Source organism: Lycium ferocissimum, chromosome 8 (assembly GCF_029784015.1).
Source record: "Lycium ferocissimum isolate CSIRO_LF1 chromosome 8, AGI_CSIRO_Lferr_CH_V1, whole genome shotgun sequence".
Lineage (NCBI taxonomy): Eukaryota > Viridiplantae > Streptophyta > Magnoliopsida > Solanales > Solanaceae > Lycium > Lycium ferocissimum.
In genome coordinates this window covers 36377514-36446798 of record NC_081349.1, presented here as the reverse complement: position 1 = coordinate 36446798, position 69285 = coordinate 36377514, and the positions used below count along the sequence as shown (strand labels likewise).

At 33.1% G+C, this 69285-nt stretch overlaps 2 protein-coding genes, 1 long non-coding RNA gene and 1 pseudogene across 3 annotated transcripts; 1 reads left to right on the top strand and 3 right to left on the bottom strand.

Annotated features, from left to right (window-relative positions):
• Positions 1-1168: 1168 nt before the first annotated feature.
• Positions 1169-3014, top strand: LOC132066302 (uncharacterized). Its single transcript, XM_059459634.1, has 2 exons — positions 1169-1478; positions 2832-3014. The coding sequence occupies exons 1-2, from the start codon at positions 1320-1322 to the stop codon at positions 3012-3014; spliced, it is 342 nt and encodes a 113-aa protein (XP_059315617.1). The 5' UTR covers positions 1169-1319.
• A 6819-nt stretch (positions 3015-9833) lies between these two features.
• LOC132066300 (DNA-directed RNA polymerases II and IV subunit 5A-like) lies at positions 9834-13890 on the bottom strand (annotated as a pseudogene).
• Positions 13891-48805: 34915 nt separating this feature from the next.
• On the bottom strand, positions 48806-50255 carry LOC132066886 (uncharacterized). The gene is made up of 2 exons (XR_009416957.1): positions 49877-50255; positions 48806-49230 (listed from the first exon to the last, which is right to left on the bottom strand). It is a non-coding gene; the product is annotated as an uncharacterized LOC132066886 (long non-coding RNA).
• Positions 50256-59009: 8754 nt separating this feature from the next.
• LOC132068274 (acetyltransferase At1g77540) lies at positions 59010-61841 on the bottom strand. The gene is made up of 3 exons (XM_059461811.1): positions 61546-61841; positions 61199-61438; positions 59010-59326 (listed from the first exon to the last, which is right to left on the bottom strand). Exons 2-3 carry the CDS (start codon positions 61436-61438, stop codon positions 59255-59257), a joined length of 312 nt encoding a protein of 103 aa, XP_059317794.1. The 5' UTR covers positions 61546-61841; the 3' UTR covers positions 59010-59254.
• Positions 61842-69285: the final 7444 nt, after the last annotated feature.

Below are 69285 nucleotides of genomic sequence, written 5' to 3'. Positions count from 1 at the left end.
AGTCAAAGTAATTTCTTCACTCCCATGCATGTACACCTGAAATTGGCAGCTAAATACATCGAATTTATCCTTATAAGGGCATCCGTAATTGGTCAATGTTTGTTGTGAATTTGGAGATAGTTTTCTAAAAAGATATAGTCACAGATAGTAACATTAGGTTAGATAAGTGGGGGCATTCATCATGAATTAACTAATTTTTATGCCACTAATTACAGGCCAAGTACAATTATTTTTCTTTATCTGAACTTGAAATCGGTAACATGAGTAAGCTCAGACTTGTTTTGTGCTATTTCATATACTGTTTCTGTTTAATTTATGTGGTATCATTTGATTAGACACGAAATTGAAGGAAAAAAGGAAATCTTTTAAAATTTGTGGTTTAAAATAAGCTTTAGATATTTTTGTGGCTATAAATTATCTCGTAAGTTAAATTGTTTCTAAATATAGAAAACTGACATTTTTTTTTGGGACAGACTAAAAAGAAAAGTGTGTCACGTGAACAAAGGTGTCGAGTTTGAATTACAAGAGTGAAAATTTTTTTGATAGAAAATGCTTCCCGTTTTGTGTGGCTGTAAATTATCTCGTAAGTTAAATTGTTTTTAAATATAGAAAACTGACATTTTTTTTTGGGATGGACTTAAAAGAAAAGTATGTCACGTGAATAAAGGTGTCGAGTTTGAATTACAAAAGCGAAAAGAATTGTAATAGAAAACGCTTTCCACTTTAATCGGCCTTATACTATAGGAATCTAAATAATTCGAAGTCCCCAAACGAATATCCAATCGCGAGTGTGAATAAAAAATAAAGTTAGATAAGCAGGGTATCATTTCTATAGTAAACGTAAAAGGAAAGAAAATAAGAAAAGCAGGCGAAAAATCAACATCCTCTTGTTGCCAACTTGTGCCAATTGCCATCCAATAAGAAACATCGGCCTTTATTGGTACAACAATAATACTCGTTTTATTCTAATAAGAATGACACATTTATATATTTAGTAATAATTTGATTATAAATTTTTTAATGAAATGATGTATAGTCATGTAAATATCTAAAGTTTATCTTAAATTATAAATTTCATTTTTTTAATTTTTATGTCAAATCAAATGATATCACGTAAATTGAAATGGACGGAATATTATAATAAGAAGGAGAGAGGAAAGTGACCCTCTCTCTTCCCACCCACCACTATTTCTTCCCAATTTCTCTCTTTGTTCAACAAATTCAAACCAAACTCATAGCCAAAAAAACCAAACACTTGTTCTTGAATTTCCTTCTTCAATTCTATAGAAAAATTTTCTTCCTTTCTTGAAACAAAATTTATGAATATGGAAGGTTTGGACCCAACAACATGTTTCATGGTAGATGATGATATTCTTAATTTCTCTTTGGATGATGAGAAATACCAATCTTCTTCTTCTTCTTTTGAATCTTCAAACACCGTTGGATTTCTCCCTGATAATCATAGCCCTTCATTTCCTGTAAGTCATACTTGATTGATTTTTTTATTTTTTTGTTGCTATTTTCCCTTGGAATGGCCTTTTCGTGAATAAAATTAAAAAGTTGGGGCAGTTTGATACCCCTTCTGGTCAGATGACTGACAAAAGTGGAGGCGTTCGAGAATACCATATTTGGACTATTTTACCCTTGAAACCCTAAAGAATTTTTATTCATGGCACGTTCTTTGATAGTATCTCTTTCGTTTTAATTTATATGAACCTATTTTAGATATAAATTTTAAGAATGAAAGAATTTTAACATTTGCGTGACTATAAAAAAATGTTTATGTAGGATAAATTAATAATTTAAATTAAATTATATTCAAATTTTCTAAAAATGTTAAATTTTTAAACGTAAAAGACAGTTGATGAGACTAGAAAGCTCAAGTATGCTAGTGTCAAAAAAAGCGGGATCAGTTTATCAGATGCAACCTTGCCTTACATTTCTGTAAAAAATTATTTTCACGACTTGAGCCTGTGACCTTCTCTTTAAATTTTTAAACAAACTTAAAAGGAAATAATTTCACATAAATTGAAACATTGGGTTAAATTCCATTCACAAAAGAAACGGAAAATTTTGCATTTCTTCATAAGAAATGATAGGGTTATTTTGGAAATAAAATATGGGGGTATTTTTGGAAATAAAATATGGGGGTGCTTTTGGAATAAAAAATGGCCGACATATATTTATGATTGGTACGTTGGATGTCACGATAATATGAGCTGTACGAACATTTACTACTTTTCCGTTTTCCAACTTGCATTATATACATTTAAAAGGACGTTTTGGTCCATATGCATGCACCAGTTCATTTGGAATTGACTTTTTTTCTTGTGGAATATTATAACGGATACCTAAATGATTGGCCTCTTAGATATTTTCAAGTTCTGCTATAAAATAAAAACAACGAAATTATTATTTAACTCAATTACTGTGGAAAAAGTTATCATCACTCACCTTGTTTAGTTTTACATGACACTCTTTCTGTAATTAGTATGTTCCGTCACCCTTCTATATTTGAAAATAATTTAACTTTAAGCTTTTCATTTTATTCTTAATAGCATGCCTTTATAGCTAAAAAATTATTATGGCATGTTTAAACAAGTTTCAAAAGTCTTTCCACGAGCCAATTTTCGATGGCTCGTTCATCGAAAATTCAGGCTATTTAGTAGTGTTTGTAAACTTCGAGCTAATCAAACAACGCATTAATTGAAAAGGAGGGAGTAGTATAGAAAACTTATTATTCCGAAGAAGTGGAAAATCAGAGGCTATTATGAATGTCGTTTTGAGTTAATCAGATGGTTGAAGAGTACTAATGGGAATGCATTCTGCAGGATTTTGTGGAGGAAGAATTGGAATGGCTTTCAAATAAAGATGCATTTCCAGCAGTAGAGTTTGACATATTTTCGGATCATGTTCCGAGTGTCATATTTGATCACCAAAGCCCAGATTCAAGATCTTTGGAAAATAGTAGCGAGCAAGCACTAAAGAACAACAACATGCAGATTACAATGTAAACGTTAAGGAAAACGCGTTTATGACTGGCTATGGAAGCCGCCTACAAGTTCCTGTTAACTACCCCGTGGGTGCACGGAGCAAGAGAAGCCGAAGAACCACCTTTATTGATTTGCAAATAGAGCATTTATGTGTGTGGAGAAACCAAGTGAAATTCAAGAACACAACTAAAAGAGCTTCTAGCCTTGGTAGGAGGTGCCAGCATTGTGGGGTCGATAAGACCCCACAATGGCGTGCAGGTCCTACAGGGCCTAAGACTCTGTGCAACGCTTGTGGGGTCCGGTATAAGTCCGGAAGGTTGTTGCCCGAGTATCGACCCGCGAATAGTCCTACCTTTTCAGCTGATTTACATTCAAATTCTCATAGGAAAGTTTTGGAGATGAGAAAGCAGAGGATTGTGGAGTATTAGCAGGATTTTATTCAAGTATGTTTATAAATAGGGCAGGATTAATTAGTAGTGAGTCTATAGCATATTTCATATGAGATTTTTTTTTTAGCACAATTAGTATGGCGTCTAGGTTTGTTGTAGTGGCTAGAAGGTTACTGAACAATATTATTTTGTTTTTATTTCCATCAAAATCCGTTAGGGAATTATCAAGTTAGCCTGTTCTTGTTATGCTTTGGAACTGAATAAAAAAAAAAGTGCTGCTAGCAAGGATTTGGTCATGGTACTCTTTCTATCATTGAGTATTTTTTCTTTTGCATTTGCATGGTTTGAAAGTGATGAAGTTTTGCTCTCATTGTTGCACTTGCAACTTAAGCTGTGAAAGATTCGGACTCATTTGGCCATAAGAATTTTTTACTTTTTTGGGGAAAATATTTTCGCTTTATTTGGAAATCAACGTTTGACCTTGAAAGTTCCAAATACAACTTCAAGTTGTATTTGGAATTTGAGAAACACCAAAAAACCTATTTTCACCTGTTTCACTTTCAGTACATTCAAACAACCAAATATTCTTTGTAAAAACTACTCCTCCGCTTTCAATTTATTAACCCATATGATTGAAATACGACATTTAAGTTAGAAGAGAGAACACTTTTGAAACTGTGGTTCAAAATAAGTCTTCAATATTTGTGTGGCTATAAATCATACAAAGTGAATTTGTTTCCAAATTGAAAAGAGATCATTCATTTCTTGGTTAAAAATGTCACATAAATCAAATGTATAGAATATAACCAAACTAATGGAGATATAGATATTGAAGAGAGAACAACAGAAAAGATGAACACCATCGATATTGAGAGGAACAAATATATTGGGTAAAAGAGAAGCAGACACGTGGCTAGACAATTCATACCTCTCACATGCACAAGGGGGGCACACAAGAAATTGCCTAGAAGTTTCCTATTTTTATTTACTTAGTCATTTTATATTTATATAGATGAATTTTTATTCATTGTAAATAAAAGTTAGTTACATGGTAGACAAATAGCTAGATGACACTTGTACATAGTCATCATTCATAATATTCCCTTGTATAGCTATAAATAGATGTACAGTGAACAAGAGTAATACACAAGAAATTTGGCTCAATTCAATTCTATACAATTTTATCTTTTATGGTATCAGAGCAAAGACAGTAATCCTTTTCTTTTCTCGAGCTCACTCAAAATCTGTTCAAATCCCTACTTGAAATATGTCTGATATAACACCAACTAATGGTAACACAACTCCAATTTCAGAGACAAGTTCCTCTGTTGCCGAGGTTATAAACTCAGCTCATTCTTATTTCATTGCACCCTTGCTCTTTTAGTCAATTCTGTGTTCGATGGGAAGAGTTTTGGTGGTTGGATTGCTTTGACAGCAAAGAACAAACCTAGGTTCATAGATGGAACCACTGTTGAACCTTCATCTAAGACTGATCTTCATGCCGCTTGGTCTAGATCAAACAATATGGTAATTTCTTGGTTGTTAAACTCACTTTCTAGGGATATATCTGAAAGTGTTCTTTACTATGCAACTGCTAAAGATATTTGGGTTGAACTAGAGGCCAGATTTGGCCAAAGTTCAAGTGCTAGACTGTATCAATTGTAGAAAGAACTCAGTGATCTTGTTCAAGGATCATTTGATGTTTCGTCGCTATTTCACTAAAATTAAACGTTTATGGGATGAACTGGACACACTTGACTCTTTTATTCCATGCTCTTGTGTGTGTTCCTGTGGAGCAAAAGAGAAAAACATCAAGTATAAACAGGCTGAAAGGCTGGTAAATTTTTTAATGGGACTTAATGATTGATTTTGTGGTGCTAGAGGAAACATTTTGATGATTTCACCATTACCTACAATTGCTAATGCTTATGGATTGTTAATCCAAGAGGAGAAACAAAGGGAGATGCAGAATACACGAAAATTCCCTGGTGAATCATCCTCTTTCATTGCAGCACAACAGAACACTAGTTCACAGAGGAACTATTCTATTGATTTCAGGGGATAAAGAGCATACTATGATAACAAGAAGTCTAATTCTGTGTGCAAATATTGTAAGAAGCCTAGTCACTCTATTGAGAAATGTTATAAACTACATGATTTCCCAACAAATTTCAAGTTTACCAAACCAAGGAATTATCAAAGTTCTACACAAAGCAATGTTGTAGCTAACAATGAAGGATATTCAGACCCCTTTATCTTTGTTGCTCAATATGATGAGCAAGGTAAGCTACTTAGCCCTGAACAACTGACCCAAACTATGCAGATGTTACAACAAGTTAAAGGAAATGATCAAAGCAGCAGTTCTGAGGTCATAGATAATGCAAATTGTGCTGGTATAAGCCCAAGCCCTTTCTCCTTAAATTCTAAAGTTGACACTACCAATTTTACTAGAAAAACCTGGATTATTGACTCAGGTGCAAATGAGCACATGAGCTACATTAAGGAATTCTTTATAAATCTTAGAGCCTTACCTTCCACTGTTTTTGTTAAATTACCTAACTCATAAAGAGTTTCAGTTTTTTATTTTGGTTCAGTTAAACTGTTTGATAGTCTGGTCATACACAATGTTCTATTCATCCCTAGTTTTCATTTCAATCTCCTATCTGTTCATAGATTATGTTAACAATTATCTAATCTCATAGTTTTCTCTCCTTTTTTATTGTTTTATACAGGGCCCTTGAATGAAGAGCCTCATGCTGCTTGGTGAAGCCAAAAATGGTCTTTATATACTCAACAATAGAAGTTCTGATGATATCCAGTCTTCAAAGTCTAAGTTTAAGTTGTCTATTTCTAGTTTCAATTCCTCCAAGGATGTATTATCTAGTTTTAGTTATGTTTTTACTATTGATGTTACAAGTAGACTATGGCACCAAAGATTGGACCACATGCCTTTATCACATATGAAAAATATTAATGGAATTTCTGTTGCTTCTAAATTTCTTGTTCCTTGTTCCATTTGTCCATTGGCAAAAAAAAGCAAATTACCATTTCCTAACAGTTGCATATCTTCTAAATAGAGTTTTGATTTGATACACATAGATACATGGAGGCCATATAAGACAAGTACCTATGATGGATTTAAGTATTTTTTAATAATCGTAGATGATTATACTAGGTGTACTTGGACATTTTTGTTATCTACCAAAAGCGATGCCTTCCCGATACTTAAATCTTTTCTTGCCATGGTTGAGAGGCAATTTAACAAAAAGATCAAAGCAATTAGATCTGATAATGCATGAGAATTGGGATCCGCTTTAGAAACATCGTCTTTTTTGTCTATTCGGATAGTACACCAAACTACTTGTGTAGCCACACCACAACAAAATGGTGTGGCTGAGAGAAAACATAGGCATCTTTTGGAGGTTTGTAAAGCCTTATTGTTTCAATCTCAACTTCCATCAAAATTTTGGGGAGACTGTCTCATGACAGCAACACATTTAATCAATAGATGCCCTACCAGAATACTTTTTTTTAAAACTCCTTACGAAAAATTATTTGGCAAACCACTAGATTATTCAGTTTTAAGAAGTTTTGGTTGTCTTTGTTTTGCTTCCATTCTATCTCAAGGGAGGAGCAAGTTAGATCCTAGGGCTCAACCTTGTATTTTTCTTGGTTACCCTTTTGGAAAGAAAGGATACAAATTGCTTAACTTAAATACTCAGAAGTTCTTAGTGTTTAGGGATGTTCTTTTCCATCAGGATATTTTCCTTTTCACTCTATCAATAAAACTGCACCTATTTTTCCTTTATCTAACTCTGTTCCTTTACCCATGTCTGATGTTAATCTTGATCCTAACACTGTTTCTATGCCTTTTACTCCAAGTCATCCTGTCTCATCAAATCTCTCCCGTTCTCCTACGCCTCCTAGTTCTCCAAATTCTTCTAATTCTTCTAATTCTCCAATTCTTGATACCACTGTGCCCAGGGACATTGAGAATGTTATTCCTCCTGATCTACACCCACAGTTATTGAAGGCCCTTTGACAAGATCCATTATATCAGTTAAGACACCATTTTATCTCAATGATTATATTTGTAATTCTATTTATTTATCAGATGTGACTACTTCTTGTTTTACATCTACAGTTTCCTCTCATCCTTTCTCTTTTACCACTTTGTCTCCATCTAATATACAATACCATAATGCTTCATCACAAATCACTGAACCTAATGATTTCTCCCAAGCAATCCTATACCCTGGTTGGCAGGATGCTATGACATAAGAACTTGATGCTTTGATTGCTAATGACACATGAGAGGTTGTTTCATTACCAGAAGAAAAGAAAGCTTTGCCTTCAAAATGGGTTTACAAGGTAAAGTTGAATTCAGATGGTTCCATTGAACGTTAAAAGGCAAGATTAGTGGTTCGTGGAGGTTTACAAAAAGAGGGAATTGATTTCACTAAGACTTTCAGTCCATTGGTCAAAATTACTACTTTAAGATATGTACTTGCCATTGCCATTAAGAAAGGATGGGGACTCTATCAATTGGATGTCAATAATGCATTTATCCATGGAGATTTAGATGAAGAAGTCTATATGCGATTTCCAGATGGTTTAAAGATTACTGATCCTACACATGTTTGCAGATTAAAGAAATCGTTGTATGGGCTTAAACAGGCTTCACGTCAATGGTATTCAAAGTTGACAGCTGCCCTTAACTACAAGGGATTTCAACATTCTCTAAACGGTTATTCTTTTTTTTTTATTTTTTTTATAAAAGAAGTGGCACTTCAATTTCTATTATAGCTGTCTACGTTGATGATATCTTACTTACAGGAAACGACAAAGAAGAATTGGACACCTCAAATCATTTCTTGATGCTGAATTTAAGATTAAAGATTTAGGGGATTTGCACTATTTTTTAGGAATTGAAATCATTCGTGAGCTAAAGGGTTTAATCCTCAGTCAAAGAAAATTTATTTTGGAGTTACTTACAGATTATAATTGCCTCGATTTGAAGCCTGCACCTTCCCCTTTGGATCCAACCCAAAAATTGAGTGTAAGCATGGACACTCCACTACCAAATCCTTCCTTCTATCGTCGTCTAGTTGGACAACTTAACTTTCTCACACATACACGACCAGATATATGCTTCTCCGTTCATCATTTGAGTCAATATTTGCAGACTCCACACCATGGTCATCTCCATGCTGCCAAACGAGTACTTCGATACCTCCTTGCTGACCCAGGATTGGGTATTTTTCTCAACAGCTCACTTTCTTTCAAATTATTGGCCTTTTGTGATTCCAACTGGGCGACATGCCATGACTCTCGAAAATCCATAAGTTGGTTCTTTATTAGCTTGGGTGGAAATCCAAGAAACAAGCTTCTCTTTCATAATCCTCGGCTGAAGCCGAGTACCGTTCTATGCGTCGTGTCGTTGCAGAGCTCACATGGTTGGTCCGAATTCTATCGAATCTTTCATTATCACCAAATCTACCCGTTTCTCTTCATTCCGATAGCCAGGGGGCTATTCATATCGCGAAAAATCCCATCTTTCATGAACGAACGAAGCATGTCGATCTAAACTGCCACTTCGTCCGTCAGCAGTATTTGGATGGACTTATCTCTTTATCTTTTGTTCCATCTTCGTCAGAGATTGCAGATCTATTCACGAAGCACACGCCGGTCCTTCTCACCGTTTTCCTTTGGACAAATTGGGGGTTCGTTCCATTACACCCTCCAACTTGACGCGCGCGCGCGCCGGGGGGGGGGGGGGGAGGGTACCGGAGATAAAGATATCAAGAGAACACCATCGGAGAAGATGATCGGCGTCACCATCGATGAGGTTGCTTAATTGGTAAAGTTGAATTTCTTGGTTATGTCGACAAAGTGAAGATAGAGAGGAACAAATATATTGGGTAAAAGAGAGGCAGACACGTGGTTGGACAATTCATACCTCTCACATGCACAAGAGAAAGGGGGGGGTGTCACAGAAATTGCCTAGAAATTTCCTATTTTTATTTACTTAGTCATTTTATATTAAAAGTTAGTTCATGGTACACAAATAGCTAGACGACACTTGTACATAGTCATCATTCATAGTATTCCCTTGTAGCTAGATGTACAGTGAACAAGACTCATACACAAAAAATTTGGCTCATTTCAATTCTATACAATTTTATCCTTTGACAACTCCATCTTCAACTCCAACTTCAAAATTTTAAATAAAGTGAAAACTATTTGGTTTTTATGGCCAAACGCTTACGAATCATTTTTGCATTTGTATCCTGGAAAGTCTCCAGCTTGAAATTAAAGAATACTATGAACTGGTCTTAAAGATTCAAAGAGCTGAGATTGATCTATGTATTTATAAGAGCACCCTTGCTTGTAGTCATTACACTACTACAATCAAATTTCCACATAAATGGTCTTTCCTAATCAAGAAAAATAACAAAAAAGTGCACGACTTTACTTTTCTGGTCATTGTTTACATCTAAACTGGTGAAAACATCAAAACTAGCTCAAACAACATATCGGTAAGTCACATAAGGGCCTGCAGTCTCACTTGGTCTGATAATTTTCACGACTTGGCCACGTTTTAGACCATAATATCTAGCAATTGGATCAGTGATCTGAATTTGAGGAAGCTGTTTAAACAGAGGAAATTATTAGGCACTCGATTAGATAGAAAACTGAACCTAGTAATCAACCACACCAATCTAAATAGCATAGAGCCAATCAAAATGATATGAACAAATTAAACAATTAGACAAAAGCCTTGTTGATCGTCAGATCCTCTAAGAGTAATGCATTTTTGGAGGATTCGAGCAACATAGGTCAAAAGGAAGATGCAAAAGATAACAAAGCCATGACAGTGATAGTCAATACTAGCAGGTAGGTTTTTCATCAAAGTACCAAATTAACATCAGGTTGACAAACAGCTATTCAATACAAGGTTTCAACGATCTTTCACATAAAATAAGATGCAAAGAAAAAATTGGCTACTTTTTTCTAGACTAATAAGGGAGAGGCGGAGAGCAAGAGAGTTTTGGCTTTAACAATATAATGAAGCATGCTTATTTATCTCTTTTCCCTATCTTGCATTAATTAGTAAATTAGTTATTTCTAATTTTTTTTCCTACTTTACCCATTCTTTCACTCTTAACCACCACTAGCACTAAAATAACACACCTTCAAAATTATGCAGGCATCGCGTGCCTCCTGGCCGTTAGTGTATAGTATGAGCTCAAAATTTAGCAAGTGCAATACTATTACTGAGACGAACCTGTGTTTCTTTCACCGTATATCGTTCCAACAAAGTTTTCTTTTCTTCAGGAGTAAGTGGCTGGTGCTCAGGAATTAGAACATGATTTTTTATGTTTACCAACAACTCTTCTTCCTGAAACATTAAACACACATCACCGATGATAAAGCATCAATATTCACTATCTAAGACAACAGATTACTATCAATAACAAAAGCAACTAAAAGTGCATATTAGAACGCGGGTAAGCTCCTCATTTTCCAACTCAAACAAGTAAGAAATGTCGCCCCTTCCACACCACAATAATGAATAAAATAACCCTCTATATGACTGGAAATGACAGTAGAATCACTCTTGGTCAAAACTCAACCCACCTTGGATGATATGCAGAAGCAGATCAGCCTGAACACATTTTTTAGAAATATATATGTGCAGTCAGTCTGAACATGTATGTCGATTTGTTCGTATAATGCACAATGATCTTAAGCCATTGTTTTGTGGCTTATTTAGTCAAGTATTGGTTGTCTAGTGGTATAATCCATAATGATACATAAGCTATTTTATTTCCTCATCTACTTGAAAAAGGGCTCTTAAAGCTATTATCATTTCAGCCTTAATTGAGTTCGGGTTCCCTAAATGAGCTATCCGATGAGGGGGCTAGGCAGCGCATGCCTCAATTTCTCAGCACTTTATTGTAGGAATTAGATTTCTTAAACTTGAAATTTAGTCTTTGCACTTATATTCCTTCTGAAGCTTGAAAATGCCATCAAATGAAAAGGTCCTATCCTAATCAGATTCAAGTTCTGGTGAAATCCAGACTAACATGAAGAAGTAATTTTTCTTGATAACTGAAAAAAATCCACTGTTTTTAGCTTCCAAGTTCGGTAGTATATACACCAATATCTCCCTCCAAACTTTTGAAAAGTTACCCCATATTTGATCCATTGGCTCTAAGCATTATCTTGCAAGTGATTAGACGAATTCTACTAAGAACTGGTCAAAATACTCTAGTTTAACATAGATTTCGATCTGATGAAACTCCGGATAGCAATCTGATAATTAGGAAGAAGGAGTATCTTAGAGAATCTTGGGAGGGTAATGTGCACCTTATCCCTACCTTACAAGGTAGAGAGGCTGTTTCCGATGGACCCTCGGCTTACAAGGATACTAAAAACAAAATAATCACAAACTAGGAGTTAACTAAGCTCCTCAGCCATTTCATAACAATTTCAATCTTTCATTTAAGTAGTAATGACAAACTATTAGTAGAAATAGTATAGTACTCACCTGGAAAAACTCAAAGTGAAACTTTGTAGATACTTCATTTATTAAATCGCGAGCTCTGGGAGTCAAATTTTGTTGTACAACTAGAATTGCTTGGAAGACATCTTCTTTTTTTCATGCGCTCTGCATAAGGTCTTATTGTCTTGACACCGACCTTTGCCTCCTCCGGAAAGAACACATATATCTGGAATCAATAAACCAAGGAAATGGCTGAGACATAGGTAGCAAAATAATTTCCCTAAGCATTTTGCAATCAACTTCAAAATGTTTTGAGCAAATAATTCCAAGTGAAGACAAGAAAAGGAATAACTTAGCACAGAGTGTACTGACATACTAGTAGAAAAGGAATAACTTAACACATAAAAACTCAGGGGAAAAAAAACCAGATCTGTTGCTGGAGAAGTAAAACAAACCCCGAAAAGTTCATCGATTCAAAGAAAGATTAAAATCTTTAGACAATAGAACACTGCAAATAAACTGCCAATCACCTTAACAACAATTAGGCATGAGAGAAAATTGAAAGAACGAACCTGTTCAGAACTGTTGTTGCGCTTGGCTTTCTGAATTACAAGGTCTTCTCTCTTCATGTTCTCGCCGTACTTCTGAAGGAACCGATGTTTTGACATGTTTATCTCAAACTCTCCAACAAGGTAGCCCCTATCGGCCAACATTTCCATCAGTGTCTTACGAACTCTGAAAAGTCTCGAGAACTCTCTTCTGATAGAGTCATCTTTGCCCTGCTAAACTCAAAAATTCAAAAAAACGTTATTATTGTAAAGAATATGGTAGAACTCCTAGTTAGAGCTAACACTCTGAGCACTGAACACATCAGACAAGAAGTTCAATGTATCATTTTTGTAACAAGGACCTTATCCCATTTTTTAAAATATAAGTACATGATGCACGGACAAGACAGGTAGATGAGTTATATTAGGCACGGAAACTATTCTGAAGAAGCAAAAAACCTGTCTTTCTGAATAGTTTTCGTGGCAAATAAAAACACTAATGCAAAAGAAACACAAGTTCAATGGTGATGGCGCTTAAGTTGTTAAATTATATAGCATATGTGATACCACAAATTGCTTTTCTGAAACACCAAATTCATATCCAACGTTGAGAGATTCTGATTTTCGTCATAGAAAATTGAAAGTAATGTTTTTGTGGTCTCCAGATCAAATTGTAGCAGTACAGTCCCATAGGAAAGGGATAAAAATATCCTACCTTCCCACAAAGGGATGTATTATTTTCCTATCTTATCTTTTCCTGCTCAGTAACAATTGTATCATTCTATCGATTTGCACAAGAATGACAAGTAAACAATAGTTAAAATATGTTCTAGATATGAAAACTTATATCCAAATGTAAGGATGTAAAACTAGCATTTAAAAAGGACGTGTTACATGACGGTTCAAGAGTTTGTATTCACAACTTAAATCAACACACTAATTTCGGATGCATAGATTCTTACGTCCTACATAAACCTTTGTATTATACAATAGGAAAATAAAAGAGTCTAAATTCGTGAGCGACAGTACTTGATGCATAATCTGAGCAAGTGAATTCATGATCAAATACAAAGAAGCACAAAGCACATTGAGAATGCTACTAACTTAAAAAATCCAGATGATTTCACATTTTTCACCTCTGTAGTTGCCATCATCTTCCGAATAATATGTCATTATCTACTTTATCATATTCATCCCTTTTTTTTTTTTTTGGTGGAAGATGATCATCCCCTTTTGTGTTACCTGCTCTCTTTCATCTTCAACTTAGTGAGAGCCTTATTAGTCTTGTTTTAAGATAAAAAGGATTTTTTAAAAGCAATCTAAACATAGGTTTTTTTTTTAATAACCGTGGTTATAAATTTTACTCGACTAATTTCACGGGATACCTGCCACCTCCCACCAACACCAGGTCCCAGGTAACTCTTTCCATCGAGGCTAGGACAATTAAACATAGTTTAAATCTTTGCTAACTTCATCAGGTACTTAAGCGTGAGGCTAAAGATTTGAGAGGATTTTTTAAAAGCAAACTAACACAGTATATCGAATCTTTGCTAACTTCAACGGGAACTTGAGTGTGAGGATAAACATCTCTTTTTTTTCTTTACCTTCACCAAGTCTCTCTCTCTCTCTCTCTCACCAACACAAACACAGGTTAAGTTGTCCACCCAAGCTTACACAGATGACAAACGCCAAACTGTATTTAAGCCTAAACGACGGATTTCTTTGGTAATTTTACAATTACAATATTGATCATCAAACTCAACTCCATCCTCCTATTCGACAAGCAAACATTTTAATCTCTGATTTTCAACTAAATTTAGTTAAAGAAAAGAATTGCAGCTAAGACAAACAATATAAATATACAATTCAACTTCTAACAATCAACAACTTTGACACAAAAGTAACTACTTACTAAATATGTAGGGGTATATATTTTGACACAATTTATAATTACAATCCACCGTATTACCACATGGAAAGCAAATAACAACATAATTGCTTGCACAATCACAATTAACAATGATGCTACCATTCAACCAGAAAAAAATCACAAGTAACAATGATATAAGGGGTTGTTTGGTAGCTGGTTTGGAGTTGAGTTATACAGGTATTAAATCTTGCATAAGTAATACCACGTTAGGTAACTGGTTAGGAGGTAGGTTATTTATGTAAAAATTAATACGGTGTTTGGTTTGCAATTTAAAAACCCTCATAACTGATACATGTAGAACTTATATGGGAATCTATGCATTATTTTATGCATGATAAAAGATGAAAAAACTAAAACATGAATAACTAATATGTGAATAACTAATACGTGAATAACTAATACATGTATAGATTATATGAGAATCTACGTATTATTTCATGCATGATAGAAGATGGAATAAATAATATATGAATAACTAATACGTGAATAATTAACTTGCACAACTAATCTCTATATAAAATAATATATAAATTTCCTCATAACTAATCCTTATAATACTAATAGTTGCATAAATACAACCAGCTACCAAACAACTACATTACTATGAAAATTCAGTAAACATTGTGTTTATGATTAAACATTAGAGAAAAAGTAGGGAAAAGAGGTAGATACAATTTATTACGTAGGAAAAAAAAACAGGTTGAGAAGTTTGTTTTACTTTTACAGAAAGAAACTGAAGTTATATTTGACAGAGTAACGAATTCAAAGGCAGAATAGTCATTTCATGAAAACAGCCGAAAAAAAATTCGTGATACATGTAGAACTTATATGGGAATCTATGCATTATTTTATGCATGATAAAAGATGAAAAAACTAAAACATGAATAACTAATACATGTATAAGTTATATGACAATCTACGTATTATTTCATGCATGATAGAAGATGGAATAAATAATATATGAATAACTAATATGTGAATAACTAATACGTGAATAATTAACTTGCATAACTAATCTCTATATAAAATAATATAAAAATTTCCTCATAACTAATCCTTATAATACTAATAGTTGCATAACTACAACCAGCTACCAAACAACTACATAACTATGAAAATTCAGTAAACATTGTGTTTATGATTAAACATTAGAGAAAAAGTAGGGAAAAGAGGTAGAAACAATTCTATTACGTAGGAAAAAAAAGACGTTGAGAAGTTTGTTTTACTTTTACAGAAAGAAACTGAAGTTATATTTGACAGAGTAACAATTCAAAGGCAGAATAGTCATTTCATGAATATAGTGGAAAAAAATTCGCTCAATATAACTTATATTTGGGCTAAGGCCCTTACTTTCAAATGGGCCTCTACAGGGTTCGTCTGCTTTTTCATTATTTTTTGAGAAATCTACATGGCATAACTAACACTAGTATATATTTATATTTAGTAGCTATAATTTAGATAAATTACATCCTATAGCTAAGAGTAAAATTGTTAAATACAATTAATAGTAACATATATATATATATTTAAAGTAGAATATTTTATTATTATTATTTATAAATTTGGGGTCACGCTTCTTCTCTCGTGGATCGTTCCTGTAGAGCTCCCGCCACCAAATTAACAACAACACACCACCCCGGTGTCGTCTCTCTCTTTTCCGGTGGCAGAGTTGTAAGCCACCGTCGACTCCGCCATCGTCTCTCTCTCCTGCTGTCTTTGTCGATGGCGGCGGCGACTTTCTCTTTCCCGTCGCCGTCCCTCTCTCTCTTTTTAGCCACAAACACGCCGGAAATCGTCAAATCTGGCCGGAAATGCCTCCATAAGGGCTGTTGTTGTTATTATGAAATTTGTGTATCCGGCCGAGAAATTGATCAAGGCTTAAAACTAGTGGTTGGTGTTGTTGTATTCACGATACGACGATTGTATTCACTTTTTTGAGCTTTTTTTATTAATTTTTTAGATTGTATTCATATTTTTAGGGTGTATTTGTTAATTTCCGGCAGATCTAACCGAAACTAGTGGTTGGTGTTGTTGTATTCACGAATACGACGATTGTATTCACTTTTTTTGTTAACTTTTTAGATTGTATTCATATTTTTAGGGTGTATTTGTTAATTTTTGGTGTATCTATGTTTTTATGTATTCAGTTTTACTCGTTGTATTCATGAATACAGCGAGCCCGTTTATGAATACATATAGTCATTTCATGAATACAGTGGAAAAAAAATTCATTGTATTCATGAATACAGCGGAAAAAAAAATGAATACAGTGAAAAAATTTAGCTATGCCATGTAAATATTGAAAATGTAGCTATGCCCAATTTTAAACCCCTAAACTTTAGTCATTTATGTAAAATGCCCTTTTTTTTTTGCACGGATTCCTTCAAAGGCGCTGGTCTTTAACTTTTATCCTTCGCTTAAAAAGTAGTGGATTCTGGGTTCGAATCCCCACTCAGTGAAAAAAAGATCGTAAGGCAAGGCTTAGCAAAAGTTTGCCTTATAAAGCAGAATTTGCTTCAAATTTTTGCCTTAAGGCATTTTTTTTCCCTGCTGGAATTCTAGAAGTCCCGAATAGGCCTAATTTTGCAACGAAACTCTGCCCTGATTTTTTTTTTTATTGAGTCGGGAATCGAACGCAGAACCTCGGGGTATTTTAGGTGAAGGCCAAAAATTAAAGACCAGCAATTTGAGGGGCAAAAATTAAAGACCACTCCCAGAAAAAGGACAATCGTGCAAATTGCCCCCGTTTTTTAAGACGAAATATGTAAAAATAGCCACTGTTGATACTTGCTATCAAATATTAGCTACTATTTTAAAAATTAAGAAGTATTAACTTTTACCCGCACGCTTGATACGGAAAAAGTTTTGGCAAAAAATAGTCTCAGCTAAAATAAGGAACAAACTCCATCAAATGCTACTGAGAATTCGAAGGATTAACAAGTGCAGCTCAAGGAAAGCTTTATAGAGTTTAAAACCAAGGAAAAATTTTTGTGGTCCAAAAAATTTGTTAGAATTTCAAAATTAAGAAAGGATTCATGAGTTTAAGACCTTTATAAATTTAAAATTGAGGAACAATTCATGAGCTTCAAAAATTTACTGAAGTTTCAAAATCAAAGAATGATCATTAGACTTAAACCTTTATAAGTTCTTCCGTGTTTTGAGTATGATTACTTTTATACTAATTTTATTTTCTCATTAAAGTGTGGATATTTTGCTACTACTACATTTGAAATGGTGACTAAAAATCCATAGCAAAATCAAAAACTGGCCATTCCACCTAATTTTTATATTTTGAGGAACAAGGTCTTTACGTCCAAATGGGACCCAATACTTGGTTATTTTCCAGAAAAAATACACAAATTACTACATTTAATTATTTAAAGAACTGTTTTCAACATTCACATTTTACCTCATATTCTGACCAATTCGGAGTTACCCACTGTTACATTAACACTTTTCAATTATACCCGGGGTGGCTTGATTATAAGGCCAATAAAGTAATCGTCTGGAGCTCCAATTTTTTCCTTAGATGTATTTTGTATATAAACTTTTGCCTCAACCGAAATAAATTTTTCAAAATTAAAATTAATAAAATCTTATCTAAGATCAGTAATGTCTCAAGGGAGACTGAATTTTAGATTTGAACTCAAGAAATTATGATATTTTTTTCCGAAATTTTAGATTTGAACTCAAGAAATTTTGATATTTTACTAGATGGCGATATTCACCTCCATTTTCATTAAGCGTACATTAATGTTCATTTACATGTTTTTGCTATAGACCGAATCGTTCAGTTTTTCTGTCTTTTTTTTTTTTTTTTTCCGTCGTATGTCAGAAAAACAGATAAAATCTATAACCGTTAAAGCCAATCGATTTAAACCCACCGAATCTGTCGAATTTGGACCTTTTTCTAGTAATGTAATTAGGTTAAAGTATTTATACTAATTCCAATTAGCAGCCATATATTTTCGTCACCTTGGATAAAACTCTCATGAAAAATATATACTCCCTCTTTTTCAATTTACGTGAACTTATTTCCTTTTTAGTCCGTACCAAAATGAATGACATCTTTCCTAATTTGGAAACAAATTCACTTTATGAAATGATTTACAGTCACACAAATATTCAAGACTTATTTTGAACTACAAGTTTCAAAAGTCTTCCCTCTTTCTTAAATGTCGTGCCCAGTCAATGAGTTCATATAAATTGAAATGGAGAGAGTAGTATTAATAATTGTGGACTATGAACATATATTAATCTCTTAAAACACTCGCACCAAACAAGTTTGTTTAGGTTTCTTTTGACTTACCGGTCCTCATAACAGGAAAAAAGACTTATCCACACCGCATGTTTATGTCGAATTGCATCAGTTTTACAATTTACTATGGTCAAGTATCAAATAAGGTTAAAAAAATGTGTTATTTAACTTTGTTAAGCAGTAACATGTATTTAAATATACTTGTCATATATTCATTGTATCTTGTATAACTGAATGAGGATAACTTTTACTGTCCAAATAGGGTTAATACATTTTTGTTTAAGTTATTCAATCTAATAGTGTGACCGGTAATCATGAATTAAGAAAATAACAAAAAGAGAACGAAAGTACTAATGCTCCATGTGAAAGAAGAAATTATGCGTCATATAAAACCAACATAATGCGAGTTAAAGAGAATAAAAATAACACGAACTAGGACGATTCAGTTAATTTTCCAAGTAGTTCATAATTCACCTTCATTTTCATTAAGCGTACAATGTTCATTTACATGTTTTTTGCTATTGACCGAATCGATCAGTTTTTTTGTCTTTTTTTTTTTTCGTTGTATGTCAAAAAGAACTGATAAATCTATATTTAACACACCGTTACAGCCGATCGGTTTAAACCCACCTTAGTCCGTCGAATTCTGACCTTTTTTCTAGTAGTGCAATTAGGTAAAAATATTTATACTAATTCCAGTTAGGAGCCATATATTTTCGTCAGCTTGGATAAAACTCTTCATGAAAAATATATAGTATTTATAATTGTGGGCTATGAACAATATTAATCTCTTAAAACACTCGCACCAAACAAGTTTGTTTAGGTTTCATTTTACTTGCGCATCCTAATAACAAGAAAAAGACTTACCCACACTACATGTTTATGTCGAATTGCATCAGTTTTACAGTTTACTATGGTCAAGTATCAAATAAGGTTAAAAAAAAGTGTTATTTAACTTTGTTATGTAGTATCATGTATAAAGATACTTGTCATATATCATTGTATCTTGTATAACTGAATGAGGATTACTTTTACTATCCAAATAGGGTTAATACATTTTTGTTGAAGTTATTCAGTTTAATAGTGTGACCAGTAACCATGAATTAAGACAATAAAAAAAAGAGAACAAAAGTACTAATGCTCCATGTGAAAGAAGAAATTATGCGTCATATAAAACCAACATAATGCGAATTAAAGAGAAAATAGAAATAACACGAACTAGACCGATTCAGATCATTCGTCCCCTTGATTCAAACTCGAACTAATTCTTCTCTCTTATCAAATCTTTCTTATCACCTTAAAAACAAATCAAAATTTCGTCTTGATAAAATTTTGCCTTGCCTTACTAGTTGTTCCACTCTGTAACGCCCGTCCAATTAACTTTATCCCAACTCTTATAGAAACCCTTCAATCTGATTGACCAATAGACAATAGGTTTGCCTTTGTCATCTTTAAGTGGATCATATGCATTAAAGTAGGCCCCAAAATCACCCCATCTAGCCAAACATACATATATATCATTAGTAATACCAGCATCAAATGGAAATTCTTGGTTTAGTACAAGAGTTACACTAAGCAAAGGGAGTCCTGTTTGTATTTTACATGTAACTGTCACATTATCATCTGGTTGATGTTCAGGAGGCAAATTGTTAATGAGATGAACACTTGGTGTAGGGTCATCAGCAAAAGAAAATGAGAATTGAGACAAAATTAAAGACACAACAAGAATGGGAATAAAAAAAGAAGTAGAAGCCATTGTTGTATAATTAATTTGTTTTTGCTTTTCACTAGGGATGTCCTTTTTATAGTTTGGATATTCTAATGTTTGATACATTGATTTAAACATATTTTAGGACATGATTTTCTTTCCATATATGGTAGCAATGTGGTGAAGATTTTTCCTTTAATAGAAGAGCAAATTAGTAAATTGGTATATCTAAAGAAAGATAGTTTATGATAACAATGACTTTATTAGGGTAACATTTTTTAAACTTGGTAATTTGATAAATTTTCATTATCATGTTTCCATATTTATCAAAGGTCAAAATTCAATGTGTGAAATTTAATTAATTACTGCTTAAGACACGTTTCTGCATTAATGACTTTACTATCCACTATATCATTAATATATTAAGTTACAAAACTCGAATGAGAATAAAAAAGAAGTAGAAGTCATCGTTGTATAATTAATTTGTTTTCGCTTTCACTATTGATGTTCTTTTAATAGTTTGGATATTGTTTAGTACATTTGATTCGAGTACTAGGTCAGATTTGGTTTATGTGATTTAAAACATATTTTAGGATATTATTTTCTTTCCATATATGGTAGCAACGTGGTGGATATTTTCCCTTTAATAGAAGAGCAAATTAGTAAGTTGGTATACCTAAAGATAGTTTATGATAACAATGAGCTTATTAAGGTAACATTTCTAAAACTTAGTAATTTGATAATTTATTCATTATCATGTTTCCATATTTGCTTTTATTTTTCATCAAAAGTCAAATTTCAATATTCGAATTTTAATCAATCTCTGCTTAAGACACGTTTATTCACGAATGCCTTTACTGTCCAAGTCAAGGTTAAAGACTTATAGCCCGTTTGGCCAAACTTATTTTCTCTCAAAAATACTTAATTTTTTCAATAAGTGCTTATTTTAAAAAACATGAGGTATTTGATCAAGCTTTTAGAGAAAAATAAATACTTTGGGGAGTAGCAGAAGCAGTTTTTTAGAAGCTAAAAAAATAGTTTTTCCCCAAAAGCAAAAACAGAAGCAATTTTTAATTTTTGTCTTGGCATTCCCTTAGTAAAAGAAGTTATATACCACAATAACCCTACTTAATTAAACTTAGTAATAATATGTGGTATTCGGGATGATTCTTTTTCCATATATTTGTTGACTGACATTTGATATATTTAATTATGTTGAATGAATTAAGTAAATTAAAAAAAATTATTTTCATAATTTACTTAAATAAAAAAAATGAAAGTTTAATCATAGTCTTTCATAATAAATATTTAACATATTTATCAACTTGATAATAATACTATTATTATTAAGTATATTTATTCATGTCCTTATTCGTAATTTGACACTTAAAAGTACTTTTTGAAAATATTGGCTAAACACAAATTACTGTACAAAAGTGCTTTTTATATTGATTGGGTTAAACACAAACTGCTTCTCACCAAAAATACTTTTTTGAAAAGCACTTTTGAAAAAAGTAATTTTCAAAATAAGCAGATTTTAGAAGTTTGACCAAACAGGCTATTAAAGTCATTGATGTCATATCATGAGTGTAATAGGGTAAAAACTTGCACTACCAGTATTTCCATCAAACTAATGGATCCATAATATGTACTTAAATGTTCATAATTATCACTTAACCATGATAAGTCATAAGTGGTAATATATATCTTCGCTTTATTAAATCACTTAACTATGATAACTTAAATTGATTTGGTGTAAATATTCAGTATGAGTAAGTATTTACCGTGATTCGTGAAATAGGCATGCTCAACAAAAATCAAGGGAAAGTTATTTTAACGGTTGTTTGTGTTCTTTTCCCGCCCATTAAGGAAAAGTATATAAGATAGGTATAATTTTTTAAGTAATCCATATTTCTTATTCGTTTTTTGAGAATTGAATAGTATTAAAAAGATATATTTCTTTAATTGTTAAGGATATAGTTGGAAACGATCCAACTTTAGTCTTGAATTCCTCAAGTGATAATTATTTTGGAACAATTTTCTGAACTAAAGCGACAACTAAAATGGACGAAGGGAGTATATTTAATTTGGAATAATTGTGGGTTTCTAGGAAAATGATTTAAAGAAAGATCTGAAACATCTTCTTAGCAGATTTTCATGTTTTGTTTTTTACTTTTCATCAAAAATTTTACCAATTTCAATGTGTAAAATATTCTTCTTTTCTTTCACTTTAATACGTCTTCCAGTCAGTGGACCATTTATCATTACCAATTTCAAATCTCTATTTTGTTTTCTATTATAAAAAATTATGAGCTCGTTGGAAATGAAACATGGAAATTTTGTGAGGTGGATTTCGATTCAGCATCTAATCCATTAATGGCATCAAAATCTTTTCCGAAATTTTAGATTTGAACTCAAGAAATTTTGATACTTCACTAGACGACGATAATCACCTTCATTTTCATTAACCGTACAATGTTCATTTACATGTTTTTTGCTATTGACTGAATCGTTCAGTTTTTCTGTCTTTTTTTTTTTTCGTCGTATGTCAGAAAAACAGATAAATCTATATTTAACACACCATTGGAGCCGATCGGTTTAAACCTACGTTAGTCCGTCAAATTCTGACCTTTTTCTAGTAGTGTAATTAGGTAAGAATATTTATATTAATTCCAATTAGGAGCCATATATTTTTGTCACCTTGGATAAAACTCTCATGAAAAATATATAGTATACCGAGTCCGGCGAATTTGGATCTTTTCTAGTAGTGTAATTAGGTAAAAATATTTATACTAATTCCAATTAGGAGCCATATATTTTCATCACCTTGGATAAAACTGTCATGAAAAATATATAGTATTGATAATTGTGGGCTATGAACAATATTAATCTCTTAAACACTCGCACCAAACAAGTTTGTTTAGGTTCCATTTTACTTGCACGTCCTAATAACAAGGAAAAAGACTTACCCATACCGCATGTTTATGTCGAATTGCATCAGTTTACAGTTTACAAGGGTCAAGTATGAAATAAGGTTAAAAAATGTGTTATTTAACTTTGATAAGTAGTAACATGTATAAAGATACTTGTCATATATCATTGTATCTTGTATAACTGAATGAGGATAACTTTTACTATCCAAATAGGGTTAATACATTTTGTTTAAGTTATTCAGTTTAATAGTGTGACCAGTAACCATGAATTAAGACAATAACAAAAAGAGAACAAAAGTACTAATGCTCCATGTGAAAGAAGAAATATGCATCATATAAAACCAAAATAATGTGAATTAAAGAGAAAATAAAAATAACACGAACTAGGATGATTCAAATCATTCGTACTCTTGATTCAAACACGAACTAATTCTTCTGTCTTATCAAATCTTTCTTATAACCTTAAAAACAAATCAAAATTTCGTCTTGATAAAATTTCGCCTTGACTACTAGTTGTTCCACTCCGTAACGCCCGTCCAATTAACTTTATCCCAACTCTTATAGAAATCCTTCAATCTAATTGATCAATAGACAATAGGTTGGCCTTTGTCATCTTTAAGTGGATCATATGCATTAAAGTAGGCTCCAAAATCACCCCATTTAGCTAAACATACATATATATATCATTAGTAATACCAGCATCAAATGGAAATTCTTTGGTTTAGCACCAGAGTTACACTAAGCAAAGGGAGTCCTGTTTGTATTTTACATGTAACTGTCACATTATCATCTGGTTAATGTTCAGGAGGCAAATTGTTAATGAGGTGAACACTTGGTGTAGGATCATCAGCAAAAGAAAATAAGACTTGAGACAAAATTAAAGACACAACAAGAATGGGAATAAAAAAAGAAGTAGAAGCCACTGTTGTATAATTAATTTGTTTTTGCTTTTCACTAGGGATGTACTTTTTATAGTTTGGATATTCTAATGTTTGATACATTGATTTAAACATATTTTAGGACATGATTTTCTTTCCATATATGGTTGCAATGTGGTGAAGATTTTTCCTTTAATAGAGAGCCAATTAGTAAATTGGTATATCTAAAGAAAGATAGTTTATGATAACAATGAGTTTATTAGGGTAACATTTTTAAAACTTGGTAATTTGATAAATTTTCATCATCATGTTTCCATATTTGTTAAAGGTCAAATTCAATGTGTCAAATTTAATTAATCACTGCTTAAGACACGTTTCTGCATTAATGACTTTCCTATCCACTATATCATTATATTAAGTTACAAAAAGCGAATGAGAATAAAAAAGAAGTAGAAGTCATTGTTGTATAATTAATTTGTTTTTGCTTTCACTAATTATGTTCTTTTTATAGTTTGGATATTGTTAAGTACATTTGATTCGAGTACTAGGTCAGATTTGGTTTATGTGATTTAGAACATATTTTAGGATACTATTTTCTTTCCATATGTGGTGGCAACGTGGTGGATATTTTTCCTTTAATAGAAGAGCAAATCAGTAGGTTGGTATACCTAAATATAGTTTATGATAACAATGAGCTTATTGAGGTAACATTTTTAAATCTTGGTAATTTGATAATTTATTCATTATCATGTTTCCATATTTGTTTTTATTTTTCATCAAAAGTCAAATATCAATGTGTGAATTTTAATCAATCACTACTTAAGACACGTTTATGCACTAATGCCTTTACTGTCCAAAGTCAAGGTTAAAGACTTAAAGTCATTGATGTCATATCATGAGTGTAATAGGGTAAAAACTTGCACTACCAGTATTTCCATCGAATTAATGGATCCATTAAATGTGCTTGAATGTTCATAATTATCACTTAATCATGATAAGTAATATATATCTTCACTTTATTAAATTAGTTAATTAAGATAAGTTAAATTAATTTAGTGTAAACATTCAGTATTGGTAAGTATTTAACGTGATTCGTGAAATAGGCATGCTCAACAAAAATCAGAGAAAGTTACACAATATTAATCTGTTACATTAATATTGTGATTTTTATGTAAGAAAAAAATTATGTGATTTTAGTGGAAAGAAAGATAGTTTAGTAACCATTTATGAAATTACCTAGGATTGTGGTTTGACTTTTCTTTATCACCATCTATTTATATTTCTGTCCATGTGAACTCTTATTGTTATCTTTCGTCTTTAGATTATCTATCTCATTAACAGTTTTCTTTTGTAAAAATATTGGTCAGATCTGCGTCTGATACGTAGGATGCAAGCCACTTAAGGGTATATTTTGACCTTCTTAACCGTCCAGAATATATTTTTACATTCCTAATTATTCACACTTCAGAATATATTTGGTCTTTTTCAATTACTTAAGTTGTAAAGGATATATATGTTAACCAGTTTGGTAGTTTAAAGGATATATAAATGTGGATTTATGTTTGCCTATGTGTGCACCATGACAAACGTCAGAGCCAAATTGAACAACAATTAGATAGAAGTACACATATGCAACAAAATTAACAAGGCTAGAATTTCATAAAATTGCAACCATGTGAATTAAAGCAACATAAAATAACAATATTGCAAGAAATAACAAAGGGGAGTTAAACTATTCAGATTCCCACTCTTCAATCAACTTAAAATCAATATTATTCCAACTTAAATAAAAACCATCTTTTGCCACCCTCCAATAGATAATAGGATGACCTTTGTCTCTTTTTGGTTCAAATCCATCAATTGAAGCAATTTTCAAACCCCACATGGCTTCACAAGCATATGTACTCTTCACAATAATTTTGAATGAAAAATCTTGGCCTGATTTAAGAGTTAAATCAGCACCAATTTTTCCATCTACTTTGCATCTAATTTTCACTGGTTCTGTCCCAGTATCCATTTTGCTAATGAGATGAATAGTTGGTAGTGTGGTGTCTGCAAAAGAAAGTGAGAATGTAAAAAACACAACAAAAATGAAAATCAAGAAAGAGTTTGTAATATTGATCAAAGCCATTGCTCCAATAATGTTTGTTATAGTACTATACTAGGAGTATAAATCTTGCCTTCAGTATTGTGTCCTTTTTATAGTTTTGATTTCTAAAGTTTGGTCAACATGCAATTGCAAGTTGAGATCTGTATTTATGTACTTTACTAATTTAGGGTCATATTCGGAGATGATTCTTTTTAACTGCAGTAATATACCTATATATATATATATATTCCCTTCAATATTTATGTAGTTTACTAATTTAGGTTCCCATTTTAACGGTCGTTTGTATTCTTTTTACGCTCATTAAGGAAAAAAATATAAGATAAGTATAATCTTCTAAGTAATCCACATTTATTACTCGCTTTTTGAGGATTGAATAGTATTAAAAGGAACTATTTCTTTAATTGTTAAGGGCAGAGTGTTGGGGTCGGAATAATCAGGGCGTCATGCGGAAGCTATTCATTGCAAACCTCGATGAACGATAAATAAGACGATAAAGAAAACTATAAGAAACACTATATTATATATGCATTTGGTCAGTTGACCTACACATGATAATACTAATATAAAATAAAATAAAATTGTAAAGCTATTGTGAGAATAAATCTCCCTTAAGCAAAAAATCTCTAAATGACTATATTGTGAATGCTATTGTGTTTAGAATGAAAAGAAAAGATCTTTTATTTATAGAAGTCCAAAACTTCTCCTCCCAAGAAAAAGATAGATATAAAGAATCCTTTTCTACCAATAAAATGTTTTCCACCAAAAAAACCTTTTTGAAATAAAACACACAATTATTGTGTAAAACCTAAATAAGGTAGGAAATTCAGGGCAAAACCTAACACATAGTTGGAAACAATTACTAACTTTAGTCTTGAATTCCTGAAGTGACAATTATTTAGGGACACTTTTTGAGCTAAAGCGATAGTTAAAATGGACGAACGGAGTATTTAATTTGGAATACTTGTGGGTTTTCTAGGAAAAGAATTTAAAGAAATACCTGAAACATCTATCATTAATTTTGGTAGGTTGATGAAGTTTTCTTAGCAGGTTTTCATGTTTTGTTTTTCTTTTTCATCAAAAGTTTTACCAATTTCAATGTGTAAAATATTGAGTAAAATATTCTCTCTTTTTTCCCCTTCAGTTTTCACTTTAATACGTCTTCCAGTTAGTTGACCATTTGTTATTACAATTCGGCACCACCATATGGTATTCTTTGGGAGTATGTTGGACATTTCGTCTCTCTATCTCATTTTTTTTTTTCCTATTATAAAAAATAATGAGCTTGTTGGAAATGAAACATGGAATTTTCTGTGAGGTTGATTTCGATTGAGCATCTAATCCATTAATGTCATCAAAACCTTTTCCAAAATTTCAAATTCGAGCGCAAGAAATTTTGATACTTCACTAGACATTTTCATTAAGTGTACAATATTAATTTACATGCTTTGTGCTATTGACTGAATCGGTCCGTTCTTTTTTTCTTTGGTCGTGTTTGTTTCGCTGTCTTTTTCTTTTTCGTTGTGTGTCAGAAACAAATAAAATTTTATATTTAACACACCGTAGAATTGGTCAGTTTAAACCGACCTAGTCCATCGGTTTTGGACCTTTCTAGTAGTGTAATTAGGTAACAATATTTATACTAATTCCAATTAGGAGCCATATATATTTTCGTCACCTTGGATAAAACTCTCATGAAAAATATCTAGTATTTATAATTGTGGGCTATGAACAATATTAATCAGGCATAGAGCGTAACGGCCTACAGTCACAATCCTTCAATCGAGTTAATTGGTGTTGGATTTTAATTTCATCTTCAATTGCTTTTTGCCGGACTCTGTAAGGAGTAAGTGATTTCACATAGGAAATGTTTGATTTGATCAATTAATAAAGTCAAAAGAAATCTCGCCTTTTATTTTGATTCAATGAGAATGAATTAGGCCTTTTACATATATCCAATTACTCGTTTGTGTCGACAATAAACTTGCCGCATCAAGAAGTTTTTTGGTTTATTTCAATATCTTCAACTATTTTTGTCCGATTTTGATTATCTCTCAAAACACTCGCACCAAAAAAGTTTATTTAGGTTTCATTTAACTTGCGGGGTCCTAATAACAGGAACAAAGACTTACACCGCATGTTTATGCCAAATTGCATCAGTTTTATAGTTTACTATGGTCAAGTATCAAAATAAGGTAAAAAAGTATGTTATTAAAATTTGTTAAGTAATAACATGTATATAATGATACTTGTCATATATTCATTGTATCTTGTATAACTGAATGAGGATAATTTTTACTGTCCAAATAGGGTTAATACATTTTTGTTTAAGTTATTCAATTTAATAGTGTTACCAGTAACCATGAATTAAGACAATAACAAAAAGAAAATAAAAGTACTAATGCGAAAGAAGAAAATATGCGTCATATATAACCAACATAGTGCGAACTAAAGAGAAAATAAAAATTATGTGTCATATATAACCAACATAGTGCGAACTAAAGAGAAAATAAAAATAACAACATAAAGATCTTAGCCAAAAACAAATAAATTATTGAAGAAGAGGTCGATTCAGATCACTCGTCCCCTTAATTCAAACACAAACAAGGCCGATTCAGATCACTCGTCCCCTTTATTCAAACACGAACTAATTCTTCTCGCTTATCAAATCTTTCTTATGACCTTAAAAAACAAATCAAAATTTTGTCTGGATAAAATTTCGCCTTGACTTACTAGTTGTTCCACTCCGTGCCGCCCGTCCAAGTAGCTTTATCCCAACTCTTATAGATACCCTGCAATCTAATGGACCAATAGACAATAGGTTGGCCTTTGTCATCTTTAAATGGATCATATGCATTAAAGTAGGCCCAAAAATTACCCCATCTAGCAAAACATACATATATATCATTTGTAATACCAGCATCAAATGGAAATTCTTGGTTTAGTACAAGAGTTACACTAAGCAAAGGGAGTCCTGTTTGTATTTTACATGTAACTGTCACATTATTTGGTTGATGATCAGGAGGCAAATTGTCAATGAGGTGAACAGTTGGTGTAGGATCATCACCAAAAGAAAATGATAATTGAGACAAAATTAAAGACACAAAAAGAATGAAAAATAAAAAAGAAGTAGAAGCCATTGTTGTATAACTAATTTGTTTTTGCTTTCACTGTTGATGTCCTTTTTATAGTTTGGATATTCTAATGTTTGGCACGCTTGATTTAAACATATTTTAGCACATGATTTTCTTTCCATAAATGGTAACAATGTGATGAAGATTTTCCCTTTTAAAAAGGAGCAAATTAGTATATCTAAAGATAGTTTAGGATATAGTTTAGGATAACAATGAGTTTATTAAGTTAACATTTTTAAGACTTGGTAATTTGATAAATTTTCATTATCATATTTCCATATTTATTTAATTTTTTTCATCAAAAATCAAATTTCTATGTGTGATTTTAATTAATTACTGTTTAAGACACGTTTATGCACTAATGCTTTTACTATCCAAGTCAACGTTAAAGTCACCTCTGTAATACCAAGAATGAACTTTATCCACTATATAACATAAAAGTTACAAAAATCGAATTCATTAATTGCTGTATAATTAATTTGTTTTTCCTTTCACTATTGATGTCCTTTTTATAGTTAGGATATTCTAATGTTTGATACATTTGATTCAAGTACTAGGTCAGATTCGGTTTTATGTGATTTAAAGTATGTTTTAGGATATGATTTTCTTTCCATATATGCTAGCAAAGTGGTGAAGATTTTCCCTTTAATAGAAGAGCAAATTAGTAGGTATATCTAAAACTAGTTAGTTTATGATAACAATGAGTTTATTAAGGTAATATTTTTAGAAGTTGGTAATTTGATAAGTTTTCAACTTTTCATTATCAATTTCAATATTTATTTTTATTTTCATCAAAAATCAAATTTCAATGTGTGAATTTTAATTAGTTACTGCTTAAGACACGTTTCTGCACTAATTATTTACTATCCAAGTCAAAGTTAAAAGTCACCAATGTCATATCATCAGTTAACTTTATTCACTATAGCATTTAAAGTTACAAAAATCAAATGAGAATAACGAAGTTGAAGTATAATTTTTTTTTTTTTTTTTTTGCATTCACTATTGATATCCTTTTTATAGTTTGGATATTGTAATGTTTGGTACATTTCCTTCAAGTATTAGGTCCGATTTTGTTTATGTGATTTAAAAAATATTTTAGGATATGATTTTCTTTCCATATATGGTAGTAATGTGATGAAGATTTTCCTTTTAATAGAAGAGCAAATTAGTAAGTTGGTATATCTAAAGATAGCTAGCTTATGATAACAATGAAGTTATTAAGGTAACATTTTTAAAACTTGGTAATTTGATAAGTTTTCATTTTCATGTTTCCATATTTTTATTTTTATTTTTCGTCAAAAGTCAAATTTCGTTGTGTGAATTTTAATTAATCGCTGGTTAAGCACGTTTCTACGCTAATGATTTTATTGTCCAAGTCAACATTAAAGTCACTGATTTTATACTATGAGTGGAATAGGATAAATACTTGCTCGCGCGCACCCAGTGTTCCATCAAACTAATGAATCCATAATATGTGTTTGAATATACATATTATCACTTAATCATGATTAAGTAATATATATCTTCATTTCATTGAATCACTAAATTTTGATATGTCAAATTAATTCGGTGTAAACATCCAGTACGAATAAACATTTTTTTGTGGACAAAAAAAGTAAATGTTCAACATCAATAGACATGCTCAATAAAATTAGAGAAAGTTGTGCATTTGGCCGAACGACAAAAATAATTAAATTCGTTAGTCAAATATACATTATTATACATTTGTAGGCTATTATTTTGATAGGCAACTATACAAAGTAAAAATTCCTTAAAATCAAGTCCATTCAAAACCCCTACTATCACCCCCCCCCCCCCCAAACCCCCAACACACACACACGTCTTTTTGCCCCCTTCTCTCTGTTCTCATTAGAACCCTTATTCTCAATTTTGTAGTGGTAGACACAATTTTACTGAGTTTGCATCATAGTTATGTATTTGTTTTGTTTTAATTCTCAAATAAAGCCCTTATATCATTGTTCCTTGTGATTTTCTATATAACATTTCTTTTTATTTATTTCCCAAGCAATAGTAGCTCAAATTTCTCATGGTAGCACCATTAGACCTATATATTATGTCGACATCAATAGCCCTAAATATTTAGTAATAGGTTTTGTCTCAAAATTATTGATTGTTAGAGGTTGATTGTATATCTATAATAATAATTCTATGCCTTAGTTTCAGATCTTTTCTTTAACTAAATTTAGTTGAATTACATGTTCTCTGCTGATCGTTCATTCTAGAAAATCAGCGATTTAACTTTTTGCTTGTCTCATAGGAGGATGGAGTTGAGTTTGACGATGAATAATGCTATTGTACAATTATAAAAGAAATACATAATTTTAGGCTTAAAAATCTTTTGGCATTTATCATTCGTCTAAGCTTGAGTTGGCAACGTTAATCGATACTTGTGTTGGTAAAAGTGAGCAGAATCAGTGAATTAATTGAGGTGTGTACAAGTTAGTACTAGCACCACCATAATCATAGGTTAAAAAAAGAGATATTTATCCTCACACTCAAGTATCCGATGAAGTTAGAAAAGATTTAAAATAATGTGTTAGTATGCATAGGAAGTATTTGATCTGATCAATTAATAAACTCAAAAGAAATCTCGGCCTTCTCCTTTAATTCAATGAGAATGGTTAGCTGGATCTTTTCATCTGACTCGTTCAGGTTGACAAGCAACTCTAAAGAAATATTTTAAATTTAATTTTTCAACTATTTTGTCCTGCTTTATCATATCTAAAAAGACTCACGAGAGGAAAATTTATTTAGGTTTCATTTAAATTGTGGATTCTAACAGGAAAAAGGACTCTCTCACATTACGTGTTTATGTTCAATTCCAATCGCATCAATTTATTATGATTAGGTATCAAAATAAGGTAAAAAAAAAGTGTGTTATTTAACTATACTTAAGTGATAATAGTGTATATGAACATACTTATTGTCATACATTCGTCAAATCCATATAAACACTAGTTGAGGATATAATTTTACCATCCAAATAGAGTTAACACATTTTATTTAAGTTATTCAATTGGGTGACTAGCTCGTCACCATAAATCAGGACAATAACAAAAAAGAAAACAAAAATCAAGATGACAACATTAGTATCAATGCTTCATGTGATTGAAGAACTTATCCGTCATACAACTAATATAATGTGAATTAAAGAGACAACAAAAATAACAATCCAAAGACCCTAGCCAAATTAATCCTTCTTTCTTGGTCAAATCTTGTTTTTTTATTACTTCAAAAAAGATACTAAAATTCCGTCTTGACATGATAAATCCGGATCAAAGCTTGTTAATTAACCCAATTTGTAACTCCTGTCCAAGTAGCTTTATCATAACTCTTATAGAAACCGCGATCTCTAATGGACCAATAAACAATAGGTTGGCCTTTATCATCTTTAATTGGATCATATGCATTAAAGTAGGCATAAAGTATACCCCATCTAGCATAACATACATATATATCATCAGTAATACCAGCATCAAATGGAAAATCTTGGCCTATTGTAAGATTTACACTAAGCAAAGGAAGTCCAGTTTGTATTTTACATGTAACTGTCACTATTGGTATATGATCAGGAGGGGTGTTAAGAATGAGGTGAACAATTGGTGTGGGGTCATCTGCAAAAGAAAATGAGAATTGAGACAAAGTTAAAAGAACAACAAGGTTGAAAATCAAGAAAGAATTGGTATTGAAAGACATTATTTTGTTGTGTGAAGGTTTGTTATAATAATTATTTTGTTTTGTCCTTTTTATAGTTTGGATTTTCTAATGTTTGGTACATTTGATTCAAGACAAACTTCAAAATTTGATTTTCTTTCTATATATAATGGCATTGTGATAAAGATTTTTCCTTCAATAACTAAGCAAATCAGTAAGTTGGTATATCTGTATATAGTTAGTTTATCATAATAATGAGTTTTTTAAGGAGGAAATTCTTAAGAAGACGTAAGCATTTTTCGAACATGGTAGTTTCATAAGTTCTCATTATCATATTTCCATCCTTGTTTTTATTTTCCATCAAAATTCAAATTTAATGTGTGATTTTTAATTAATCACTAAATTAAGATACTTATTATTATTATTATTTTATTTTTTTTGAAAAAAAGTTGTTTTATTACATGGGGGTAGGGGAAGGGGAAATGGGAAAGGGATTACAATGTGGGGATTCGAACCTCACCAACAAGGTGAAAGTTCAGGCGGTCAACCAACTGAGCTACTAGATCCCTACCACTAAATTAAGATACGTTTTTGCACTAATGACCTATTGTCTAGATTTGAAGGTGAGTTTCTATTAATTTCTAAGTTGATTCTAACTCCCTAATACTCATATTAACAAGACTTAAACTTTCAATTTTATATTATTGCTTGCATCATCATTTTTTAACCCGAAATTCAAGATTTGGATACCAAAAGGCAAGATATTCCTCTCACACTTGAATATGTTTATGGATTGAAGAATTGAAAGGTTTTGTAAGGTAGAAATCACCATTAGTATAAAGAATAATTGGAATATCATAAAATCTAGTGTAAGTCAATGATGAAGAAATAATAACTTTGAATCATTAGTTGTTTCTTATTCCTTTAAGTTCTTTCATTTGAAATCAATGATGAAGAAATAATCATCTGAAATCATTAAGTCGTTTCGCATTCTTTTAAGCAAGTTCATCACGTGTCAATTCATGGGCAACTAAAATCATGTTAATACAGACCCACATCAATAGTAACGAAAGGAATTACTATACTCAAAGTCAACAATCAAACAGTACGCTTGTAATTACACTGTAATTACGTTATGACAAACAAACAGGTCGTCGTAATTACAATACTGTGTAATTACTATGTTGTGTAATCACTAGGGAATGCCAAATACCAGGTGGCTTTCCAAACATACCCTAACTCTACATTTACAATAGAGAGTGGAAGATGAAATTAATTCTAAATTTAATAGATTACACTAAATGGCATTAACTTTAGAAAAATATTTGAAAATTTTGCCAATCAAACAATCGGTTCACATTTCATAGATGTAAATTTACATTTTAGTACAAACATATTAAATGAATAGTTTTCAAGTGAAGGGTAAATTGGTCATTCTAACTTTTGATAGACATTTTCGTAAATCACCTTTTAACTTAGGAGGCTTTTCACTTTTAATATAATATGATCTGTAAATATTAGAACTACATAGTTTTATTACTTATATAGAATGAAATATATAGTACAAGGAAATCTTCCAAATTCCTTCTCTTCTTTCATGGTACCCAAAGCGTGAGAGGTGTGAAGAGTCCCACATCAGTCCTTTAAGGGATGGGCGGTTTCTTTAATATGGTTTGGAGATTCTTCTCCTCTTTAATACTCCAAGAGATAGGAGTATATCATCTCTTAACTCAAAGGATTAAGTAGAATTTTATGTATTATGGACTTCAATAACTGTAAAATAAAAAAAATAAAAAAAAAGAAGAAGAAGAGAGAGAGACTTCAACAACTTTTCTTCTTTAAATTGTATTACAAAGAAAGCTTCACAGAATTGTTGGTGAAAAGTAGATTAAAGATATCGAATGTTATTGGTAAAAAGTATCTCCTCTAATAAGTGTGGTTTCAATTTCTATTAATCTATGTTTTTTTTTTTCCAAAATAAATAATGACATATAGTGTATCCTTATATGATGTCATTATGTTGTCCTAAAATTTGAATGACGTAATTTATGGACATAATCGTCCTATTGGCGGTTGTAATGAGAGAAGAATTTTTACTCAACATATACAGAGGGAAGTTTTATAAACGTCTATATCAACATCAATTTTCAACATAATGAAAAAGGCATAGTATATTATAATTGTAACCGATCGAAAAATTATAATACGACATGCATTGCACAAGCATTTACTTCATATAGATTGCAGTAACAAACAAATTATTAGTCAAATCCACTTCTAACGTCAAGATAATTAAAGCACTACTTTCTCAAACTAACCAACAAATCTATATATAACTAGATCACTTAAATAATTAAATTTCGAACATTGGACAGCCAAAAGAAAAATGTCGACATATTTGATTGTGTTCTCCTAAAAAAAAAAAATTGAAGATAAGAAACTTGTCACCCAAGAGTTATTCTTGTTACTATTTTGGAGTAAATTATTTTCTTGTGAATGAATCGTCCCAAATGTTACACTCTAATATTTAGACCACTATGGTGCCAGTGGCAGATTCACAATTAAAAGTTAATGGTTGCTTGTCTGCGTTTAGCACATATGTAGTACGAGTCACAAAATCATAGTAGAGAGTTATATTTTGGATTAATTTGGTCTATTTTATTCAATAATTTTTCCCCTCTGCTTCATTTCTAGGTAAGTTTAAACTGGCCTGACTCTTATTTCAAAATATGACTAACAATATTTTTATTAAATAGTAGTAAAGTAGTTCGAGTATATTAATCAATTAAAAAAATAAAGGTTTGAAAATTATCTTAAGAACAAAATTGGCATAACTATTATGGATGAAAGAATCTTGAGGTACTAAACTACAACCTACTTCCACAACAATTATCTAATAAGTTTGATGATACAAATTGATTTTGTTCTTATTCTTGCATAAAAGTAACTTGTAAAGGAGCGAAAAAAGAGAGAGAAAGATAATCTAATTTGGCCAAATTCAACCTAAACTAGACAAAAGTAGAAGAGCAAAAATACAGAGGAAAAGGGAAAAAAAGGAATGATGTGGAAGATGGTAAAATTTATAGTCTATAGAAAATGGAAAATTGAGGAAAAGTGTAACACCTCGTACTTTCGTACTAAATCATATCGGTAATATCCCGTAAATCCGAGTTAGATGTGAACGTATGAAACTAGTATAAAGATCATATTTTAGCTATATGAATCCATTCGGGTGATAAACAGTCGTTTTGAAGTCAAACCAAAAGGTGAAGTTCTTAAGGCATTCTAAATTCATCTAAGTCTGAGATAGTTGTACTTATGTCCAGTTTTCGGGTAGTGACGTTAGGAATTTGAGAAAACTCAAAACATGAAAGTTGTAGGCCTTTGAAATACCTTTCCAACCATATATTATGGATCTCAAACGGAGCTCTGTGCTAGAAGTTATACCCGTTTTACTCTGCGCGAAGTTCCGCGCGATCGCGCACCAGAGGCAGTGTTACTGCCTTCGCTGCGCGATCACCTGCACGAAGTAACCTCCAGCTGCGTGACCGCGCACCGACCACGACATTTTAAGAGCCAAATTTCGTTATATTCATTCCCACTTCGTTTTAAACCAATTTTTCTGAGGTAAAGAACCCTAAAGAAGTCTATCAAGCCCTAAGGACTAAGCTCTTCTCTCCCAACCTTCAAGAAACTTTAAGGTAAGCCTATTCCATGCAACCCAAGTCAATTCCAACATACGTTCATGATCCTTAAGCAAGAATCCATCATTCTTAACATAGGGTTTTCAAGAAAACCCATCTCAAGGTTCAAGAATTCAAGATTTTGGAAATCCTCTTCAAAGCTCAAGTCTTTAATTCAAGTTTTGGAGTGACAAAGGTATGTAGAACTTCCATCCACATGTGGGAATCTCTACGTTCTTCCCCATGCTTCGTTTCTTGATATCCATGAAGTTCAAACCTGTCACACCCTGATCTTATTAGGGTGTGATGGGCACCCGGCCCTTACTTAGGGCCGAGCGAACCCTCAGACTCTTCACCGCATACGTAATCACGCCAAACTTTTTTAAACCAAATGAGATAAAATACATAGCAAAATTTTGAGAAATATTCTTTCTCGTAGCCTTCAATCGAACAAATTTATAATCATACAAAATTCAATACATAACACGGACCGACATATCTACGACGAAGCCATATACATACCGACAACCTAATACCCACGACGCCGTCTACAAAGTCTCTAACATACCTCCGTAAATCATAACAAACAAACTCGACTTGGCGGCCTTCGGGAGAATGGAGCTTGCCATCTAATGGAACACCTTCTATAATAATACATTCGGGAGTACTGCGTGGCATGAAAGTATCCGAAGACAGGGGTAATACGAAAAATGTCGAGCATGTAAGGCATGCAATACGAAAAACGAACCATAATCGAAACAAACAGACTAAAAGATAAATACATTAGTCAAAATATATACGCTTATTTTTATATATATATATATATACATATATATATATATATATAAGGAGTACGTAAGATAAGTGAGCCAACCGTAGTACTAAAATGCTTATTTTACAATTACGGATCGCATGTCCGAAGAGGTGCGAGAAAATACGAGCGCACCGGTGATGTCACACGTCGGACGGAGGCGTAACGTACGTAATGTTCGACGAGGTCATATATCGGACGGAAGTACCGAACGTATTAATGCTCGGATGAGGTCATATATCGGACGCGTACGTACGAGCTATATCGAACAAACCCGTAATCGAGTCGGACGTAGCCGTGTTTCTTCTTATTCGTAGTTAGACATGCATAGAGATATACCGGATGTATTCGTGGGGAAAGGAAATAAATGGCATAATAACGGATCCTTATCAAAATCGAAGTGCGAAGTAAGACATACGTAGTCATTATCGCGTAAAATGCATATCTTATCCGTAATATCAAAATGCATACTTTCGGATCACAAATTATGCAAAACGGATCATATATTATCATATACATATGCTAATAAAAGTATGACTAAAAGATAAGCGTAACCCGCCACTAGTACGGGTCAAAATAAAGACATATTTGTAGTGCCGCGTCCCCATATCATCATATCATAAGCATAAAAAACGACCGCCACTATGAGGGACGCGGTGAAACATGCGGGGGAACTCGCGCGTATAATATGCCCGGATAGGTGGGGACGGACACGAGGCATGCGCACGAAAATATGTATAATATGTGGGACGCGGTGAACGGATACATTGAGCCTTGCACGAGCGAGTCGTGAGAAACCATATGCACATAAATCCAGACTCGATGAATACGTACACTTACCGACATTCGAAGGCTCAGAAACGAATTTTGGGTTCTTCCAAATTAATATCGGGAAGTTATGAGCGTTTGAAATACAGAAACCTCTTCGGACTTTTTAAGCGATCCGAGATCGTACGTGAAAAACATTAGGGCTTACAGAGCACACTCATATCGAATACTCGGATCGGAAGACTCGTATCCGGTACTCATAGCCGAATACTTATACGAATACTTATATCGAAATGCCCGTATATAATACTTACATCGACGCTTGTATCGTAATACTCATGTCAGAGTTATCATGTTGGAATGCTTATACCAGAATACCTAACTCAGAATACTTATTTCAGAATATTTATATCGGAATATTCATATCAAAATACTTATATCGGAGTATTTATCAGAATGATCAAATCAGAGTACTCGTATCAGAACACTTATATCAAAATTCTTATGTCAGAGAATGCATACGAATCATAACAATCTCGGAACCATAACCAAAAGTTTCCTTTAATTACTTGTACGTAAATAGGCCAAATAGAGCAATGTAATTAGGTCTCGGGACATGTGGGCCCACCTCGGATCGCTTGAGGTGGACATACATAAATTACGAATTTTAGGCTCTATGGAGCCGCTTGTGAAGGTCTTAGGGTAATTCGGTTCCATTTATGAAAGTTATAGACGTTTAAGTTATTTTTCCGATAAAATGTAGAATGTTTAATTCAATTGTGTTGAATGAAAAAGGGCCAAATTCAAACTCGGATTTCTATGAGTAGAATCGTCCCCCGAGACTTGTAATCAAGCCTATTACAACTAGGACATGCCAAAGAAAGAAGGGTAAGCCTTACATACCTTAGTTGCGCCTTACGCTCATCCAAATTCAATTCCCGTTTCGCCTTAATCTACAAATGGTCATTTTTACCAAATGTTAACTATAAGGAGTTTGGTGTTCAATCTTAAATTAGCACTTGTCTACCGAAATTTGCTGTAAAAAAAGACTCCCGTAAATACAACGCCCCGAGAATTTAACTCGGCCACAATATCAACAACAACACCAACAATTATTCATAATATTTCCAGCTCCAAAATATTCCATAGAATAGCCCACACATTATTTTCCAAATTTTCCAACCAACCAATTCGCGATATAACTATTTCATAATTTTTTTATTTCCGTAACGAAGTCAAAATTAATACTAACAACATCAATAGAAACATCCTCCACATTCTACAAGTTAACTACATTTATTTTCATCCAAAATTCTCTTCAAATCTCATTCCATAATTCACAATACCAACGGACGAATTTATATCGCTATTTTTCCCGTTCTAATCCGTTAAAACTTTAAATAAACTTGTTAGCAATGAAAAGGAGCCTTATCCATACCTTAAGAATTCAGCCACCACGTTATCACCCTCCTCCTTGGTTAATTTTTAACTCAAATTGAAGACAACGCAACACGTACAACACTTTTCCCTTCACGGGCTTCGGGGTTCGGGGGCTCGGATTTTGGTCAAAATTGATTTTTCTTCTCCAAGGCTTTTTTTCTCTCAAGCTCCAGAATTTTCTGGTTGTTCCAGGTCTGAAAATGATGAGGGAAGTGCTAAAATATCACTTATATAACATGGGTCATGGGCCTAACCCGGTTGGGCCCGAGTTGGGCCTAGCCCACTGACCTTTTGACCTTAAAACGTTCATATCTCCTTGTACCGACGTCACCTGGGAACCCAAGACCTATGGTTGGAAAGCTAATTCAATTATATACAACCTCTATTTCTTGGTATTTTTCCAAATTCCAAACTTATAATACCGTTTTTGCCCCTCAAAGTCAGGTCACCCGAAAACGTTTTCTTAAAAATATTCGTTTGGAGGGCTTCCACTTTGATTTGGCCCAAGGGTCCTTCATGAGTTGTGTTTAACTTTACATATGTGATTCATATAACTTGTCACATGTTCCAAAAAAAAATCTTAACGTGTGGGCCCCACCTCAGCTTACAAATAATCCGACGTTCAAAAATACGGGATATAACAAAACCCTAGGGCATTAAACCCAACATATTGGTAGCCCATATTTATGTATTTATATACATGAACTTTGTATCTATATTCGTTATTGTATTCCTAAGCTTCCATTACGGTCATTAGGAACCCTAGCTTAATCCATGAATCATGAATTCTTCCTCATGTGTTCTCATTATGTTTATATGAAATTTTATGATTTTATGTAGAAAGTTACAAGCATTTTTTCAAGTCAATATACATATAATTATGAACTATTGTTATTACTCATGAATCAAGAACATGTTAGCAAGACTATGACAAGTTATCTCATGAAATCATATTACAAGATATTTCATGAAACCATGTTACAAGTTATTTCGTGAAATCATGATTTCAAGTTATTTACAAGTTATAATTTCATGAAAATCATGGGCTTCTTAGCCAACTATATCATGTTCATGTTTTTGGGATTGCTTAGTTTTGAGTAGGCTCGTATAAAACTACGTTGCCACCGTACGATACTTGGTTGTCGACAAGGAGGTAACACCTTCATTATGCAGTTTGGATCCTTACATGCTTATTATTACTTAAATCTCATATCCCCTGGCAAGGTGTGAGTGTTCTCTGGTAGACGCAAGTACTTTTATCATGTTGTCGGTTAAACTATAGCATTCCCCACGTTACAAGAAGTTTTATATACATGTATTTTCATTGATTTACTGTTTTCAGACTTTACTCACGTTTCATACTCATGTTCAAGTTACATTCAGATTCAGTTCATGTCCTATGCCTTTGTTGTGCCATGTTCTTCACTTCAGCAGGTTTTACATACTAGTACTATTCACCATGTACTAACGTCCCCTTCCTATTGCCCGGGGGCCTGCATTTCATGATGCAGGTACGTATTTACAAGACGCCGCATCTGCTCAGTAGGATTTGCTCGTATCAGCTCATTGGTGAGCCCCATCTCATTCGGGGTTTAGTCAGTTATCTTTATTTTACTAGTCATGCATTTAAAGGTATGTTGGGGGGCCTTGTCCCAGCAAGTACGTTTTTCAGTCAAGATTCACGATCAGAGGTTTCATAGACTAGTCAGTTTAGTTATGTTAGACATGCAAGGTGTTTAGCCATCTTTGGCTCAACTCATAGTTATTTCCGCATTTATGATTTAAACAAGTATTTTCATTAAATTATTATGACATCTCATATTTTATAAAGGCTCATCATGCATTCACGTTATATTCTGCTCATGTTATGCCTCATGATGATTCAGCAAGTCGTGTGGTTCACTCGGTCAAAAAGTAAGGCACCGAGTGCGTGTTTCGCCCTGTGCCATGGTTCGGGGCGTGACAAAGCTTGGTATCGCAGCCCTAGGTTCAAGTGTCTTAGGAGCTCAGTGAAACAGGGAGGGTCACTTTTATACGTGTGTGGCGCCCGACACATATAAACAACACCACCAAGACATTTAAGATTGTCTCACTTCTTTCAACTCTAGATTTTAATAGCCAAAAAAAAAAAAATCACTCGGACTCGTGTGTTGTTTTCCATTCTACCGAATATTCCACGTCTCAATGGATGAGGATGATGTAAATCCAATCCTTATCATGTGTTGCTTTTACGGAGTTATCGTGAATTATTCTAATTCGCCATGCGTTTTTTCCATAACTTTTTTTTTTTGTTCATCGAATTCGAACGTATCAAATACATCAAGCATCAAGAAGGAAATTTGACCCAAGACGTGCCAAATAAGGCGTGGTGTGTTTATCGTGTTTTAGTACCATTTTAAAAATAAGTTTCGTATGGCAAAGACACATAAGTTATATACCTTACAAAATAAGTTTATTTGGATTATTTCTATGAGCTACAATATAAGGATGATAGTTCGTATTTAAGACCCTACGAGTAAAATGTTATGAAATGTAATCAAAAGAAGAATCATAAATTGTCCACGGTAGTGGAAAGTGTGAAATAGCCAAGAGCCAACCACGTAATACTAGAAAGTCTTGAAATTTTTTAAGGATATATATATTTTTGCCATATGATCTATGTACATGATCAAGGGATTGATGCGATAAGAAAATCACGAGCGATACGATATTGAATTTTTTTTTGTAGGTTAGTCATAATTTATTTAAGCTTATTCAGAATCGAGACCTGCAGAGAGTATGATCGATGTTAGTGAGTTACTTTTTCGAGTGATATTACTATGAGATAAAAGATATGACAATTTCTTAGGTTATGTGATTAAGTATTTATCCCCGACGTGTATAGTATGATATAATTTTGAAAGTGTAAGGAGTTCTGGGTTAGTTATTCCAATTTCTCATTTGAGAATTAGATAAAATTTTCCTAGGTGTGATCCGTGTCTATGGTTATAAAGATAGTATACAATTGAATGTAAATCTAAGGAGAAAAAGTTAGAAATAACCTAGAAATAACCTTATGCTTCACTTTAGTACTAAGAAGAATTAGATAATGTGATGCTAGCAAGTGGTTCCATACATAGTAAGTAAGTTTGAATAGACCAAAGAATTAGAAATTATATATTAATTTTTGTATCTCGAGTATTATCAAGTTAGCATTCTACAACGTCCGAATACATATGTTAAAAGTGGTTTAAGTTAAATGAGGTATAGAAATAAAGTTAAGAAAACTATCCAAAGAGAGCAATTCCAAAGAGTTTTATCTACGAAAATAGTTTTCCTCAAGACCGACAAAGCTATACATGGTGTCTTATGTTTAGAAACCCGTTCATTTAAGTAATCCAAATTTTTAAAAAAGTAAGACTTGTTGAATGGTAAATAGTCTTCGCAATTAAATTAGCAGAACCACTAGATGACCACTTATCGCTAACTTTAGAGATCCAAAGCTTTAAACGAAGTCGCCGATATAGATTTAATACTAGGTTAAGGAGATTACGAGGATGTTTCATGTAGCCAAATAGAAAGAATGCGATTTTTTGTCATGCCCGTCGAGATCAAGTACTAGGTAATTATGTTACGAGACAAAGTTCTAGATCGAATAACGGGTTTTAAAGGTATACGTTCCATTCTCGAATAATTCCATAGTACCAATGCCCAAACGTACTTCATGCATAGCATACCTATTCTTCCCTTGTTAATTTTCTCTCTCCTTCCCCTTTATTAATTCCATACGATAGTTTGCGAGGGAATGTTTTTTTTTTTCTCAATTATCGTACTCATGTCCAACTTTAAAGACCGCATTCATGTCTCACGTATCTATCGTGCTTTTATACCCATGACCATAGCTTCTAAGTGCTTTCCGAATATGATGTTGATTTTGATAATATTGAGGAGAAGGTTAAGAATTTAAAGACTAAGAATCCCACGAGCAATTATCGATTATAAGTGAAAAATGCCTTAGGTAACACACATTTCAACTCCAAATAATGGTTGATTGTTTCACATTTCGACCGACTTCTTTGATTAGAGATAGAAGACGCAGCAATGATGAAAGAGTAAGTCAAGACGGATGTCCTACCCACCTTACGTAACTCACGTGTGTGTGTTCCTCTCTAAATAATGGGAAGTAATGGCACAAAGATGCCATTTTCTTTTCCGAAGTACTTATGCCTTGTTTAAGTTCAAACGACTTTCTACTTATGCCTTAGGTGCTTGACAAAGAAGCATTTTTTTTTGCCTCATGAGTCTTATTTTATAAAAATTTGACAAGAAACTCTGGAACCATGTCCTTGTTCAAAGTATAGCTTTTCCAAAAGTGATATCTTATCCATCCCCATGTACGTCTATGAGTATCCAAGACTACAATTGTAGTCCACGCAAATCACGCTTATGTCTTATTAATATCAATATATTGAAATAGGGCCACGATATGCATCCATGAAATGTAAATGTCGTTAGTTCATGGTCCCATGCCCCATGTCATGCTAAAACGTTTCATGCCATACGACTCACGTTCCCATGTACGCATGTTCCACGTTACGTTCCATGTAAAGCATCAGGTCGTTTCTCCAAAAAATATCTTATATAAATAGTACTAATAATTCCTTTTCTCCAAGACCTATAATTATGCATCACGAGAATGAGCAAGATGTAAGGTATTTATAAATGATTAATAGCTAGTAAGATTCAATGTGCATTCCTATATTCAATAGATATCTTTTCATGTACCCTATGGTACTTATCTCGGGAGTATTTTACGTTCCGCATTCGACGTATTCAGGGGACTATGCTAGAGATTTTTGAACACCTATGTTAGGATCATATTCTTGTTATATGACTCAAGTCCGTCACATTCACATCGAGTTGCACTTACATTCAAAGCCCAAGTCATAGTTGCGCTTACATTCAAAGCCTAAGTCATACTCCTATCTCATATTTCACGGTGACATACGAACGTTCGATTAAGTCTCTAAGTATCCAAATCCTACACGCGCTTAGTATTCAACCCACATGTTGTAACAATCATGTTCTCGACATCATTCCATGTTACGATATCCATTTTGTATTCAACATAATAGTTTAGCAACATGTATTCATGTCATCCTCGTGTATTTTGTCCCACGTCATACAACTATAATCATGTTTTCATGCCTATTTCCAAAAATGTCAAACCTACGCATTTCTTCCAAAAGGTGCATAGTATTCATGTAATCATTCAACCAATATTCGTGTGTTCAAGTTTCGCATTTATATTAGCTACATTCAAGATTCAATAATCACTTACGTCACATCACGCGTATTAAGATGCAAAAGGAAGGTTGGTACTAGTTATTTGGATAAGGCTGAGAAACTTTGTGGGGAATTCCGCTATAAATTTTGTAGATTCCAAAGTTAGTGAGCGATTCTTAACCACTAGTCACAAATCGAGGACAAATGTTTCATGATTCTCATTCATGTAGTCGCTACTCAATTTATCAATACATGTTTCCATGTAATCACGTTTACTGATCCATGACCTACGTAACCATATCAAAGCTCTTATGTTTTATGTCATGTTTCCTTCATGTTCAAGTATTCAAATGTCACTTCCCCCATTAACCACGACCCATCATTCGAGGATGAATGATCCTTTGGGAGATATCGTAACACCTCGTACTTTCGTACTACACCATATCGGAATATCCCGTAACCGAGTTAGATGTGAACGTATGAAACTAGTATAAAGATCATATTTTAGCTATATGAATCCATTCTAAATGCTTTATGAAGTCAAACCAAATGAAGTTCTTAAGGCCTTCTAAATTCATCTAAGATTTTCATGACGTTAGGAATTTGAGAAAACTCAAAACATGAAAGTTGTAGGCCTTTGAAATACCTTTCCAAATATACGGGAGCTCAAACGGAGCTCCGTGCTAGAAGTTGTGCGGGTTTTACTCGCGCGCAAAACTTTGCGCGATTAGCGAAAAGTTAGTTAGCCGCGCGATCAAAACCTTATCGAGCGTGACCGCGCACCGACCACGACGTTTTAAGAGCCAAACGTTATTCATCTGCTTTAAACCAATTTTTTCGAGGTAAAGAACCCTAAAGAAGTCTCTCAAGCCCTAATGACTAAGCTTTCTCTCCCAACCTTCAAGAAACTTTAAGGTAAGCCTATTCCATGCAATTACAATTCCAATATACGTTCATGATCCTTAAGCAAGAATCCATCATTTTAACATAGGGTTTTCAAGAAAACCCATCTCAAGGTTCAAAATTCAAGATTTTGGAAATCCTCTTCAAAGCTCAAGTCTTTAATTCAAGTTGGAGCGACAAAGTATGTAGAACTTCCATCATGGGAATCTCTACGTTCTTCCCCATGCTTCGTTTCATATTCATGAAGTTCAAACCCTAGGGCATTAAACCCAACATATTGGTAGCCCATATTTATGTATTTATATACATAACTTTGTATCTATATTCGTTATTGTATTCCTAAGCTTCCATTACGGTCATTAGAACCCTAGCTTGTCCATGAATCACAAAATACCCTCATGTGTTCTCATTATGTTTATATGAAATTTTATGATTTTATGTAGAAAGTTACAAGCATTTTTTCAAGTCAATATACATATAATTATGAACTATTGTTATTACTCATGAATCAAGAACATGTTTGCAAGACTATGACAAGTTATCTCATGAAATCATATTACAAGATATTTCATGAAACATGTTATTTATGAAATCATGATTTCAAGTTATTTGCAAGTTAATCATGAAAATCATGGGCTTCTTAGCCAACTATATCATGTTCATATTTTTGGGATTGCTTAGTTAAAGTATAGCCCGTGCCACTCGTGGAGAGTGTGGTCTCCATGAGGAAACACCTTCATTATGAACTTTGATCCTTACATGCTTATTATTACTTAAATCTCATATCCCCCGGCAAGTGTGCGAGTGTTCTCCGGCCACAGTGGTTACACTATAGCATTCCCCACGTTGGCGTTAAGTTTTATATACATGTATTTTCACTGATTTACCGTTTTCGTACTTTACTCACGTTTCATACCATGTTCAAGTTACATTCGTATTCGGGCTCATGTCCTATGCCTTTGTTGTGCCATGTTCTTCACTTCAGCAGGTTTTACATACTAGTACTATTCACCATGTACTAACGTCCCCTTTCTATTTCGGGTTTTTACGACGCAGTACGTATTTACAAGGACGCCGCATCCGCCGTAGGATTTGCTCGTACGGTATTGGTGAGCCCCATCTCATTCGGGTTTAGCCGCTTATCTTTATTTTACTAGTCATGCATTTAAAGGTATGTCGGGGGCCTTGTCCCAAATAAGTACGTTTTTCACCAAGATTCACGATCGTAGGTTTCATAGACTATCTTTAGTTATGTTAGACATGCAAGGTGTTTAGCCATCTTTGGCTCAACTCATAGTTATTTCCGCATTTATGATTTAAACAAGTATTTTCATTAAATTATTATGACATCTCATATTTTATAAAGGCTCATCATGCATTCACGTTATATCCCCTATGTTATGCCTCACGATGATTCAAAGAAGTCAGCGTGGTTCACTCGGTCATACGATTAAGGCACCGAGTGCCGTGTTTCGCCCAGGCCATGGTTCGGGGCGTGACAAAAAGTTCAATAGTTTTAAACGCGAGTGCAGCAATAGGAAAGGAAAGGAAAAGATTGAATATTATCGCCCCACTTGTCAGATCACATGGACTAAAAGTAAAAGAGGTGGAAAATACTAAAATGATGTTGCCCTAAGCCTTCAAGTGGGAATCGAACCCTTAACCAAAACCATAATACCAAAACCACAGTATAAAAAAATAAAAGAGCAAAAATGCATAACAAATACCATAATACCAAAATCACAGTATAAAAAATTTTGATTTCGGTATAGTAATCAGTATATGCCATACCATGCCCACCCCTACCTACAAGTGTAGAGAAGGGTTAGTCACAAAAACTAAGGAAGGTCTAGATCTGCTTTGCATCTCGTACCTGGAACAAGTGAAACAAAATAATACACAAAACATTTGATGATATTGAATCATTTTGTAGTATATATAACCATAGAAAGAGAGGATACGAATCATTCTAGAATAAGTAATCCATAACAAATGCAAGCTGTAAATATATTGCATGATATAACATCACATAACATCAGGACTACGGTGGGGACTTTGGCCTATCCGTCTTACTATCCCGGCTATAAAGGGGAATCTCGCCAAACATCTTACCTGTCTCCTCGGGGATTCGAAGATCACTCTCGATTAACGTCTTATATCGATGGCAAAGGGGACTCTGGCCCAATATCTTACAAGAAGTCTCCTCGAGGATGGGAAGGGGGCTTTAGCCCGACTTCTTATACTCACGAGGGTGAAAGAGACTCTATCCCAACTACTTATGCTCAAATCACAACAATATCACAATTACTTTGACCAATCATGTCACAATCAGTCATAAGATTAGAATCTAAAACATTTCATAGCGTATCTCGAAGATAGCGAGTGGCAACTCTGAAGAGGGAAAGAATACGAGAAGTCTATGGCCTCCAAGTCTATAAAAAGCATGGTTGCTCCACACATGAACTAACGTACATAAAGAAAGCATGCAATGAATAGCCAAGCTCAGAAGAACGACACTCAAAAGTTAAGATCTTAAAAGTTATCTGGTAATGCAGTCCAAGCAAGCTCACAATGATCAAAACTGCGCCCTCGAGCCCCCGGATCATCTCAATCTTGTGAAGCCTCCTCAAAATTCAATGTATTTATGAAGATCTTGGCAAAAAAATTCGCCCAAAAGAACTCCCAAAAATTGGTACTATTCCACAATGGCTACTTATATAAATCTCAGTAGATTTAGCTACGGATAGACCAACAGTCAGCTATGATTTGCAACTTCCAACTTCATTTTTAATTATCTGAAACACCCCAAACGGCCTCGAAATTTAACTTCATAATTTTGTATTTAAGACTAACAATAAGTGCAGACAAAGGCATTTAAGTGAACTTTCAGAATAACAATGAGCTTGTTTAGTAATCAAATTATTAGTAACTCAATTACATAAGATATTTCAGAAATTTACAGTTCAGGAGCTCATCCACATTGATATCACAAAGCATTCCCAGATGTTCCATTCTCCACTGAGTCCTCATGTAGAGTAGCAGTTCACATCATCATGTGTGTGATAGGATAGAACGACCAACTTTATTTGAGAGTACAACATCAACTATCTTCAGGAGCTTTGTCACAAAGTGAAACTGAAAAGAAATTCAATTAATCAAAACTTCAAGGTTAAATGTACAATAGATATGAAATTTTCAATGAGCAAGAATCACAAATTGACAATGTATTAACTTGATAGATAATAGTAAAGTCAACCTAAATGTAAATCTGAATGACATTCCTCGTATTTGTTCAATGCTTCACCTTATGACTGATTTTTTCTTTTCCAATAATAATTCCACCAGATACGAAAACTAGATGGTGAAACAAGTAAAATTGGTGCAACGAACTTTCCTGTGCCCTTTTAAGTTTGTCGAGCCCCATCTCAATCATAGTCTCCTTTGCATTTCTTTGAGGATAAGGTTTCAACACTTGCAAGTTGCGACTACAACATAGAAAGAAGATAATAGACACAGAATTCTTGCAATTAAGATTTTCTTATTTTGTCCTCCTTCAATAACTAACATTTACACAATTGTGGCACATAAAGCAGAAAATGGAGGATTTTTTTTTTTTTTGAAAAACAGATGACATTTGACCTTCCATCATTATCACCTCTCTACATTTTATACACTTAATCATAAGAGTGGAAAAGCAGAATGTGTCTTTCCCCAATAATATCTTGCATCAAAGTGTCTCAGCATTAGAAGCGATCGAGACATATAAGATGCGACATGTTCCAACAGAAGGGTAGCACCAACCCAAAAAAGCGTCGAAGGGAAAAAAGATGGTCACAACATCTTATGGCAATTTTTGTCAGGAAGTTTATATCCTCTCCTTTAAGAGCACTAATTTGTTAACACCAGTGGCGTATCTAGCCTTATAAATGGGGGGTCAATTGAACCATTAACTTTAGACGCGGAATATAAATTTTTGTGTAAAAAATTATTAAAATTGTAATGTATAGTAGATATGAACCCATAACTTGTAAATTATAATGGGTTGAATACTAAAAATCTTAAGATTGAATTCATAGAATTTAAATCCCCTAGATCTGCCTCTGGTTAACAAAAAAGAAATCCATAAATTTTGATGTATTTTTTTCTAGGGCATAGTAGTGTGTAAAAGACCATACATAATGACCACAAATAGAAAGTCTAAACACAAAGAGACATGTTCAAGTTTAAAGTATTTATTAGACAACATAAGTTCTTCAGGCCCATGCTTGTGTTCGAGATTTATGGGATATGCATGAAGCTGAATCCAAGTTGCAGGGCTGTACTGATCCAAAGCACCTTAGTCAAATCAATTAGATGCAGTCGCCAATTTGACGATTCCAATTACTAAGTCTGAAATCACAAGACAGATCTAAGGGTTCAATCAATTCACCAATTTGAAGCTCATTTGCTCAGATCTGACACCGTTTGTTCTCAAAATAACGCTCGAAGACTAGATACGATCTCAACACGATCAAAATATGTTCGTAACTCATCGGGTGATACCCAAAAGTGCAAATCACATGTAAACATCATTGCGTACTTGTTCCAACATATGGATTCCCATTCTAATAGCCCAAGATGGGATAGGTGATCCTCGAAAACCAACGAGTCGGTAACGGTTACAAAACCCAACCAAACTATATCGGTTTTCAACGAACCTTTACGGACAAGTCCAGATTCATAATACGGAGCTACCAAAAATCTCAAAATCCAATTCGTACCTCTAGAACTAAAATGAGCATACGAATAGTTACAATTATTCAATCATATTAATTAATAAAGTAATTTGACTTAATTATCCTTTATTTATCCGTAACATTATTTATGAAATATTAAAAGACAGTTTAGAAATCTTTTCAAATCATTTATCACATAAGGGTAAATCTTAAAAAGTTAATTGATACTTTCATTTTTTTCTAAATAACTTATTTAAACAAACTGTAAATATTAGAAAAGCACTCTTTATGGACAGAGAGAGAATTGGACTTCTATCAAATTCCATTTCATTAAATAACATTTTCAAACAAACTTGTTTACAAGTAAAACATGTCAAATCTCGTTATCAAATTCATGCAATAATCACACACTTACAACTTTGGTGAATGTATATAGCTTATGGTTATCAATTTCGTGAGCAATAATCTTTTACTCCCGCGCTAATCGGCTCTCATTGTGTAACTAGATGGCTCGTGCCCGTGCACGGCACAATCATTTTGCGTTACACTAATGAGATGCAAATAAAGAAAACATGATTAAACTAATATTAACACATTATGCTTCGTAGTATATTATATTCGTTTGGGGAACAAATTTATTCAATGGGCTTGCCAGAAAGACAGAAATAGTGAATTATAGGTGGACTAGCATATGTATATGTTACAATGGCATGGAATCTGAATTTTGGTAGTTGTAGTTGATAACAAATTCAGCAATTGTGTTTGATAGCAAAACTAAGTTGTTGCCAGATGAAACTCTTTCATGACCTCAAAAGAAATATTGAAGAGGATTAGTCCAGAAAGGGAATGATTTAGTTACAAAAAGTCTCACAATATTTGAAGGCTCTTTGATTCAATTGATATCCTTAGAATACATATTTCTCATACATATTACTACTAAAGTTTCAATACTTTATACTGCCAATCAAAAGAGATTAGCATATTTTATATTGTCTAAACAAAAATATATATTATAAAGCCTAAATAAGTTGTATCAAACACTTCAATCTAACCAATAAAAAATCTAAGCTTAGTAATATAATCTCGTTTCCACTTCACATCGAGAACACAAAAAATGCTACATGCTTAAAGGCTGTGAATATCTTACCATTTACAAAAATAAAAAACGTAAGATTTTTGGAAACACAAAATAGTCAGTTGATGTTTATTAGAATGCCCACATTTTAGGCTATAATAACAGAAATACCCTTCGTCAAAATAGAATGTCTAAGGTTAAATTTTTCACAAAATACGGACCGCATTTACGGGCCCGTATTTCATTAGATAGTTCTGATATCCTTCAGCAAAACGGCCATAACGTTTTGTACAGATGTGCATTTGACCTCCATAATATACCGTTGGAAAGGTATTTCAAAGAGTTACAACTTTCATCCAGGAGGTTTTCCCAAATTCCCAATTTATAATGGAGTTATAGTCTCTTGAAATAAAACCTTATGCAAATTCACTTTAAAATATGCTCCGTAGAGTGGCTTCTAACTTTGCTTTGGTCAAAGACTCTTCTTATGACTTGATTAATTTTCAAAACCCTTCCTATACTCCTCATATTGGTTTCATTATACCCCGCCTTACGAGTCGATACCTAGCCCGAATACAAGAGGTGTTATAGAGAGAGGGCTCTTGGCCATTTCGGACGGTCAAGGCCTAGTACAAGGCTGAATCTCTGAAACTTTGCCATTTTCGGCACCGTGACGCATAAAGAGAGAACGAATGAAGGGGTGGTGCTAGGATGACCTTGGAAACCTTATAGCATAACAAAATAAAGGGGCGTTCGGTATATCTGTTAAGATATAACCAATATGAGCTGGATCGTTGATGTTTTGAAGTAGGCTTGTAGCCCAAATCGTGTGGCTTCAACGAAAATTAAAGAAAAATAATGGGCAGAATTGCCCTTCTTTTGGGGTGGTCTTTAAATTTTGTCCCTCATATTTGAAATCTTTAAATTTTGCCCTTCGGCTAAAACCCATGGGTTCCAGGTTCGAACCCACACATCAAAATTTTAAAAAAAAAAATCGCAAGCGTAGTTTAAATTTCGTTACGCCCCATCTAAGCATACAACGCGAAGAAATTAACAAGTTATATCGGACCCGCATACTTATGCCTTATGGGCGACTTGCATAAGTATGTCGGGTCCGGCATAACTTTGGTAATTCCTTCACAAGTTTATGCCGGGTCCGGCATAAAAGTTTGCCCATTAAAAGTATGCCCCCACCGGCATAAACTTGTTAAGGAATTACTAAAGTTCATACTTATCCAAGTCTGCCCATAAGGCATGAGTACGGGGTCCCATAAATTTGGTAATTCCTTAACAAGTGTATGCCGGTCCCGCATACACGCGACCCAAACCTTGCCTTGCAATTTTTTTTTTTTTTATTTTGTAATGGGGGTTCAAACTCGAACCCTTACGATTTCGCGTGAACGCTCGTAGTTGCAATACGAAGGGCAAGCATTAAAGACCAGCAATATGAGAGGCATAATTTAAAGACCACAAATATGAGGGGCAAAATTTAAAGACCACCCCAAAAGAAGGGCAATCCGCGCAAAAAAATGAAAAATAATTGCAGTTTCAACTTACAAGATAAATATTTCAATTGTAGCCATATTTAAAATGTAGCAATTAAATACTAGTTTCAAAAGTGACCAAGTAAATAGTTTGACAATTTCAATTTTAACCGTTTTTTAAAGTAATCGCAATTAAAGTTAAACAATTTGTAAAATTGAGGTGTATTTGATTATTCATTCAATTAATCATTTTTCTTGATTTAACGGAGTAAAACTTTTATCAGCCCACTAATAATTAAAATAATTAATTTAATAATTGCTTCCACTATTTTAAATTAAAATCTTGATAAACATGTTTGCAATTCTTAAAAATTATACCAAATATGCAAGATGACAGACAATAGTATACTTGATGATAATTTTGCCAAAGGAAATGGCAAAATGTCACCGAAATAATTTTGTAAAATCATTTTGACTTGTAAAAATGTATATTTCACTCCGTTTGTGAATCAAGAACTCCGAATAATTAAATAAAATTATTGGATGGAAAAACTTAGGTGTCAAGATGTATAAAAGTTGTAATTCAAAAATTGGCAAAGTAATCTCGTAATCTCCTATATAAGTTGTTGCTCAAATCTTTACAATAAGGAGCTACATATCCTGAATTTTAAAAGGAGTGCAAAATTATCTCATTTCGAATACTGTAACTGCAAGTTTGGTCCTTTTCTTGTTGTTTTGGAGCAATTATTGGTAAGAAGGGTGCTTTTAAGCTACTTAGTTAGTTTGAGGGCATTTTAGAGCAAATATGGGTAAAGTTGATAGGTGTATTTTTTTTCTATCCTTTTTCTCTTTTTAAGAATTTATTCCCAAAATTTTGTTGGTTTGAGTTAAAACTTGGGAATGGGATTCAATTTTGTTGTTTGCAGATGAGATGGGCGGATCGAAGAGCCTAAAGGGCAATAAACTGCACAAAATAAATCAAAAGGGATGCTCTATTCCACAATATACCAAAAGGGATATAATGTGGAAGGACCAACGTTATTACCCCCCCCCCCCCCAAAAAAAAAATTCACTGACGACCAAAAAAAAAAAAAAAAATTAATTTAAAAGTATAACGTCGATCCACGTTATACAAAATTTATAATTTTGTATAACGTGCATCAAATTTTGTATAACGTGGATCGTTATACAATGGGACAATAGCCTACCCATATACAGCATGAAGGAAACATCATTCTCATATATATATATATATATATATATATATATATATATATATATATATATATATATATATATATATATATATATATATATATATATATATATTGTATAACGTAGATCGATCCACATTATATATATATTTAACCCCCCCCCCCCTTCCCCTCCAACGTTTGCAAAAAATAGTTTGTAAGATGTTGGTCAAATTTAAATCATATAAAAATTTTTTTAATAAAAAATTTCAATGATTTTTTAATTTTTAACTCAAACATATGCCACAAGTCATATAATAATTAACTCAAACAAATATTTTAACTCATACAATAATTAAATATGTGTTATATATGTGAACATAAACAAAAAAATACTAAAATATAAGTTAAATAAACGTCACACATTAACTGAGTAGTAAATGTTAAATTACATATGTTATTAAACGGCACAAGACATATTATATATTCTTGGAAGATTATATAAGGAAACAACAATCGTACAATTTAGGAAAAAACATAAGAACCAACAAGCACAACCATCGATTTACGCCGGGGGCGATTCTTGTTATGACTGTTTGCTTACACGCATTACACTTCCTAGCCATGCGAGCAGGAGCTATATCCATTTCATTCCTCAGGAGCGCGGAGTACAACTAGAAGGAGGAATGAAATGGATATAGCTAGCTCCTGCTCGCATGGCTAAGAAGTGTAGTATGTGCAAGCAAACAAGTCATAACAAAAATCGCTGCCCCGACAAAAATCAGTAGTTGTTGTTGCTTGTTGGTTCTTATGTTTTTTACTAAGTTGTACGATTTTTGTTTCCTTATGTAATCTTCTAAGAATATATAATATGTCTTGTGCCGTTTAGTGACGTATGTAATTTAACATTTACTACTCAGTTAATGTGTGACGTTTATTTAACTTATATTTTAGTATTTTTTTTATGTTTGCATATATAACACATATTTAATTATTGTAGGAGTTAAAATATTTGTTTGAGTTAATTATTATATGACTTGTGGCGTATGTTTGAGTTAAAAATTAAAAAACCACTGAAATTTTTTTTTATTAAAAAAATAGCCGGATATGATTTAAATCTAGCCAACGTTTGACAAACTATTTTTGTAAAACGTTGGGGTGGTAAAATATATATATTGTATAACAATATCTATGAGAATGATGTTTCCTTCATTCTGTATATGGGAAGGCTATTGTCCCATTGTATAACGTAGACTGATCCATGTTATACAAAATAAATTAATTTATTTTTTTGTCAGACAGGTGAATTTTTTTTGGGGGGTATAACGTTGGTCCTTCCACGTTATATCCCTTTTGGTATATTGTGGAATGGAGCACCCCTTTTGATTTATTTTGTGCATTTTAGTGCCCTTTAGGCTCCGGACTCGAAAATAGTATGGAGTGAGAGAGTATTAAGGTTCAAAACAGAGGACAAGGAAGCGTATTTGGAGTATGAGGACAAGGAAATGGGCAATTCGCAGAATTGCCCTTCTTTTGGGGTGGTTTTTAAATTTTGCCCCTCAAGCTTGAAATCTTTAAATTTTGCCCTTCACAAAAACCCACAGTTCCTGTGTTCGAACCCACACGTTAAATAAATTTTTAAAAAAATTCACAAGGCAAAGTTTAAATTTCGCTATGCCCCAACGACATACACTTGTGAAGGAATTATCAAAGTTATGTGAAGATACTTATGCCTTATGTATGATTTTACATAAGTATGCCGATCCGCATAACTTTGATAATTCCTTCACAAGTTTATGCCGGTCCGCATAAAAGTTGCCCATTAAAAGTATGCCCCCACCGACATAAATTTGTGAAGGAATTCCAAGTAGTGCCGACCCGACATACTTATGCCTTATATATGGGCGTACTTGGCATAAGTATGCCGGGATCCAAGATAACTTTGATAATTCCTTCACAAGTTTACGTGGTCCCGCATAAAAGTTTGCCCATTAAAAGTATGCCATGCCCCCACCGGCATAAACTCAGAAGGAATTATCGAAGTTATCTTAGTGACCCCGCATACTTATGCCAAATCGATAATATACGAGTATGCCGGTCCAAAGATAAAATTTGTAATTCCCCAACAAGAGATTGGCCCCAAGATACACGCGACCCAAACCTTGCCTTGCAATTTTTTTTTTAATTTATGCTTGAACGGGGATTCGAACTCTAACCTCACGATTTCGCGTGAAAAGCTCAAAGTTCTAATGCGAAGGGCAAAAATTAAAGCAAGAATATGAAGCATAATTTAAAAACCACAAATATGAGGGGCAAAATTTAAAGACCACCCCAAAATAAGGGCAATCCGCGCAAAAAAATGCAAGGAAATGTTAAAATTTTACCAAAGCCGAAGCATCTGAAAATTGACGTGAGACCAAATTAACACAAAATTACGTTCTTTCATGTCCAAGTGCCTTAATTCTTAAAACTGATCAACACATATCAACACCTAATGGAAAACATAAAATTCAAAAGCTTCCTCTAATGTTTATTCACTAATTTCTCTAATGTTTATTCACTAATCATATTCTATAAAGAAAAAACTTCCTAAATTCCATCACACGGTATGCTTTAATGCAATTATAGTATTTGAAATAATGCACAACCAGTAGAAATGAATGTTATATATGAGAATTTTAACATTTTCACCACCTTCCTGCTATTATCTCATATTATGTTCGTTGGAACAAGATAGCTATTAAAAAAAAAGCACCCTTTCAGGAATTAAAAAAAAGCACCCATTTCTTTCTCTGTGGACAAGGACGTAAGCTTATGTCTCCCCAGGTCTATTGGAAGTCATGAAAGGTCCAAAGAAAGAATATAAACCATATAATTAAAAATTTAGTTGCGGTGAATACTACTTTACTTGTTACTGGTATATGATAATTAAATCAAACAATCTATATCTCCTCAACAGTTGTCCACTACCTGTAATGAAATATCAAAGGTTGACGAAAACGATGATGAAAGATAAACAAAATTAACAAAGAATATATTGACACAAAATAAGTCCCAGCAGCCTGTGATTTTGAGCTACTATTCCATTCCAGCAACAGGGAAATATGTGAATGAGAGGCTCTCATCTTACCGACTTCATCCCAAGCAAGTATTTAACCCCAAATAAGTTACCACTATAGGTGCATCATCCACTTCACAATTCCGTGCAACAAACATGAAAGAAAGATTAATTTAGGTGGAAGAAAATGTATGCAGTATAAAAATAAAAATAAAAAGGTATGGCAACTCAAGAGACCAACCTTCCACCAGCAATTCTCATAACTCAAATTTCTCGTAAGACAGTTTAATTCTTCACTAATTGATTGGTATCTGCTTGCTTAATTTTCGTACCATTTTTTCAATCTAGTCCAAAAAATAAAACTGGATTTGAAAATCAAACTCTTCTTTTTTCGAAAATCAAATTTTCAATTACTACCCTGAAACGTTTCACCATCCTCTACCGCCAATTAACCCCATAACAACCACAAAATTGGAGGGAAAAAAATTAGAAGAAGAAGAAATATGAACAGAACCCAAAAAAAGCACAAAAAGAAGAAGAAAAAAAGGTAAAGAGAAAAGAGAAGATCCGGTAGAAAATCGAAAAAAGATCTGTAAAAGTGAACGGAAGAAGATGAAGGGAATAACTCCAAGTTCTAGATCAGAGAATCAAACAGCAAGAGTATTTTGGCCACGAACAAAATCACAGTTGATAGCAAGAACACAGAGAGAGAAACCTGTAAAAGCCGAAGAAACACAGAGATATACAGACGCTATGTTTTGGAGCCAGATGGAAACCCATATGAATACATGGCTGTTCACTTTCAACGATACAGACATGTAGCATAAGTACTTAAATTACTTAAATGCCCTTGAATTCAACTTTTTTGACGTTAAAGCAATCATGTCGAAACAAGGATCTTCTAATATATATAGAGAAAAGATACTTTAAAATTTAGAACCTCCTTATTATGGCAGAATCATCTACATTATGCTAACAGTTCATACATAGAAGGAGCAGAATAGAATAGCAAACCTGAGCATGGCCGTTCCATGGATTACTCAGAAATCCGTCACACTTTTTGTTACACCACCCCTTTTTGTTTGTGCAGCACTTGATAACGGTCAAGCAGGTACCTATTTTGTCAGACATGCGACTGTCCTACCTAGTTCCGCAGCACCCTCCCTTTTGTACTGCCCCTGCGTTAGGTTGTTCAAACCTTTTCTTTTTGCAATGACACAACTACGGGTCGCACTGCTAGCTTTAGGGATGCCTGTAACTCCCTCAGTTTAGACTTAGATCAATGTACAAGCCAGTCCAGCGCTGTATCTACCAATGCTGCTCCTTGTTTGTACCCTACTTAAAATAGTAGTACAGCAATAGCTTTTCTTCTGGACCAAAAAGAAATAATTTCTCTCCAAAGCAAAGACACGAATGGCCAGATGCCTAGATTGATGTGGCGAGGAGCCTTTTTACCACACAGAAACATACTTGGAAGTCAAATGCGAATCGAAGGATTAAAAATCTATCAATTCTAAGAGTGGAAAATAGAGTTGTACTTAAAAAGAAGGGAAGACAGTAAAATCTTTGCCATTGCTTCATCGAAAACGGAAATAGATCCAATTTCTAGGAAACTTGTCCTATTACAGATAGCAATACACTCTCCACTTTACATATACGAAAAGGAAACAGAATAGAACAGAATCCAGAGTTTGCTTGGCTGGACTTCTTGCTCCTAACATCAACCATTTCGCACATACTAGGACACTCCATAAGGCAAAGCAAGAGGTAATAGTTCATAAAGAACCACATGCTGCTTCAAATGTGAGATTTCAGGTCTTCTTTGTGCAAAATGGAATTCCAAGATGGGTTCCGTGGAAGGAATGTATCCTACATGATGAACAATATGTTAGTTCAGCACTACAGCAAATGACACACCAGGGGGAGACCCCTTGATTTTGTTTATACTAATCTAATCTATGATAAAACCCTGAAGGTAGGATCGGAAAAGATAAATATAACTGGGAAAACCGAAAAATCATTGTTAAGAGCAACTTGGATCACTAACATGGAGCAATGCCCATATATATAAGGTTTGAACTTGAAAGGATGCCATATTTTCTACTTAATCAAAAATCATACATGAGATAAGTAATCCTAGTTACTTAGGATATTACAGTGATGACTATAATAATAAAAATATTGCCATCTATAGTAAGAGCAAGTCCATATCATGCAACTGGTCCTTAACTTGGAACTGAAGAGAATTAAGCCCAAAAAGGTTACAACTAGGATGCAACATAAAGATATCATAGCAGAGTTCACGTTTGATATATATATATATATATATATATATATATATATATATATATATATATATATATATATATATATATATATATATATATATACATATATATTATAACCAAGAAACTCCGAGGGCCAGCTGGCGTACTCCACAAGGTTCGATTCAAAACTTGGCGCATAATGTGTCTGCTTAAGTACTAGGCTTTCTTATAAAGCACGGTTCGAACTCAATGTGTGCCTTACCCAAAACATCACACTGCGTTCTTACCGCTAGAACAAAGCCCTGGGGGCAAATCTAGGATTGACATCTGATAGCTATAAATGATCAATCTGTCCCTATTGCACCTATAGAATGGAAACGAACGGGCAACTAATTCTTCAAGCCTGTACTCTATTGTGGTGAGTCATCCTTTATTTTGTCCATGAAAAGAGGGAAGGAAGTGGTGAGCTGCACAATTTCTTAGACAATTTACTCACTGCAATTCGTTGGTATTTGTTTGTGGATAAGAAAAAGGAAGAAGTTTAATGAAATCAAAAGCAGGTTGGAGCTCAGATGCTGCTTCGTTGCAGATCTTTTCACCAGGAGGGACAAGAGATAAGCTTGTAAATAAGTTCACAATGCCAAATTCAGATGTGCCTGAAAAGAGTTGCAAGCATGTATGTTAGTTCTTTCCCTCGGTAACATGCTGATGAAAAACCTTCATGATTCGAGATTGACCGTCCATCTAGAGCTCTTAGTTTTTTGTGTTGGTTGTACGCTAAATAGTTGATAACTTTGCAGGATATGATATAAAATAGAATCAGTTTTAGCTCGAATGTTGACTAGCACAAGAAGATGAGAGGACACTCATGACTTTTTACCAGGATAATAGGACTATCTTTTTACTATAGGTTCCCCCCCAATTAATACACAATCTTCTGTATCTTTAATTCATAAGGACATAAGGTCATCGAGACAACCATTAAAAAAGATCCTGTCCCGCCTTTTATTGTGCAAGTGCAGTAAAGTTGTCAGTCACGTGTAGTTGTATCGCAAACTAATATCAGCTGGTGCATATAACTATAGAAGGAGGAAATTTACTTGAAATGTTGCAGGTGGTCTTTGTTAGATACTTAGAAGCTGGAAGAAGAGTGAGAAACAAAGTTATTTGGTTGCTTTTGACTAGAACTAACAGTCAAAAGCAATATTATGGATATAAGGAACTCCTCAAGTAAAAAGCTAGAACAAAACTGCAAGACATAATATTGGACATTAAATCAAAGAACAATTGAAGAAAGAATATATAAGGGCTACAGTTTAAAGAGAAATTGATATGCATAGTAGGGAACACGACACTGCCCCCTGCCAACATTAATTTCTACCTAGCAATATGCTATTAGCTCCCCTTTCCCCCTCGTCTCCTTATGAATACAACAACAACATAACTTTAGCAAATTCGGGAGAGAGAGACGTACAGAGACGTAAGAGCAGCTAGGAATGACATAAAGGGAATGGGATTGAGCGTGTGAAAAGGCAGCAATACAGAGATGAGAAGCGAGCCCTAATCCACGCTTGGAAGGAGGGACATATGTGTGGAGAATGTCCATCACTCTTCCTCCATGTCGCATCTCATACTCCAAATACGCTTCCTTGTCCTCTGTTTCGAACCTTAATACTCTCTCACTCCATACTATTTTCGGTGCCTCCCTTCTCATCTGCAAACAACAAAATTGAATCCCATTCCCAAGTTTTAACTCAAACAAACAAAATTTGGGGAATAAATTCTTAAAAAGAGAAAAAGGACAGTAAAAAGGCAATATACCCGTCAACTTTACCCATATTTGCTCTAAAATGCCCACGAACTAAGTAGCTTAAAAGCACCCTTCTTACTAATTATTGCTCCAAAACAACAAGAAAAAGACCAAACTTACTATTCGAAATGAGATAATTTTGCACTCTTTAAGATTCAGGATATGTAGCTCTTTATTGTAAAGATTTGAGCAACAACTAATATTGGAGATTACAAGATTACTTTGCCAATTTTTGAATTACAACTTTTATACATGTTGACACCTAAGTTTTGCCATCCAATAATTTTATTTAATTATTCGGAGTTCTTGAGTCACAAACGGAGTGAAATATAAATTTTTACAAGTCAAAATGATTTTACGAAATTATTTCGGTGACATTTTGACATTTCATTTGGCAAAATATCATCAAGTATACTATTGTATCAAGATTTTGTAATTTATCAAGATTTTAATTTAAAATAGTGGAAACAACTATGTTTTTCATGTTCAAATGCAGGAGAAGATGGAAAACAACAATTTAACTAAGCTTGTTTGTTATTTGCCAGGAACAAACAAGCATAAATGGTTTACATTAACAAGCAGGGGGGTGATCTGGATTAGTTCAATAAAAGTGATCCCGTGTGTGGTATTTAGCATTGTATAATGCTCAATCTATTGATATTCTGAGATAGGATCCAGACAACAACAACAACAGGTTCTTCAATTTACAGGCATCAGGCCAACAACAGCACATCACATCACACAATTTTTTTATATGCAAGCAGATCCACATCAATGGAAAAGAAGTTGTATTCAATCGCAAAAGAAAGGGTACCTGCAAGATTCAAGCTTTGGATATACCCTACAATGGCGTGTGGACGAGAAGCAGATGATCAGCAAACCCGACCCAACAACCAGATGGAAGCTCAACAGACCAACAAGAGACAAATCGGCTTCTCTCTCAACAATTTCTATCTGATTTTCTGTGGTTTCCAAATCAGATAGAAATTGTTTTACCTTTTGACATTATTTTATACCATCTAATACATAGTATAAAATAATCCGGGATAGGTGGGATATCCCACTCTTGGGATTATGCTTTATTTTCATCTGTATTTGATAGGAGATATAAATTTAAAATAATTTTTCCTATTAAGTCTATAAAAAGTTATTTTATAAATAAGTTTTTAAAATAATTTTTAAGTGAAAGTTATTTTATAAATAAGTTGGATTATGTGTTTGGATAAAAGTATTTGAGACGATTTTTAGAGGTAAGTAAGGTAGTAGTGAAATTAACGAGAAAATATAAGGATAAAAGGGTAAAGTTGTTAGCCAAACTAAAATGATTTAAAGGCAAAAAAAAATAAATTGGGGTTGATCAACTTCTTGGTTTTGCTTATTTTAAGCAATTTATAACTTAATTTAAACTATTTTCTATTTTACCAAACACCTAAATAAATTAAAAAATAGCTTATAAGCTAGTTTGACCAACTTATAAGTCAATCCAAACGGGCTCCTAATTGAGTTAATTCCTTGGATGGTCATCCAAGTTTAGGAAATTTCCTATAAAAATTATTTATGTTTCATGTAGGACGATAAGGTCACTACAGTATCACTAATTTTTCAAAAAGTACCTTAACACCTCAAAAGTCTCCTCCTCTGGCGTGTTCACGCTATTACGGCAAAGCCTCATTTTTTTATTTTTTAATAATAGATATATTTAACTCATCAAATTCATTTAGCCAAATTCATATTTTATACTCAATTAAATATGACCGGTTAAAAAGTGGCAAAAGAATCAAATCATACTTTTTATTATGCCACTTTTTCAAATCTAATTTTTTTTTAATCTCAATTCAAATATATTATCTTTTAATTTAAATTACAATTCAAGTTATTTAATTTTCTATTCAAATTCAAGTTTTTTTGAATAGTATACTTTTTCCACATTAAACAACATATTCTTTCCACATTAAAATAAAATTACACAAATAAAACAAAGATTACATGCATGTCGGTGTAACTTTTAAAAAAGCTAGTTAAATTGTATATTTAAAAAAAAAAATTAGTGTAAATTTTTCCTCTTTATTTTTAGTTATTTATTCTTATATGTATGTGTAGTGTGTAATTTTTGGCATTTCCATTTCCATGCCATTGAAGTCTTTTTATTTCTCATCCAAAAGGTATAGAATTTTCATTACTACTCCCTCTGTCCCAAAAAGATTGTCCTCCTTTCCTTTTTAGTTTATCCCAAAAAAATTGTCACCTTTCTATATTTAGAAACAATTTAACTTTATGAGATGATTTACAGTCTCACATATCTAAGGCTTGTTTTGAACCACACATTTTAAAAGTCTTCCTTCATTTCTTAAACTTTGTGCCAAATCAAAAGAGGATAATCTTTTTGGGACGGAGGGAGTATAATACTTGTTTTAAAATATTATATTATTAGTCTTATATGAAATTTAATATGATCTTAATTTATTTCGTGTTATGTTATAGATATTCCAACTTGTCATGTTAATATCTAGCAATATATTAATCTAAAGCTCTATAGTAACTCAAATTTAATTATTATTTTTATATTTTAATTTTAATTTTTAAACTTATCTATAGAGTTAAAAAATTCATCTTTTAATTCTACTCCATTTAGATTACATGCTAGTTTGTTCATTTGTCACTTTTTAACGGGGTCATATTTATTGGATATAAAATATGAATTTGATGAGTTAAATAAGTCTATATTATCAAAAAATATGGAGCTCTAATGATGTGGCATGCCAAGAAGAAGGAGGACTTTTGAGGTGTTGCAGACTTTTTAAAGAAAATAGTGATATACTTGAGTGACTTTATTGTCCTAAATAAAATAAAAGTTACTTTTGTAGGAAATTTTCTAAACTTAGGTGACCACCTAGGAATTAACTCCTCCTAATTTGGTGCGGACACAAATATGAGCAGCCATTTTTTTTTTTTTTTACCTTTATTGCATTTGCTTTATTATGTGAAGACTTTAAAGTTATTATTAAATGAATAAAAAGGGAGCTGCTATGTGTTCACCTAGTAGTGGGCTTAAAAAAAAAGTAGTGGAAACAATTATTAAATTAGTTTTTTTAATTATTAGTGGGCTGATAAATATGTTACTCCATTAAATCAAGAAAATTGATTAATTGAATGAATAATCAAATACACCTCAATTTTACATATTGTTTAATTTTAATTGCGATTACTTTCAAAAACGATTAAAATTGAAATTGCCAAACTATTTATTTGGTCACTTTTGAAACTAGTATTTAATTGTTACATTTTAAATATGCCTACAATTGAAATGTTTATCTTGTAAGTTGAAACTGCAATTATAACCATCTTTGCACAATTAACCCATTTTTCTTTAATTTTCGTTGAAGCCACACGATTCGGGCTACAAGCCTACTTCAAAACATCAGCGACCCAGCCCATATTGGTTATATCTTAAGTGCTCGTTTGGTTGGGAAACAACTTATCTCGGGATAACTAATCCTGGGATAAGTTATCCCGAGATTAGTTATTCCACCGCCAGGTGGGATAAAATAACACAAATCCGGATAACTAATCCCGAGATTAGTTATCCCGGATTTTTATTCCAACCAAACATGGGATAAGGAGGCACTAAAATTTTATTCCAGGACTATTTTTGCTTATCCTTCACACCAAATGACCCCTAACAGATATACCAAACGCCCCTTTATTTTGTTATGTTATAAGGTTTCCAAGGACACCCTAGCGCCGCCCCTTCATTCGTTCTCTCTTTATGCGTCATGGTGCCGAAAATGGCAAAGTTTCAAAGATTCAGCCTTGTACTAGGCCTTGACCGTCCGAAATGGGTAAGAACATTAATTGCTCTTACCCTCTCTCTGTAACACCTCGTGTATTCAGGCTAGAGTTCGACTCATAAGGCGGGGGTATAATGAAACCAATATGAGGAGTATAGGAAGGGTTTTGAAAACTAATCAAGTCATAAGAAAAGTCTTTGGACAAAACAAAGTTGGAAGCCACTCGACGGAGCATGTTTTAAAGCGAGTTTGCATAAGGTCTTACTTCAAGCGACTATAACCCCTTTATAAATTGGGAATTTGGGAAAACTTCCTAAATGAAAGTTGTAGCCCTTTGAAATACCTTTTCAACGGTATATTATGAAGGTCAAACGCACATCTGTACAAAAATTTATGGCCGTTTTACTAAAGGATAGCAGAACTATCTAATGAAATATGGCCCGTAAATGCGGTCCGTATTTTGAGATACGGTCCGTATTTTGTGAAAAAATTAACCTTGACATTCTATTTTGACGAAGGGTATTTCTGTTATTATAGCATAAAATGTGGGCATTCTAATAAACATCAACTGATGTTTCCAAAAATCTTACGTTTTTTATTTTTGTAAATGGTAAGATATTCACAGTGTTTAGGCATGTAGCATTTTTTGTGTTCTCGATGTGAAGTGGAAACGAGATTATATTACTAAGCTTAGATTTTTTATTGGTTAGATTGAAGTGTTTGATACAACTTATTTAGGCTTTATAATATATTTTTTTGTTTAGACAATATAAAATATGCTAATCTCTTTTGATTGGAAGTATAAAGTATTGAAACTTTAGTAATAATATGTATGAGAAATATGTATTCTAAGGATATCAATTGAATCAAAGAGCTTTCAAATATTGTGATACATTTTGTAACTAAATCATTCTCTTTCTGGACTAATCCTCTTCAATATTTCTTTTCAGGTCATGAAAGAGTTTCATTCGGCAACAACTCACTTTTGCTATCAACCACAGCTGCTGAATTTGTTATCAACTACAACTACCAAAATTCAGATTCCATGCCATTGTAACATATACATATGTTGGTCCACCTATAATTCACTATTTTTGTCTTTACGGTAAGGCTCATTGTATAATTTTGTATAACTTAATTAAACGAATATAATATACTACAAAGCATAATATGTTAATATTAGTTTAATCATGTTTTCTTTATTTGCATCTCATTAGTGTAACGCAAAATGATTGTGCCTTGCATGGGCACGGGCCATCTAGTTACACAATGAGAGCCGATTAGCACGGGAGTAAAAGATTATTGCTAATGAAATTGATAATCGTAAGCTATATACATTCACCAAAGTTGTAAGTGTGTGGTTATTGCATGAATTTGATAACGAGATTTGACATGCGTTACTTGCAAACTAAACAAGTTTGTTTGAAAATGTTATTTAATGAAACGGAATTTGATAGAAGTCCGATTCTCCCTCTGTCCATAAAGAGTGCTATTCTAATATTTACAGTTTGTTTAAATAAGTTATTTTGAAAAAAATAAAAGTATCAATTAACTTTTTAAGATTTACCCTTATGTGATAAATGATTTCAAAAAATTTATAAACTGTCTTTTAATATTTCATAAATAATGTTACGGATAAATAAAGGATAATTAAGTCAAATTAATTTATTAATTAATATGATTAAATAATTGTAACTACTCGTATGCTCGTTTTGAGTTCTAGAGGTACGAATTGGATTTTGAGATTTTTGATAGCTCCGTATTATGAATTTGGACTTGTCCGTAAAGTTTCGTTGAAAACCCATATAGTTTGGTTGGGTTTTGTAACCGTTACCAATTCATTGGTTTCGAGCATCTTTGTCCACGTCTCGGGCGTGTTAGATCTAAATGGGAATCCAATTGTTGGAACAAGTACGCAATGATGTTTACATGTGATTTGCACTTTTTGGTATCACCTGATGAGTTAGAACGGATTTTGATCGTGTTGCGATCATATCTGGTGTTTGGGCGTTATTTTGAGAACAAATGGTGTCAGATCTGAGCAAATGAGCTTCAAATTCGTGAATTGATTGAATTGGTTAATTGATTGAACCGGTTTTCGGTTCGGTTTTTTCAAAGATGGGACACGCAATACCAATTAGTTCGGTTTTCGGTTTTTTTTTTTTTTTTTTTTTAGTAATTGGAATCTCCATTTATTTCCAATTTTGTTAGGTCTAAAATGTTTGAAGGTTTGTGACTTTTTCATAGTGATCATCCACACATACAAGATAATATCTTCTATATACAAAATATAATGTATTATACAACGTATAATAAAATCATACTAGGTATATAAAATTTTATATAGTGTATAATCAAATTATGTGAGTTATATCTAATTTATTATAATAGGTAAAATAAATTATATGAATATTAGTCTATATATAACATTTTTATTATACTATATATAATAAAAATCAACACTCAAATTATTATTATACTTGTGTTGTATCCCTAGTGTTAAATAACGTAATCTGAGATTTTATTTTTTTATGGAACAATGAAAGAAGTTGAGAATAAGGAGGAAGTAGAAAAGGTAAGGCCGGAAAAAATGTTGCGAATAAGGAGGAAGTATGAAATTGTATAAAAGTAGTTATCTTATGAACAACGAATAGGCATTACGTCGCAATTTGATTTACTATAGTAACAATTTTTGGGAGTAAATATTATAATATTTTGTCTACTTATTTTTTTCCCAAAAAAAAATTGTATTCATGTAGATCTTCGGTTAAACCGAAAACATTGGATTTTGAGACCGAAAAATCGAAAAAAACGAAAACCGAAAACCAAGATTAAGGCTTTCACCCTAATTGGAATCGTCAAATTTTCGTTTGGGGTGTTTTAGATAAAAGTGATGTTGGAAGTTGCAGATCATTGCTGACTGCTGGTCTATCCGTAGCTATATCTACTGGGATTCATAAAAAACATTGGATTTTGAGGAGGCTTCACAAGATTGAGATAACCCGGGGGCTCGAGGGCGCAGTTTTGATCATTGTGAGATTGCTTGGACTGCGTTACCAGATAACTTTTAAGATCTTAACTTTTGAGTGTTGTTCTTCTAAGCTTGGCTATTCATTGCACACTTTCTTTATGTACGTTAGTTCATGTGCGGAGCAACCATGCTTTCTATAGACTTGGAGGTCATAGACTTCCCGTATTCTTTCACTCTTCAAAGTTGCGACTCGCTATGTTCGAGATACGCTGTGCAATATTTTAGATTCTAATCTTATGACTGATTGTGACATGATTGGTCAAAGTAATTATGATATTGTTGTGATTTGAGCGTAAGAAGTTGGGATAGAGTCTCTTTCACCCTCGTGAGTATAAGACGTCGGGCTAAAGCCCCCTTCCCATCCCCGAGGAGACTTCTTGTAAGATATTGGGCCAAAGTCCCCTTTTCTATCGATATAAGATGTTAATCCAAAGTCATCTTCGAATCCCCGAGGAGACAGGAAAGATGTTTGGCAAGATTCCCCTTCATAGCTGGGATAGTAAGGTGGATAGGCCAAAGTCCCCACCGCAGTCATGATGTTATGTGATGTTATATCATGGAATATATTTACAGCTTGCATTTGTTATGGATTACTTATTCTAGACATGATTTGTATCCTCTCTTTCTATCGTTATATATACTACAAACTAATTCAATATCATCAAATACTTTGTGTATTATTTTGTTTCACTTGTTCCAGGTACGAGATGCAAAGCAGATCTAGACCTTCCTTAGTTTTTGTGACTAACCCTTCTCTACACTTGTAGGCAGGGATGTACATGGTATGGTAGATACCGATTACCATACCGAAATCAAATTTTTTTATACTGTGGTTTTGGTATTATGATATTTGGTATGCATTTTTAAAAAGTTTGGTATTCGGTATTTATAAGTAATATACCGAAATACCAATACCCTACCAAGATATAAAA

Excerpts from the sequence above, each read along its gene's own strand:
- LOC132068274 (XM_059461811.1), bottom strand. The coding sequence starts at position 61,438 with ATGAGAAGGGAGGCACCGAAAATAGTATGGAGTGAGAGAGTATTAAGG. Across the intron at positions 59,327-61,198 it reads CTAGCTGCTCTTACGTCTCT|GATACATTCCTTCCACGGAA; the intron begins GTACGTCTCTCT and ends TTCATCATGTAG.
- LOC132066302 (XM_059459634.1), top strand. The coding sequence starts at position 1,320 with ATGAATATGGAAGGTTTGGACCCAACAACATGTTTCATGGTAGATGAT. Across the intron at positions 1,479-2,831 it reads ATCATAGCCCTTCATTTCCT|GATTTTGTGGAGGAAGAATT; the intron begins GTAAGTCATACT and ends TGCATTCTGCAG.